Source organism: Neovison vison, chromosome 7 (genome assembly GCF_020171115.1).
Source record: "Neovison vison isolate M4711 chromosome 7, ASM_NN_V1, whole genome shotgun sequence".
Taxonomy (NCBI): domain Eukaryota; kingdom Metazoa; phylum Chordata; class Mammalia; order Carnivora; family Mustelidae; genus Neogale; species Neogale vison.
Genome location: NC_058097.1, coordinates 113,170,131 through 113,242,219, shown reverse-complemented (window position 1 = coordinate 113,242,219; position 72,089 = coordinate 113,170,131). Strand labels below are relative to the sequence as shown.

Genomic DNA, 72,089 nt, shown 5'->3' with positions numbered 1-72,089 from the left:
CTTGGCTTCTAGATTGCCATCCTCCTGCTCTCTGTTCCTGTAGTCATTCCTCTGCACGTGCGTCTTTGGAGTCTCTGTGTCTCCAGCTTTTCTTATCTCATAAGGACACTGGTCACCTTGGATTAGGGCCCACCTCCAACAGCCTCATTAAATTGAATCACCTCTACAAAAGTCCTGTCTCCCAACATATGATACTGGGGAGAAGACAATGCAGCCCATAACAGAGAGGACACACACTTAGATCTGAACGCTAGCTGGAGAACACACACACTACACGTGCAATTTTGACCAGGCTGCTCAAGATTTCAATCTCATATTTTTGAACTATGAAATCAGGATAGTAAGAAGCACTTCCTTTTTAGGTTACTATGAGGATGAACTTAGATGGTCATGCAGAGGACCCAATCTCATGCGTAACACATCACAAATGCTCTATAAACCTCTGCTAATCACAAAAAACTTCTATGTTTTCTTGGTATCTCAAACACTTCCTGATGGAAGTTTCGGTTTGTCCTTCCCATGTATGGTTATAATGCAATAAGTCTGTCTGCTCTCTTCTTCAATCTAAGTCCCATTCAATCAAATATAACCTTTAATCTTGTGTTTTAGCTTCCTTTACATTGTTTCAACAGATTCTCTATTTCTGATAGTATTTAAAAGCAGCAGCAGCATTTCTGGTTTTCCTGACAACTTTGTATTTTGTTTACTTCTTGGGACAAACTGGAAGCAGGATCTTTTGTTTTGTTTTGTTTTGGTCTGGTTTCCTTCCAAGGTTTTTGTTTATATCTGCCTATAATTTGTTAGCTATCGCTAAAGCCCAAAGTGATGATAGCTTGAGTTAAACTGTGTAATTTCAATATTAATTCCATTATTTCAGTGACTTCAAGTGAACAAAAAGTAATTGTGAGCACTGTAATAGGAAACGGAGTCTCATCAATTTTGCCTCATCCATAATATTACATAACTATAAATTAATGTATAAAATGAATGTATTAAATTAAAATGTCATATTCTACAAAGTGTTGGCTATTACCATGTACTTATTCTATACTAAGCCCTTACTAAGCCCCTTTGCATGGATAACACCATTTGACCTTCACAGTGACCCTATGAATTGGGTACTTACCACATCCTTCTCCAAATACATGGGAAGAGAGCTTGCCTAATGCCACACAAATGACAAGTGGCCAGGAGGAGACTTAAACTCCAATCTGTCTGGCTACAAAGCCCAGGACACTCCTAAACACTCCCTGCCACTAAGAGTCTTGAAGAATCGTTTCCAGAGAAAAATCCTGTGAACTGAACACTGCTTTTCTTTGTCTATTTTTTACTTAAAGAAATGCATTTTTTAAAGAAACAAAGAGGGGAAGGTAACATATTTATCATGTTCAAGATACAGTGTTAGGTGATTTAAGGAAACATCCAAGTTAGTGTTTACAATTCAATGAGGTCGGCTTAAATTTTGACATTTACCAATTAAAGTATAGCACTTAATTTATTTAATAACTTGTTAAAAGTCAGAAAGTGCATACATATTAAGGTAAAATTTAAACCACATTTGTTTGATTTTGTTACTTCTGTCAGCATAAACTAGTACTATTTTTCTCAAAGTGGAGCATGAGTCTGTTCCTAGTAGATGCTTAATAACATCTAACAATGTATATAGACTGAGGTCCTAGCCAAAAACAAAATATCATCTAGAGAGGCGCCTGGGTGGCTTAGTCTGGTTAGGCGGCCAGCTCTGGATTTCAGCTCAGGTCATGATCTCAGGGTTGTCAGATGAAGCTCCACATCAGGCTACACAGTCAGCACAGAATCTGCTTGAGATTCTTTCTCCCCCTCTCCCTCTGCCCCTCCACCCATTCACGAGAGTGCGCACATGCTCGCTCGCTGTCCAGTAAAATAAATAATCTTTTAAAAGATTTTATTTATTTACTCAACAGAGAGAGGCAGAGATAGTGGGAGAGTATATGATTGGGGAGGAGAGGGAGGAGCCTGTCAGCGCGGAGTCTGCTTGAGATTCTCTCTCTCTCTCTGTCCCTCCCCCCAGTTACTGTTCACTTTCTCTCTCCCCAATAAAATAAATAAATATTTTTTTAAAAAGATCCTATTTATTTACTTGAGGGAGAGACACAGAAATAGTGAGAGAGCACTTCCTGCTGAGCAGGAAGCCCCATGCTCAATCCCAGGACGCAGGATCATGACATGAGGAGAAGGCAGATGCTTAACCAACTGAGCCACCCAGGAACCCCCCCAAAATAAAGATCTTTAAAAATGTCATCTAGAAGTCACGCTTTGATTTATTAATGCAACAAATGAGGGCTTGTGTAGTTCTGAACTATAAGTACCCTTCTGTCTCCGTTGCTTAAACTCTCTGCTCCTAGTTAGCTGTTACCCTTTAGGGTAACTTTGTCAAAATTTTTCTCACATGATGAATTGTTACTTTGTCATAATACAAAATTGAAACAGAGAAATAAGAACTTGTGTCTGAGATAAAGAAATTTCACAAAAAAATAATTGTTCAGATTGGGTTTTGAAGGATGAGTAGAAGTTTTTCTAATAGAGGAATCAAGGAAGGGAATCCCAAGAGGAGAAAATATATTTATAAAGGCACGAAATTATGAATGAGTATACTTGAAATGTTTTTTGGAACCATCTTCAACGTCTTTATAGGATTAATCATTTCTGCTTTCATTTTACTAGTCTATTTTATATTTTTCATTCAATATTTATTATATTTTACTTTATTTATTATATTTATTTAATGTAAAGAGGTATCTTTAAGGAATAGCAAGGGCAGTTTAGCTAGGAAGTAGAGTGTGTGTGTGAGAGAGACATATGTGTCACTGGGTGAAAGTTTGGCATTGACGAGACTAAAGAGGTACGTCGGATCTGATTGTAAATTTTACAGATCCTTTACTAGTTACTAAGTTATTATAATTCAACCTATAAGCATCAAATGATTGCTGAAAATCCTAAAGAAGCTGAGTAGTATTGTGTGGTTTGCATTTTGAAAGATACTAGTTTAGAATTAAAAGAATTGTGACCATAACATTTCTTAGGACCTCAGTCCATATCCCCTTACCCCACTCCAGAGGTCACCTTCAGACAATGTCCTTAGGTCCCATGGACTCTCCACGTCTTCTACCTGGGAGTGGTCTATGGCCAAGGAATGTTTTTGAGTCTACATGTATGGAGCAGTCCAGATACTTGTGATAATTAATGCTCCCAAGAACATCCACCAACCAATAGGGTGCAGGAATTGGTATAAAAATACACCCAGATTCCTTTGCAACCCAGTAGGACAACTTTGAGATTGTTATACACCATTTTTCAGAAGATCCTTGGTACAGTTGAGCCCCATTTCCTCACAGTGGTAACCCATTCATTGACACTTGCTTAATTGACTGTTCTTTCCCTGTGTCACTTTCCTTCTTTTTTATCAGGTTTTCTGGGATAATCTTCCCCCCAAAATTGTTTATCCTCAAACCTTTCTCTCAGAGGCTGCTTTTGGGAAAACCCAAACTAACTAAAATTTTCATTTTCTCTTTTTTTTAGAAGGGAGTCTTAAAGAGAGACTGATGATTGTATCCTTGTGTCATATCTATATATATCAAAAAGTAGAAAGAACCCACCAAACATTCTGGCTGTTTAAAACAAAAGGATTCTTATATTGTGGAAATTTTATTTATAAGTAAAAACAACAGAAAGTTAACATTGATAAATCTGTACAATGGAATTTGCACTTTGGCAGTAATGAACTAATTTCAGACACATGCAAAGACATAAATGTCAAAAGAGTAACATTTAAGTAAAAATAGCAAATTTCAATAGAATTAAATTAATATAAAGTTCAAAAACTTGCAATATGGCATTGAGAGACACAAACATACAGGATAAAACTTAAAGAAAAATCAGAATAATAAGCACAAAATTCAAGAGAGTAATGAATTCTGGAGGGAAGGAGAGTATGAAATCAGGCTGGGGTCTACTGAGAACGTCCAAGGCACTGAGGTCCCTTACCCCAGTGGCAGAAGGCACAGACCCAGAGGCCCTAGTCTGGTCTGGCAGGTTCCTTGGCTGCTACCTCATTCTAAGAAGTACAGATGGGAGAAGAGAGCTGGTCTCTCTGTCTTTACCCTTCTTCTTCCATTGCCATCCTCCCTGTGGCCTCTTTCCATATCACTGTGAAAAGAAACATCATAGCAACTGTATTCCCCAACTGGAACATTCTCCTCATTGCATTCAGTCATAAAAACAATAGTTCGCTGTACTGAAATAGTGCATGTTTTCATTCTTACCATATTTCAGCCAGTAAGTGAAGAAATTTAGTGACGGGGACCAAACTTCATTCCCTTCGTTAAACAGAGACACCAAAGATACAAAACAATGATAGCATGGACCCAACATCACTCCCTGGCAGCAGTGAGCAGTACAAAGCCAAGTCCAAAGAGTATCACAGCACAGTCGCCCCTCCGTGGATTCCCCCATCTGTCCCTTCCACATTCTCATCCACACCTGCTTTTAGGTCTGAGCCCAGCTGATAGGGTCTGTAACTGACCGTACATCAGTCAGAAGCTCTGCTTCACTCAGAGACCCACCTCAGCCCTCAGCTGGAAGACTTTTCTTCGCACAACTTCTTTACGTTTCTGTAGGGTGTCACTTGAAACCTCAGGTAGGCACCCCTCCCATTTTCTTTCAAAAACTCCTAGACCAGTAAAAGGAGGGCTTCACCAATGCAAGCATTTGAGGAGATAATCACTACAGCCAGGTCAAAGAAATGCCAGGGTGAGGGGGAAAGAAGAGGTGGAGGACTATAGGAGGAGGCAGAAAATAAATACTGGGAAGCAGAAGGTCCAGCTTGTTCTGCTTCCTAGGTAGAGCTCCTTCCTTCTTTTATCAGCAGCATGAGATCCTCAAGAGAGAAGAAGTCCCAGAGCCAGAACACCCGCCCCAGAGTCTTCATTCTACCATTCCCTCCTCATGTGTCCTCCAGCAAGTCATATTAAACTCTTGGAATCATAGTCCCCACATTCCTTTTTTTTTTTTTTTTAAGATTTTATTTATTTATTTGACAGAGAGAGATCACAAGTAGGCAGAGAGGCAGACAGAGAAAGGGGGAAGTGGTTCCCCGCTGAACAGAGAGCCCAATGTGGGGCTCGATCCCAGGACCCTGGGACCATGACCTGAGCTGAAGGCAGAGGCTTTAACACACTGAGCCACACAGGTGCCCTCCCCACTTTCTAAAATAGAGATAACCATAATAATACCTGTGCTTTCCGATTCAAAAGTATTTGTGAGAACCCCATAAAACTGTTAACAGAAGCTACAAGCTGTGGTTGAGCCTTTCCTAGCGTTCTATCCCTACAACGGCTCAGGAAGGAAGCCCAAGTGATGTAGCACCTTCCTCAGAGATGATTTGACCTCCTTGTTCCTGAGACTGTAGATCAAGGGGTTCAGCATGGGGGTGACCAGGTTATTCAGGATCTGGACAGTTGCATCCAGCCAGGGGCTTGGGGTTGGCCTTAGGTAGATGAGGACCACTGGCATGTAGAAAAGCAAGATGGCAGTGAGGTGGGCACTGCAGGTGGAGAAGGCGCGACGCCGGCCCTCTGCAGAGCGGATCTGCAGGATGGAGCAGACAATGCGACTGTAGGAGGTAAGGATGAGAAGGAAGCAACTGAGGGGCATGAGGCCCACACTGATGAACCCCACCATCTCCAGGGCTGAGGTATCAGCGCAAGCCAGCTTCAGCATCACTGGGATATCACAGAAGAAATAGTCCACCTCATTGGCGCCACAGTAGGGCAACTGGAAGGTGAGAGCAGTTAGAAAGGTGGCCTGAATGCAGCCAAAAAAGGAGGTCCCCACGGCCAGGCTGGCACACGCTCTGTGGCTCATGATCACCGTGTAGCGCAGAGGGTAGCAGATGGCGACAAAGCGGTCATAGGCCATCACCGTGTACAGGAAGCACTCGGTACAGCCCAGGAAGTGGTAGAAGAAGAGCTGGGACGCGCAGCCTGCATAGGAGATGACCCGGCTGTTCCCTGAGAGGTAAAAGAGCATCTTGGGGGAGCTCACAGAAGGGAAAAATATGTCACACACAGACAGTTGACACAAGAAGAAGTACATGGGGGTGTGGAGCCGAGTGGAGGAGACAATCGCCAGGAGGATGAGCAGGTTCCCCAGAAGAGTGAAGATGTAGAAGCCCAAAAACAGGACAAAGAGCATGCTCTCCATGTCCTTCGTGTGGGGGATGCCCAGCAGGATAAATTCAGTCACTACTGAGAGATTCCTCATAGCTGTGAGAAAGTCAGACCTCGAGAAGGTAATCAAGACAGCAACGTCCAAACACCAACATCAAATTCTCAAGCGTTTCGCTGATGAGTGCTTTGGCTCTATTTTTAACAATCAAGACCAACCTTCTTGTGAATGGCAAGATGTATATAAAAACATCAGGTAATAAGAAATGCCAATTTCCATCCCACTCCTGGGAGGAATGTTTTTGAGAGGCTGATGGTTGTCCTCTGTGACTAGATCAGAAGTTTAGAGACAGATTCAAAGTATTCTCATGTTGAGAAATCTTTTTACTGCTGTTCATTCACTCTTTAGTATTTACCGTCTTTAGGCATATTTGTATTTTGAACTCTCATGGTGTCTTTGAGTAACAAACTTCCACGATTCATGTTCCTCTAGAAAAATCAGGGGGGAAATTGTGTTGGAAATCAGAGCACTTCATTTGAATCCTGGCTTTGCTGCGTATTGGTTAAACTATTTTAAACCACTTATACATCTTTGATAGATGTGGCTTCATTGTCTACAAAATGAAAATCACAATTATTATAACAACAATATCAACAATAAAAATATCCTGGTATCTTAGGAAAGTTTATGACATATCTGTGAGAGTGTCTGGCAAAAACATAAATCCCAATTAAAAGTGTTCCTTTATTTTATATAACTTAAACTTACTCCTTTAAGTGCTTCCCTTTAACGTTGTCATTTGGCAATTATTTGTCAATAAATGTCTGTTAAACAAATTATTGAATAGGGGTGCCTGCTTGGCTCAGTGGGTTAAAGCCTCTGCCTTCAGCTCAGATCATGATTTCAGGGTCCTGGGAGCAAGACCCGCATCAGGATCTTTGCTCAGCAGGAAGCCTGCTTCCCCCCTCTCTCTCTGCCTGCCTCTCTGCCTACTTGTAATCTCTGTCTATCAAATAAATAAATAAAATCTTAAAAAAAACAAATTATTGAATAGACTTCAATCATATCGTCTTCAGATTACATCCCTCCAGACTTACCCGGTCTAATATCCCCATCTCTATCAGGAGATGTTGCCTGGCTTTTCTGGTGCTTTTAACCTTTTCTAAGTAGACGACAGCAACCCTGAAATATTAAGCAAAAGAAGTAGTAGCAACAGAAAAGCGTTAGTTTCTTGTTATTATGAGGAAGAAATAGAGTGACCCTGACAGCAAGAAGTCAAGCAACAGTTCAAACAATGCGAGAGCACGGTATGGTGCCTGGAGGACACAGAGGCTTCTTCCTCCCATTTCTCCTTTAATAATAATACTACATAGACACATGCATACGTAGGCATACATACATTTAACCAGTATCTCTGTGTTCCAAGTACTGGGCTTAGCACTTTCCAAATGTGATTCTTTTTTTTTTTTTTTAAGTAAACGTATTTCCATCTACAAATCAGGAAACTGAAGCTTGGAAAAATTAAGCAAGTTGCCCAAGGTTACAAAGCTAATAGGTGACAGAGCTGAGTCCCTGTTTCACTGCATTCAGACTGCTCTGTACTCCTAATCATTAGGAAAACTGTCCTCGGCCTCTGCTTTCTAACCCAACCTGTTCTGCCGCTGGGCAATGACATGCTTCTAGATGGGTTCACATCATTATTTTAAATTAAGGTGGGAAAAGGCTTCTCGTCTTACTTCTTCCTGGTTATTTCCAGTCTTGACTTTACAGCACACGTAGTTAATATCTAATGTAGTTTTAAAGATCAGACAACAGGCTTTTTCTATCCCTTTGACACGAGACCTTAATATCAAACCCCGACATAGGAGCTCTCGGTGACAGAGTCACATTCAACATGAGGATTGCAATCATAAACAGTGGCAAGTAACACTGAAAAACATATCAAAGAGAATGACTAAGTCCAAAAAATCCCTTGTAAAGCTCCGTACAATTGGGCAAAGTGGAAGACAGCAAAGAGAAGCAGGGGTGTTCTGGGGGAGAGATGCTGCAGACAACCTGCTTCTTGTTACTAATTCTAGTCACACCTGCATTGTGTGTCCAAGCAATGCAGATGTTTGTGAGCTCTGATCGCCTGTCCTTGGTCAAAAAAAGTTCTGAGAGGTCTGTGGTCCTTGCCTACAATCAGATATTATATCACTCTGTAACCCTGTTTGATGTAAAAGTCTATTTCTGGGAAAAAGCAGTTCCCAGGAACCAGAAAAGCCCCTGTGTGTGGACCTGCCAGTGTGTGAGAGGCAGAGGTTTACAGTGAGACACAGACAGCAGCCTGGACACACTCACACAGTCCACCTGAGAACACAATCACATTTTCCAAAGTGTTGTAACAAGACCTCACCTTCACCATCTCTGTGCAGAGCACAGAGTGCTCCAGCCAAAGGGCCTTCGATCCTCCTACTTATAAAGAACTGAGTCTCATAGGGTTTATACAATTAAGACTTGTACACACTCACTCTTCCTGGATTGCTTCCTTGGAAGTTTTCTCAGATTCCCTTAAGCCCTACTTAGGATCCATAGATCCCTCTAAGGAAACAATTAGTTTTCCAACTTTATTATCCAACTATGAAATAATAGCAAAAAGATCATCAGAAAGGGACTTTGTAAAACAGGACATATCTGCTCCTTCAGGATTACTTACATGGTAGCAAGAGTTCTAATTCTATCCCCCCACTTTTTTTGGTGGCTATATACATCCTCAAGTCTTTGCTTATATTATCTGTCAGTTGCTTTTGAAGTTATCTGTACATTCATGTGACTATATAGTTATCTAATAAACATCACTATTCAAGACAGAAATCTAAGCAGTTAGTAATTATTTATGATGCCTCTCCTATCATTATGGTCTGTACTCCCAAAGAGAAATATTTTTATACCAGAAACATCCATAGGAGATGACCAGGAGAGATAAAGGGGCTGGCAATAAACTTTCTCAAAATTACTGACAAAAATTATTGCCTAGCTAACATTCAGTTAATCCATAGTAAGCATTTTACCGTGAGCTAATTGCTATGCTAAATTTTAAATTCATTATTACATTTAATCTCAATAGAAACCTTATAAAGTAGGTGGTATTATTTGACAAAGAGACGGAAAAGTAGGGGAGCCTGGGTTGCTCAGTCTGTTAAGCATCTGACTCTTGATTTGGACTCAGGTCAGCCGAGTTGTGCTCGGCTCTCAGTGAGGAGTCTGCCTGGGATTCTTTCCCTCTGCCCCGGCTCATGCTCATATCTCTCTCTCTCTCTCTCTCTCTCTCTCAAATAAATAAATAAATGAACAAATAAATAAATTTTTAAAAAAGAAACTGAGAGTAGATGAAATAGCTCAAAAGAGTGAACCGAGACTCTTAATTGCCAAGCCAATGCCTTTAAGCATTACGCTATGATGAATTCCAGAGATATGAGTTTTGTCCCCAAATAGAAACAGAGATATAAAAAATGTGGTCCTCAGGTGCTTGCAGGGCTGGTAGTATTGATATGCACCACTCCATGTGATGACTCAGAAATCATGGGCAGATGTGGTATAAAGACAGATTTACTGGGGTGCCTGGGTGGCTCTGTCTTCAGCTCACATCATGATCCCAGGCTCCTGGGATTGAGTCCTGCATCGGGCTCTCTGCTCAGCGGGAGCCTGCTTCCCCTTCTCTCTGCCTAGCTCTCTGCCACCTTGTGTTCTCTCTCTCTCTTTCTCAAATAAATAAATAAAATCCTTTTAAAAAGGACAGATTTTTTTCAGAGTAGAAAGAAAGAGTTTAATTATTAGCAAGTGCAAGTAGATGAAACACACAGGGTTAGGAGATGATTAGCCCCTTGTCATTGGAAATATCCAGGGTGTGAAGAGAATCATCTTGTGGGTATGCCATTAAGAATATTCTCAATTTGGGGGCTCCTGGGTGTCTCAGTCAGTTAGGCGCCTGCCTTGGACTTGGGTCATGATCTCAGGGTGCTGACATAAAACCTTGCTTCTCCCTCTCCCTCTGCCACTCCACTGGTTTGTGCTTTCTCTCTCTTTCTGTGTAAAATAAATAAATAAAATCTTTTTTAAAAAGAATATTCCCAATTTGAGTAAATAACTTGAATTGATGCTCTTACTAAATCTGAAATTATTTGGTTTTATTTATACTGCAAAACTTTTCAGTGATACTGACCTGACACAATAAAAGTAGAACCTTTTATTTAATGATGATAACTCTACTAATCCCTATGCAAGAGAAATTACAGTATGGCCAGTGTCAAAGAGGTTACTGCCTATATTCTCCTCTATGATTTTTTTTTTTAATCAGAGAGAAAGAAAGAGAGAGAGAGTGAACACAGGCAGACAGAGTGGCAGGCAGAGGCAGAGGGAGAAGCAGACTCCCTGCCTATCAAGGAGCCCAATGTGGGACTCGATCCCAGGACACCGGGATCATGATCTGAGCTAAGTCGTTTAACCAACTGAGCCACCCAGGCGTCCCTCCTCTATGATTTTGATAGATTCCTGCCTCATATTGAGGTCTTTTATCCATTTCGAGTTTATCTTTGTGTATGGCGTAAGAGAATGGTCGAGTTTCATTCTTCTACGTATAGCTGTCCAATTTTTCCAGCACTATTTATTGAAGAAACTGCCTTCTTTCCACTGTATATTTTTTCCTGCTTTGTTGAAGATTATTTGACCATAGAATTGAGGGTCCATATCTGGGCTCTCTACTCTGTTCCACTGGTCTATGTGTCTCTTTTTGTGCCAGTACCATGCTATCTTGGTGATCACAGCTTTGTAGTCAAGCTTGAAATCAGGCAACGTAATGCCCCCAGTTTTGTTTTTCTTTTTCAACATTTCCTTAGCAATTCAAGGTCTTTTCTGGTTCCATATAAATTTTAGGATTGTTTGTTCCAGCACTTTGAAAAATGCCAGTGGAATTTCGATGGGGATGGCATTGAAAATATAGATTGCTGTAGACTATATAGACATTTTTTAAAAGATTTTATTTATTTATTCGACAGGCAGAGATTACAAGTAGGCAGAGAGGCAGGCAGAAAGAGAGAGGGGGATGCAGGCTCCCCGCTGAGCAGAGAGCCCAATGTGGGGCTCGATCCCAGGACCCTGGGATCATGACCCAAGCCGAAGGCAGAGGCATTAAAATGCACTGAGCCACCCAGGCACCCCAGGATAGAAAATTTTTTGTTTGTTTGTTCATTTTTTTTTTAAATTTCTTTTCAGCATAACAGAATTCATTGCTTTTGCACCACACCCAGTGCTCCATGCAATGCGTACCCTCCTTACTACCCATCACCTGACTCCTCCAACATCCCACCTCCACCCCCCCACCCCTTCAAAACCCTCAGGTTGTTTTTCAGAGTCCATAGTCTCTCATGGTTCACCTACCCTTCCAATTTCCCTCAACTCCCATCTCCTCTCCATCTCCCTATGTGCTCCATGTTATTTGTTATGCTCCACACATAAGTGAAACCATATGATAATTGACTCTCTCTGCTTGACTTATTTCACTCAGAATAATCTCTTGCAGTCCCATCCATGTTGATACAAAAGTTGCGTATTCATCCTTCCTGATGGAGGCACAATACTGCATAGTGTATATGGACCACATTTTCCTTATCCATTCGTCCATTGAAGGGCATCTTGGTTCTTTCCACAGTTTGGTGACTGTGGCCATTGCTGTTATGAACATTGGGGTACGGATGGCCCTTCTTTTCACTACATCTCTATCTTTGGGGTAAATACCCAGTGGTGCAATTGCAGGGTCATAGGGAAGCTCTATTTTTAATTTCTTAAGGAATCTCCACACTGTTCTCCAAAGTGGCTACACCAACTTGCATTCCCACCAACAGTGTAAGAGGGGTTCCCCTTTCTCCACATCCTCTCCAACACACGTTGTTTCCTGTCTTGCTAATTTTGGCCATTCTAACTGGTGTAAGGTGGTATCTCAAGGTGGTTTTAATTTGAATCTCCCTGAGGCTAGTGATGATGAATATTTCTTCATGTGTCTGATAGCTATTAGTATGTCTTCATTGGAGAAGTGTCTGTTCATATCTTCTGCCCATTTTTTTATATGATTGTCTGTTTTGTGTGTGTTGAGTTCAGGAGTTCTTTATAGATCCTGGATATCAACCTTTTGTCTCTACTGTCATTTGCAAATATCTTCTCCCATTCTGCGGGTTGCCTCTTTGTTTTGTTGACTGTTTCATTTGATGTGCAGAAGCTTTTGATTTTGGTGAAGTCCCAAAAGTTCATTTTTGCTTTTGTTTCCTTTGCCTTTAGAGACATATCTTGAAAGAAGTTGCTGTGGCTGATATCGAAGGGGTTACTGCCTATGTTCTGCTCCAGGATTCTGATGGATTCCTGTCTCACGTTGAGGTCTTTTATCCATTTTGAGTTTATCTTTGTGTACAGTGTAAGAGAATGCTCGAGTTTCATTCTTCTACATATAGCTGTCCAGTTCTCCCAACACCATTTATTGAAGAGACTGTCTTTTTTCCACTGTATATTTTTTCCTGTTTTGTCGAAGATTATTTGACCATAGAGTTGAGGGTCCTTATATAGACTCTCTACTCTGTTCCACAGGTCTGTCTGTTTTTATGCCAGTACCATGCTGCCTTGGTGATCACAGCTTTGTAGTAAAGCTTGAAATCAGGTAATGTGATGACCCCGGTTTTGTTTTTGTTTTTGTTTTTCAACATTTCCTTAGCGATTCGAGGTCCCTTCTGATTCCATACAAATTTTAGGATTATTTGCTCCAGTTCTTTGAAAAATACTGGTGGGATTTTGGTCGGAATGGCATTAAAAGTATAGATTGCTCTAGGCAGTAGAGACATTTTAACAATGGTTATTCTTCCCATCCAAGAGCTTGGAATGGTCTTCCATCTTTTTGTATCTTCTTCAATTTCTTTCATGAGTGTTCTGTAATTTCTCGAGTACAGATCCTTTACCTCTTTGGTTAGGTTTATTCCTAGTTATCTTATGGTTCTTGGTTGTATAATAAATGGAATCAATTCTCTAATTTCCCTTTCTGTATTTTCATTGTTAGTGTATAAGAAAGCCACTGGTTTCTGTACATTGACTTTGTATCCTGTCACATTACTGAATTGCTGTATGAATTCTAGTCTGGGGGTGGAGTCTTTTGGATTTTCCATATAAAGAATCATGTCATCTGCAAAGAGAGAGAGTTTGACATCTTCATTACCAATATGGATACACTTTATTTCTCTTGGTTGTCTGATTGCTGTTGCTAGGAACTTCTAATACTATGTTGAACAAGAGTGGTGAGAGTGGGCATCCTTGTCATGTTCCTGATCTCAATGGAAAGGCTGTGAGCTTTTTCCAGTTGAGGATGATGTTTGCTGTGGGTCTTTCATAGAGATTTTATGAAGTTCAGGAATGTTCCCTCTATCCCTATACTTTGAAGCGTTTTAATCAGACACGGATTCTGGATTTTGTCAAATGCTTTTTCTGCATCAATTAAGAGGACCATGTGGTTCTTCTCTCTTCTCTTATTGATTTGTTCTATCACATTGATTTATTTGCAAATGTTGAACCATCCTTGTAACCCAGGGATGAACCCCACCTGGTCATGGTGGATAATCTTTTTAATGTGCTGTTGGATCCTGTTTGCTAGGATCTTGTTGAGAATCTAAGCATCCATATTCATCAGTGATATTGGTCTGAAATTCTCCTTTTTTGTGGGTTCTTTGCCTGGTTTGGGGATCAGGGTAATGCTGGCTTCATAGAAAGAGTCTGGAAGTTTTCCTTCTGCTTCAATTTTTTGAAACAGCTTCAGGAGAGTAGGTGTTATTTCTTCTTTGAAAGTTTGGTAGAATTCCCCAGGGAATCCATCAGGTCCTGGGCTCTTGTTTTTTGGGAGGTTTTTGATCACTGCTTCAATCTCGTTACTAGATATCGGTCTATTCAGGTTGTCAGTTTCTTCCTGGTTCAATTTTGGGAGTTTATAGTTTTCAAGGAATGCATCCATTTCATGTAGGTTGCTTAACTTATTGGCATATAACTGTTGATAATAACTTCTGATGATTGTTTCTACTTCCTTGGGGTTAGTTGTGATCTTTCCCTTTTCATTCGTAATTTTATGAATTTGAGCTTTCTCTCTTTTCTTTTGGATTAGTGTGGCCAATGGTTTGTCGATCTTGATTCTTTCAAAAAACCAGCTTCTAGTTTCATTGATACATTCTACTGTATCTCTGGTTTCTACCTCATTGATCTCTGCTCTAATCTTATTTCCCTTCTTATGTGTGGAGTTGGTTTGATTTGTTGTTGATTCTCCAGTTCTTTAAGGTATAGAGAAAGGTGCTGTGTTCTGGATTTTTCAATTTTTTTGAGGGAGGCTTGGATGCTATGTATTTCCCCCTAAGGACTGCCTTTGCTGTATCCCATAGGTTTGGGACCAAAGTGTTTTCATTCTCATTGGTTTCCATGAATTGTTTCAGTTCTTCTTTGATCTCCTGGTTGATCCAAGCATTCTTAAGCAAGGTGGCCATTAGATTCCAGGTGTTTGAGTTCCTTCGGAACTTTTCCTTGTGATTGAGCTCCAGTTGCAAAGCATTGTGATCTGAGAATATGCAGGGAATAATCTCAGTCTTTTGGTATTGGTTGAGTCCTGATTTGTGACCCAGTATGTGGTCTATTCTTGAGAAGGTTCCATGTGCACTTGAGAAGAATGAGTATTCTGTTGTTTTAGGGTGGAATGTTCTGTATATATCTATGAGGCCCATCTGGTCCAATGTGTCATTCAATGCTCTTGTTTCTTTATTGATTTTCTGCTTGGATGATCTGTCTATTTCTGAGAGAGGTGTGTTAAGATCTCCTACTATTATTGTATTTCTATCAATATGACTCTTTGTCTTGATTGCAATATAGACATTTTAACAATGTTTATTCTTCCTATCCAAGAGCATGGAATGCTTTTCCAACTTTTTGTGTCTTCTTCAGTTTCTTTCATAAGTGTGGTGTAGTTCCTTGAGTACAGACCTTTACTTCTTTGGTTAGGTTTATTCCCAGGTATCTTATGGTTCTTGGTGCTATAGTAAATGGAATAGATTCTCTAATTTCCCTTTCTGTATTTTCATTGTTAATGTATAAGAAAGCAACTGATTTCTGTGCATTGGTTTTGTATCCTGCCACATTTTTGTATTTCTGTATGAGTTCTAGTAGTTTAGGGGTGGAGTGTTTTGGGTTTTCCATGTAAAGTATCATGTCATCTGCGAAGAGAGAGAGTTTGACTTCTTCTTTGCCAATTTGAATACCTTTTATTTCTTTTCGTTGTCTGATTGCTGTTGCTAGAACTTCTAATACTATGTTGAACAAGAGTGGCGAGAGTGGGCATCCTTATGTTCCTGATCTCAAAGGGAGGGCTGTCACCTTTTCCCAATTGAGAATGATACTCTCTGTGGGTTTTTCATAGATAGATTTTATGAAGTTGAGGAATATTCCTTCTATCCCTGTATTTTGAAGATTTTAATCAGGAACAGATGCTCTATCTTTTTTTTTTTTAAAGATTTTATTTATTCATTTGACAGACAATGATCACAAGTAGGCATCGAGGCAGGCAGAGAGAGAGGAGGAAGCAGACTCCCCGCTGAGCAGAGAGCCTGATGCGGAGCTTGATCCCAGGACCCCGGGATCATGACCTGAGCTGAAGGCAGAGGCTTTAACCCACTGAGCCACCCATGCGCCCCACAGATGCTCTATCTTGTCAAATGATTTTTCTGTAAATGGTCCTCATTTGAGAGGACCGTGTGGTTCTTCTCTCTTCTCTTATTGATTTGTCCTATCATATTGATTGACTTGAGAATGTTGAACCACCCTTTAATCCCAGGAATAAATCCCACTTGGTCATGGTGGACCCCATTGTTCATAGCAGCAATGGCCATAGTCGTCAAACTGTGGAAAGAGCCAAGATGACTTTCAACACATGAATGGATGAAGAAGATATGGTCCATATATACAATGGAATATTATGCCTCCATCAGAAAGGATGAACACCCAACTTTTATATCAACATGGACAGGACAGGAGGAGATTATTCTGAGTGAAGTAAGTCAAGCAGAGAGAGTCAATTATCATATGGTTTCACTTACTTGTGGAACATAAGGAATAACATAGAGGACATTAGGAGAAGGAAGGGAAAAGTGAATAGGGGGAAATCAGAGAGGAAGAGGAACCATGAGAGACTGTGGACTCTGAGAAACAAACTGAGGGTTTTGGATGGGAGGGAGTTGGGGGACAGGTGAGCCTGGTGGTGGGTATTAAGGAGGGCACATATTGCATGGAACACTGGGTGTGGTACATAAACAATGAATCTTGGAACACTGAAAAAATAAAATAAAATTTTTAAAAAAGACAGAAATTACTATATGACCACGGTAGTTACAGAAGTAACTATTGTAATACCAAGACTGTTGGGAAAACATTTTTAAGAAATGAGAAACATAGGTCATGGAGGGAGTCCAGATGCTGCACAGACAGGGTCTCACAGACAGATGAGAGTGGCCTGTTGAGATGTCTTAGTGAATAGGACACTTTTATTTTGTTTTCAGACCAAAATTTTAATAATAGTTAGCATTTCTTGTGCATTTGTTACATGCCAGAACTGTGTTGCATGCCCTACAAGTATTATCTCTTTTAGTTCTCACTAGAAATCCTTTAGGCAGGTAGTATTATTTCCCCCATTTCTAGTAGGAAATTCGACTGCAAAGGAGATAAGCAGTTTAATCAAAGTAATAAAGTTGGTTAATGGTAGAGTTGTATCACAAACCCAGGATAATATAACTCTTCCTTTTGAATTATAAAAATATGTTCATAACTAATTCTGACTTTCAAATACTCATTCATAACTAACATCACCTCAGTTTTGTGATTGTTTACCAGGTCACTTTTATGTTGTTTTAATTAATTCTCTCAAGAACATGTTATAAGGTCACCCTGATGAGACCCAATCAGGACATTGGAACTCAGAGCAACCATGACTGTCCTAAAGTTACATGGTAGGAGAGCCCAGGCATTCCCAGAGTTAGCCCTCTTTCCACTGTATCACTCCTGCTTCCAAAAATGACTCCCTACAAACAGCAGCTGAACTTGCATCAGAGGAGAATTATTAGTAGACTTATTCTAGAGATTTATTTATTTTTTAAATCTTTTTTAAAATTTTCATTTATTTATTTGACAGAGAGAGATCACAAGTAGGCAGAGCAGCAGGCAGGGGTGGGGAGGAAGCAGGCTCCCAGCTGAACAGAGAGGCTGATGGGGGGCTTGACCCCAGGAGCCTGAGATCATGACCCAAGCCAAAGGCAGAGGCTAAACCCACTGAGCCACCCAGGCACCCCTCATTCTAGAGATTTAGAGGAGGCTTATGTATAGCCTTATAGTCATTACTGTTTTAATCTTGTACAAGATTATGGCCTTACACTATGAGAGGAAGGGAGAGAGCAAGAGAGAGAAGCTCGTTCAGCTCGTGTTCTGTTTCATAGGGAATGAGTCCCAAAAGGTTCAGTAGAGATTTCACGAGACAGCTGTCACACTATGGTGTATTTGTAAGGAAATTTGCCTTATATTGAAATCATCCTTGTTTTAATCAGAGAAAACCACCTGCCTTGTTTAACTCCTTTTCCCTCTACTCCAGGAATATAAGTCCAGAACTTTTTTATTATAAATAATCACAGGGCCAAGTCTAGGCATTCTTGGTCCAGTGACAGGTGCTTCATTGTTTGCTGGTGGGACTGGGGTCTGAGGGGGAATGGTCAAACGAAATTTCCCCTCTTGCTGTAAAAACTCTGGGGAAGAATTAGACTATGAATCAAAATGGAAAAGAGCAGGATGATGGCTAGTTAAGGGGTGAAAAATTTCTTAGGCTGCTCATTCATTCATTCTTTCTTTCTTTTTCCTTTCTTTCTTTCCTTTTTTCTTTTTTTCTCCCAGTGGCAAAGTGCTCAATTTCTTTGCTTGATTCTTGACAGTTTAATGGTTTCTATGAAAGAAATGTGATCCACCTAAATGAGGAGTTAAAGTAATTAATACCAGAACTAACTCATATTTTCTGCATTTTTGGTGGCAGAGAGATGGGAATGATAGAAATACCAGGGACTTGAACCCCTGGAATTTTCTTGAATGATTTGGTGTCCTCAGTCATCAGCCATTCCTGAGTCATTGCTCACGCTCCTATCTGGTCCCACTCCCATTAGCAAGGCCTGTAAACTGCCAGGATATGGTTCAGGGATCCCCAGCAGGCTAGGTTACTGGAACAGCTCCTGGATCAGAGAGAGCAGACAGGTACTGCAGAGAAATCACTAATCTAGCAGCGTCTGAGATATAGCCCCATCTGCCAAGCAAACTACAGTATCCAGTTTCCATGGTTTAAGCTGACAAGTAGGTCAAGATTCAGAAAGAGTAAAATTTTAGCAAGCAACAGATATCCTAGAAGATGCAGTAGAGCATCCTTCCAAAAGGGAAAAAGAAATCCTATAGAGAAAGAAAACCCAAAGATGAAGAGAATATCTTGAAAAGAACAGAGTGGGGGAAAACACCTGTTTTTAATGGATACATTAAAAAAGAAGAGGAGAAGAAAGAGGAGGAGGAAGAAGAGAAAGAAAGAAAAAGAAAAAGAGAAGAAGAGGAGGAGGAGGGAGAGAGGAGGAGGAGGGGAAGGAGGAGGAAGAGGAAGAAAAAAAGATAAGTATAGCAGATTTCTTGTCAAAAACTATACAAGCAAGAAAAGAATGGAGTGAAATTATTTAAAGTGTTGAAATGCTTCAAATACAAGATAGAAAATTCTTCCAACAAAATCTCCCCTCAAAAGTAAAGAATTATAAACTTTCCCAAACAAAAATTGAAGGAACCCATTTCCACCATACCTGTCCTGCAAGAAATGTTCAAAGGGATCCTTCAGGAAGAAGAAAAATGATATAGGTCAGAAATTCATAACAACATAAAAAAGAAAGAGTGTCAGGAAGTAAATAAAGTGAAATAATCTTTTCTCATTCTTAATTGATTTAAAGTTGATTTAAAAGATAAATTTTAAAGCAATAATAATAACAAAGCATTGGTAATCATAATGCATGGGTAAGAGAAATGAATGTCAGCAATGCCACAGAGGGTGAGAAGGGGGATTAGGAAAACTCTGATATAGTGTGTGCACTACACATAAAGTGGTAATAGTTATTGATGATGGACTTCAAGTTGATTTCAAATGGCCATTGCAAATTCTAAGATGGCAATTAAATAAAGTAATAAATATAATCGATAGGTCAAGAGTGGAGATAAAAGGAAATCACACGAAATGCTTAATTCAAACCAGAAAAGGCAAAATTAGATCAGGGGGAAAATTAAGAACAAAGGTGACAAATAGATAATAGTTAAACATGGTAGATATAAATCCAATTACATTAATAATTGCTTTAAATATGAATAAATACATCAATTAAAAGATAGAGATTGGCAGATAAAAAGAAAAGAGAGACCCATGTATACACTGTCTACAGGAAACCTACTTTGAATATAAAGAGGGACATAGGTTAAACATAAAGGGTCTTTAGAGAAACACATACTGTACTGATGTTAACCAAAAGAAACCTGGAGTGGCTATACTCATTTCAGACAAAGTAGATTTCAGAACAAGGAAAACCATCAAAGATACAGGGATTACACAATGATGAAAGGGTGAATTCTCGAAGAAGATTTAGTAATCCTAAATGTACACCTAACAAGAGAACATCACATACATGAGCCAAAAACCAATGAAGCCGAAAGGAGAATCAACGCATGGAGTTAGCTCATTGCATGAGGTTTTTCTTGTTGTTGTTTTTTTTTTTTTTTTTCCAATCAGTATCTGGGTCAATCAGATACTAGAAACACATGACCAGTTTTTAAGGAAGCAACCGCTGATCTGGGAGTGGAACAGCACATGCTAATAATCCCCAGTGTGACCATGCTGGAACTAGGGAAGATCGGCACCAGGCTTCATTAATAAGTGTATGTTCGGGGCGCCTGGGTGGTTCAATCATTAAGCATCTGCCTTCAGCTCAAGTCATGATCTCAGGATCCTGGGATCATGTGCCACACAGGGCTCCTTGCTCAGCAGGGAAGCCTGCTTCTCCCTTTCTCACTCCCCCGGCTTATGCTCCCTTTCTCACTGTGTCTCTCTGTCAAATAAATTAATTAAAAAAAAAAGTGTATGTGGAGCAGGGTAGAGGTACTGGGCTCAGTGTGAGTGGGAGAACCTCAAGGCAGTGCTATCTGCCATCCTCCTCGTGGCCAAGTCTCTGCAGCCAGGAAAGAGCTGTGGGGTATGGATGACCAATGGGAGCTGAGCTCAGCTTCTCTCCTGGGCTTCTTGCCCGGAACATCAGTTCCTGAAAGTACAGATGGTGCTTCCTATTTTCCAAAAACATGAGGCACCAGTCTTGACAGTGGGCTTCAATAAATGTGCCAAAACATACTTGTTGATGATGAAGACCGACGCTTGTTTGAATGTGAGGAGTTTACAGTTGGCACAACATTTTATCGTGTGAGCCCGAATGGAAATATATAATCATGCTACTTTAAAACGATCCTTGGTTCTGCATTTTAAAGAAGACAAATGGAAAGCTGCTTTTGTTGTTACAGTGTTTTGTTCTAGAAGCCCCAGGACCTAGGCTAGTCTGTAAGCTGAAGGGTACAAAAAAGGGAAGGAACAATAAATGTAATAAAAAATGATCCGTATAGGGTGCCTGGGTGACTCAGATGGTTGGGTATCTGCCTTCCATTCAGGTCATGATCCGAGGCCCCTAGGATCAGGACCTGAGTCGGGTTCCCTGATCAGTGTGGAGCCTGCTTCTCCCTCTCCCTTCTGCCATCCCCTCCCCTTGTGCTCTCTGGCTCTATTTCTCTGTCAAATAAATAGATAAAGTCTTTTAAAAAAATCTGTATGATCAATGTAAAGGGCCTTTGTGAGTCCAAGATAGCTCTAAAAGTTGCATGGTCTTTAGGAAGCTGTTTTTTTGTCATAGCACGTATAGGACCTATCCAGAGGGCAGCCATGGATACAAGCCTAAAGACTAAGCCCTCAAACTTTAATGTGTGCATGAATTACCCAGAGACCTTGTTAAAAGGCAGACTTTGCTATAGTAGTTCTTGGGGTTGCCTAAGACTCTGCATTTCTAGGAAGCTTCCAGGTGATGCCACAGCCCTATTCCCCCAGTCACTCTCAGCCATAGACTCAGAAGAAAGTCCTGGGAAGTCATTTTCCACTATGCAAGTCAGGCCAACCTCCCTAATGTTCACTGACCAGCTCAATAGAACTCAAGTCTAGGCCATTCTCCACCTGAGTGAAGAGATAATCAGGTTCTACTCAGAATTCCTGAGTATTCTAGATGAAAGTGATAATGGAGTTCTAGTGAAGTCCCACTTTTATAGATAAGGACACTAAGCTCCCAGGGGGTTAAATCATGTATCCATTATTACATAACTATTTAAGTGTGTTGTCAGGATTCTAACAGTGGTTTTCTGGCCAGTGTCCTTTACTTGCCTCATGTAGGACAAAAAATCAGCCTACAACAGAAGATGCATTAACAGGACATGGTATGAATGGTGTAGGGGTCAGCAAAATTGGGAGGGAAAATAAGGGATAATAAAACCAATGCAGGTTCTAAATGTACAAAAGATCAGATACAAGAAAATGAAGTGTAGATATAATCATTTTAATATTGATACAATAGTATTTTGGGTGACAGCGCATCAAACAGGTCATTTCCACTAGGATAGAGTATATAGGACAAAGGTCAGAAACAATCATGGGGAGTTCCTTTCTTCCTCATGAGCTCAATGAACCAGGATCAGGTCTTTAAATCCACTTTTCCCTTCATTACAGATCAAAGCCTAACATAGAGGCCTCATGGGTTCAGGCCAGGACTACAGATCTCATTGTCATCTCCTTACAATTCAGGAGAAACATCTGTCTCCAACAGGTGTTATTCAATCCAGTCCCTTAGGCAGTGAGAGGGAAGGCACTGTATTGGCTAGCAAAATCCAAGCAAAATCAACCAAGAAGGCCATTAGCAGTGCCATCTCTCACAGTGGATCCCCAGAGTCTCTCTTGCTTTGTGATCTCGATCTCGAAGCTGTATTGATCCCGATGTTGGCTTTCAACCTCCCCCAGTAGAAAACTGGATAGCTCTCCTGTCTAGTCCTGATAAGTATGTAAGATCAAAAGGCACAGATGATTGTAATGCACAGCATTCCCTTATTCTGCAGCCCTAATATCAGGGCCGTACCCTTCAGTGTGGCATCCACCCCACCTGTTTTCATGTGGTCACTCTGGGAAACCCGGGAGGAATGTTACTGCCGATGAATCCTTTAAATTCCTCCAAGAAAGGGAACAGGTTCTAGGACCACTGACACTGGGCTGACAGTACATGCCAGGGAAAGAAGATCACCCTACCCAAAGGGAACCTGGAGAGGAAAGGTGGGGTGGGCATCCCTCACTTTTATGGCCAGAAACTGATAGGATGGGGTAAAATACAAAAATACACCACTGCAGGAGAGCATGAAGGAAAGGGCAGTAGCATGAGAGAGGCACTTGTATTTCTGGACAGTCTCCTCAGATGCCAAAGATGGCGGGGTCCACGGATGACTTGATCAAAGCAATAGCAGCTTTCACAAGCTCTTGCATGATGGAGGCTGTTAGGAGGAGAAAACAAGAAGTAGGGCTGAGGAACCACAGAGAGAGTAAACACTCTTCTCCCAGTCTCCCCTATGCCTTTTTGTTCATCTCCCTGACTCCTGCTCTTGTCTTTCTTCCACACCCCTGACTTCGCTCCTCCTACCGCCCAGATTCCCTTTCATCTTCTCAGGTCCCAGAAATACTCAACAGCAGTGATATAATAAACCCCCAAGGACTGAGAGCTCCTGTCCAGTCCTCTACTCAGTATAGTACTGAGACAGTGAGGAGAACAAATGCCACCTCGTGCATGTCCTTCTCCCAATCCACACTACCCATCCACGTCCCTTTCCACACTCACCTCCCCGCCCCCCCCAATGTAAGATGGCACCCCTATCCTGCCAAGGAGAGGACTATCCGGGAGACCAGAAAAGGTCAGGGGAGGGGACTATGAGAACTCCTCCCCAGTCACCTTCTAGCAGGCCCAGAGGCTCTGTGCAAGGGAAGGGGACTAGCTCCCTAAGGAAGGAAGGAGATGTAGTCTTAGGACTGCACTCCTACCTGCATGGATGTGAATCCAGTCTCTGGCCTTCTTTTCCAGAAGTTCCCACTCACCCTTCATTTGCATAGCATTGGAATGCAGCCAGACCACTGCCAGGACTGTGGCCCAGCTTAAGGAACTGGCATCCTGTACAACAGACAAAGACAAAGTCTTAAATTTTAAATCCAGTGTAACCATCAGGACGGTGCTTAAAACTCCTACGACATCCCCAACAAGGACTACTAAGTTATAAGGCAAGAACCACGTGCCCAACTGCTTTATATTTTATGATGTATTTTTATTCGAATCTTTGCTAAACCAAAAAAAAAAAAAAAGAGGAATTATCAATAATGACATTCTTAAGAGAGAAAACTGGTTCACGCAAAAGTGAAGTGATTTGCCGAAAGTTAGCTTTCTTGCAAATGACACAGCTGGAACTTGAGGCCCAATATGCTGATTCAAGTCATTCTGCTCATGTCACTCAAGAGAGAACCTCGGCGACAGAATGGAAAACAGTCTCCTGTGAGTTTTCACCCATGGTCCCAGTTTCAGGTTTTAGTGTCAAAAGATCAAGAGAAATTGTTCTTTTATATCATGACCCTTAAACCTTGGAAACAGCTATCAAGTCTTCTCTGAGGAGTCCTGTTTCTTTTCTTTTTTTTTTTAAGATTTTATTTATTTATTTGATAGACAGAGATCACAAGTAGGCAGAAAGGCAGGCAGAGAGAGGAGGAAGCAGGCTCCCCACTGAGCAGAGAGCCCGATGCGGGGCTCGATCCCAGGATCCTAGGATCATAACCCGAACCAAAGGCAGTGACTTTAACCCACTGAGCCACCTAGGTGCCCCGAGGAGCCTGTTTCAATCAAAATTCTCAATTCCTGGGGCACCTGGGTGGCTCAGTCAATTAAGCATCTGCCTCTGGCACTGGTGATGATCCCAGGGTCCTGGGATCGAGTCTCTCATCAGGCTCCCATCTCAGCAGGAAGTCTACGTTTCCCTCTCCCTCTGCCCCAACCCCCCCCAGCTCGAGCTAGGGTGCGCAAGCACACACATTCCCTCTGTCTTTAATAAATAAGTAAATAAATAAATCTTTTTTAAAAAATTCTTAATTCCTTTAATTTTTTTTTTTTTTTTTTTTTCTTAAGAGGACTGCTCATGTCAAAGCAGTAAGAATCCTCATGCTTACTCTAGTCTAGAAACAAGCATGACCGTGGTTTTTAACATATATCTCCTTAAATAGTCATATCTGGAGGTGAGTGTACTCATGAATTTCTATTACCCCAAAATATGCAACAAGCACAGCTCTTCTGACAAGCCTGCTGTCTTCCACTGATCCTGTAATCACATGGCCTGGTCCTCTGAAGTTTGTAGTCACCTCAAATCCCCATGTGCAACGGTTCTTAAGCCATTTTGCTTCTAATCTCTACTTATATAGAGAGGATTTAGTACCAAAAGCAGTATTTTGATTCCCAGTAAGTTGTGTTGTTTGGGTTTTATTTTTTTCCCCCACAAAATATTGTAAGTCTTTCATTGTTCAAGGCCTTTTGGGATCTCGATTTTCTCAATACTTGATTTCCCAGTTTTGGCAAATCTACAAATGGGAAAGAATGGGATCTGAATCTTCACTGAAAATATAAACTTCCAGAGAATTCAGAGTCCGGTGGCTCTAAAAATCTGTGTGAAGTTTGAATAAATTCATTACTCAGCGCAATGAATTTTCAACGAGTTTGTTCTCAGTCCATACACTCATCATTTAAGAAAATTCAACTCCTTACTGAAATTCAGGTACACTGGTGTTCCTGACTCTCTAGATTTACTGGCCCAGTTGCCATTATCAAAGAAGGAAATGTTAAAAAATAAATTAATTGAAAAAAAAGAAAGAAATGTTAGTTTGACCTGTCATTGGTTTCCCAATGAAACCAATTAGAATGTCATGATTCTTGTATCTTCTTCAACTTGATAAATTATCCTTCTAATTATTTGTTCTAGAACAGTATTTTTCAACAGATATATAATGCTAGACACATATATAATCTAAAATATCCTAGTAGCCACATGTAGAAAAGTAAAAATAAACAGGTACCATTATTTTACTAACATGTTGTTCCTAATCTAATACATTCAAAATATCATTTTAACATGTAATCAATATAAAAATAATGATTGAAAATATTTACATTCTTTTTTTTACATTAAGTTTTCACATAAGTGAAATCAGCATGTGTTTCACAATTCATAGCACATTTTAATTCAATTAAGAATTTGGCTCCTCGAAAGGGGAACCCTCCTACACTGTTGGTAGGTGGGCTGTTGCAACACTCTGGAAAATAGCATGGAGGTTCTTCAAAAAGTTGAAAATAGGGGGCACCTGGGTGGCTCAGTGGATTAAGCCGCTGCCTTTGGCTCAGGTCATGATCTCAGGGTCCCGGGATCGAGCCCCGCATCGGGCTCTCTGCTCAGCGGGGAGCCTGCTTCCCCCTCTCTCTCTCTGCCTACTTGTGATCTCTCTCTGTCAAATAAATAAATAAAATCTTAAAAAAAAAAAGTTGAAAATAGAGCTACCTATAAGCCAGCAATTGTACTACTGGGTATTTACCCTAAAGTTACAAACGTGGTGATCTGAAGGGGCACGTGCACCTGAATGTTTATAGCAGCAATGTCCTAATAGTCGAACTATGAAAGAACCTAGATGCCCATCAACAGATGAATGGATCAAGAAGATGTGGTATATATACACAATGGAATACTATGCAGCCATCAAAAGAAATGAAATCTTGCCATTTGCGACAATGTGGATGGACTAGAGGGTACTATGCTTAGCAAAATAAGTCAATCAGAGAAAGATAACTATCATATGATCTCCCTGATATGAGGAAGTGGAGATGCAACGTGGGGGGTTTGGGAGGTAGGAAAAGAATAAATGAAACACGATGGGATCGGGAGGGAGACAAACCATAAGAGACCCTTAATCTCACAAAACAAACTGAGGGGGCCGGGGGAGGGGTGTTGGGAGAGGGTGGTGAGGTTATGGACATTGAGAAGGGTATGTGCTATGGTGAGTGCTGTGAAGTGTGCAAACCTAGCAATTCACAGACCTGTACCCCTGGGGCTAATAATATATTATATGTTTATTAAAAAATTTTAAAAATTAAAAAAAAAGAATTTGGATCCTCATTTGCATTAGCCATATTTCAAGTGCTCAAGAGCCACAGGAATAGTAGATACTTAGTGGATGAGGCAATTAAAGGATTTCTGAGGTTTATTTAACCACCTTTCACATTTAAAAAAAATTCAGAATGACACCCGTATTTCAAGCTTTTGGCATTCTGTCCATATTTAACAATTTCTCAATAAGAAGATTTGGTCAGTTACCTTGAGACTGTGGAATGTAGTCTGTCCTTGTCAGCATACTCAAACACATTTGAAATAAACTAGGTCATCCCTATTAATCCTCACCTATCCTGACTTCAGTGAAATTTTGCTAATTTGCAGATCAAATCCTTTACTTTGAAGAGAAGCGACATGGGTCTTGAAGACAGTTCTAGTATTGAATCCAGCTCTGCCACTGACTGGCTGGCTAAACTCAGAACCATTGTTATAGTTCTCTATAAACAGCAACGTGAGTAGGATTTACCTTATTTAATTATGGTAATGAAAAAGTAAGTGGATGTTAAGTGCTTACCACAGTTCTGGCACAGAGTAATGGCTCAAAAAATACTAGATGATTGGCAGGGAATATAAAGTGAAAGAGGATGCTTGCCTTCCCTTTGTCATCCACCAACTCCCACCAACCAGGTTATTAGTTCCTTGTTCTTTCTGGTCTAACATACCAAGAAAAACCTCCAACCTCTGTTTATTAGAAATTAACTTAGCTTATGTCCTCCTCTATCCTCCTTTCTCAGATGAGCCATGATTCACCCCAAATCTTACTGACCCCAACCCCTCAAAAACATGCACCCTCCTTTTTCTTCTCTGAATCTTACCTTGACAGGGACTGCAGCCTGTAAGTCTTCCAAACTTTTACCTAGGATCCCAGCCAGATTTTCATCCAGGCACCAGGAACCATCTGCATTCTGGAGGGAGATCAGCTGCACAAGATGATTTTCTCCAAAGACTTTGGGGAAGAAAAGAGGATGAGAAATTATGGAGGTACTGAGCCCTTAGCATACCTGAGAAAGACGGATCTGACTTCAGAGACAGGCTATAGCAAGAGTGCAGTGTGAACCAGATCCTACCTGTTATAGTCCTTTCCCTGTGTTTTCTCTGTGACATCGTCGGTCACCTGAGTGACAGACTAACTCTAAGGGAGAGGCACTTAAAAATTTAGCAACAAGGAAATGATAATGCTGCTTAGTTTTATCCAGTCCTATTTAATGGGCCTGAAAACTTGACACATATTAAAAAAAGTCCAGACCAATACAGCTGGAATTTTAATTTTAAAAAATTTCAAAAGAAAGCAGATATAAAGAAGGCAATCAGCAATGTACCTCGAAGAGTAGTCTAGTGTCTAATCCTGTTGATTTGACAATTACTTAGAGACCACATAGAAGGTGTTACACATCTGTGTCTCTATCACATATGATGATGTACTTAGAGCAAGTGAGAAATGAGCAGGCAAGAAAAAACATAACTAGAGAAACAATTCTATTCTAATGGGAGGAAAAAATCTAAGGGTCTGAATTTCAACAGTCTTCATCTGAATCTCAGTTTGGCTAATGCTCAAAATCCAACAGTATGTAACCAATGGGAATCTCAGCCTTCTCTGGAAATTGGAGCCAATAATGCTCCATGCGTAAGGAAGAACTCGAAGTACCTTGAAGGCTCTTTGTCGACTCCCTACAAGAAGCAGTTGCTCTAAGTTCACAAAAACCAGAAGCTTAACACTCCTGGATAATTTTTATCTCTACTTTGGTAACAGGATTCCTAAGAGACGATGGTTAAAGCTGAAATATTCTAAGGGAGGAAGGTCTAGGGAACAATCACAAAGAGAGAAGCTACTCTGTGACTAACATTAAGAATTTTCTCATGACAGCCCTGTGAGGTGAGTAGTTGTGTAGCTGAGGGAGCTGAGGCTCTGGAGAGCGACTTAGTTTACCTAAAACACCACAGTAACTGAGAAGACAGAGATCTGACTCCATGTGAGACCTTGAAGCCCTCTCTCTCTCTTTTTTTTTAAGATTTTATTTGAGAGCAAGAGAGAGAGTAAGAGACTGCATGAGCAAGAGGGAGGGGCAGAGGGAGAAGCAGGCTCCCCACTCAGCAGAGAGCCCGATGTGGGACCCGATCCCAGGAGACTGGGATCATGACCTGAGCTGAAGGCAGAGAGTCAACCAACCGAACCACCCAGGCACCCCCAAAACTCTCTCTTTGACTAGCAACCTAAAGAGAATGAATAAGTAGAGGGTACGTGGCAAATAAGATGCTTAAGTGATTAAACAACTGTATACCACAAACTCTGGCTACAAAAACTAAAGACTAGAAAGAAGTTGCCCTTAAGCCAATTTTAGTAGAAAGGGTACTTCTTGGTGATAAAATGTCCTTTGACTCAATCTGTCCTGTACACGAGAATCCCAGCTGTTCAGAACACAAGGTAATGACCAAGGAACACCCTTTGGTGACAGAACAAAAGTCATTATCCAGCATCAGGAAGATCTCTTTTCAAACCCAAATTGTAAAAGGCTGACCCATGTGGCAGGTGACCAAGACAGGGCAGCAGCAGAGGTCTGCAGGGGGAGGGCCCCGGCCTGCAGGCCAACTAACTGGATGAGCTGAGATGACAACACGGGTGCGTTTAACCAGAGCTTACCCCAGATTCCACTGGCTAGGATGTGGGGTCCTATACTGTAGCCTAATCCAAGGCTGACTCTGGCCAACACAGACAGGACAAATCTCACCCTCTGCCTGACACTTTTCTTTTTTTTTTTTTTTTTTTTTAAAGATTTTATTTTATTTGAGAGAGAGAGACAGTGAGAGAGAGAATGAGCGAGGAGAAGGTCAGAGAGCGAAGCAGACTCCCCATGGAGCTGGGAGCCTGATGTGGGACTCGATCCCGGGACTCCAGGATCACGCCCTGAGCCGGAGGCAGTCGTTTAACCAACTGCGCCACCCAGGCGTCCCTGCCTGACACTTTTCAAACAGACTACCTCCTAGCTATAGAAAGCCAAAGGAAGTAGAAGGTGGAAGATAAGCTCTTCAGTACCGCAGCTCCAAGAAGAGAACTGAGGCCCACCTCACCTGTACAGTGAGTTTCCAAGATGGTACTCTGGGTGGGACAACAAGCCATCTGAAGAGAGGGCTCTTTGAGAAACATGCACATCTTCTTTAGTCTATGACCAAAAGCGTGGGCTTTGTCTAGTCCTACACAGGTGACAGACAAACATGGGTGAGAAAAAGTCCCTGGAAAGATGCTTACCTAGAGCACACAGGTCCTTGTTAATCATGGGCCCACAAGGTTTGCAGCCATCCTGCTGATTTGACATACCCTGCTGATTTGACATACCCTTGTAATGATTGGTCCGTGTGGCCAGAGATACACCTCGAAGGCACACGGACCTTGGAGGAGCTGAAAAACACCAATACAGACATAAACACTGAGACCCTACTGCTCTCTGCTATGGGCTAAGGGCCCTGAAAATGTAGGACACCTGCCCTCCTATCCATGTCTGCCTCAGCCACCATCTTTTCTGGGCACTTTTTTTCTCTTCCTCAAACACCTACCTCAATTAACTACCTCTTTCTCCAAAATGTCAGCCCTCTCTGCTGACACTCTCCTACTGGTGTTACAACATCTTCAAATCTCTCTGATTCTGAAATTTTAAAGAGATACATTAAATACCAAAAATCCACTCCAACTCTATAGTTTCTATACTTACCACTTTCTATTCCCCTTTTCAGCTCAATGTTTACCAAAAGTGTCTATACATTCATTTCCCACCTCTCTTTCTCTTGGACATTCTGTAATATGGATTCTTCCCTGATCTAAGCCAATGAAATTGCTCTTGTTCACATTAGCAAGAACTTCTTGAATAACACACCCAGCATCTCCTTTCAAGTTTTTACTTTGACTTCTCTGCAGTAGCTGATACTCTGATAACTTCCTTTGTTATATCATCGTTTCCTTTATTTTGAATATGCACTCATTTCTTTGCTTCCTACTTCATTCCTTTTTATTATGGTTTGGGGAACCTTCTGCTACCCACCCCTAGGTGCTGGGTTTTCTTCAGTGTTTCAGTCTCATCCCCCTTCCATCTCACTCTGCACCTGCCCCATGAATAATCTCATCTATTCTCCTGATTTTATGACTCAGATGTTAAATGTTGCCAGATGTGTATCTTTATCCCTGAGCTATCCTCTGAACACCAAACCCATCTATTGGTTTTTCTACTGGACATCTTCATGTGCATATTCCATAGGGATCTCAAGTTCAAAATGCTCAAAAATAATTCAACATGCTACCTTCTAAACTTGCTCCTGTACTTTTGTTACTCTAGTTTAAATAAATGATACAATTATACATACAGTTTTCTCAACGAAACTCTGGGTTCACCTTGAAGCCTGCCTCTACAACTCACATCACACTTTTCCCTCCAGCCACAGAATCCTGCCCAGTGCATTTCTCCACCTGACGCTAACCTTCAAGCCCCTCCCATCTATACATCTATACAAAGCATGCTTGGCTTTGACCTGGGACACCCATTCCCTAACACTCCTAGATCACTACCATCAGCCATCTGTATAATCACTAACCATCAAATTATCAATAAGATCAGCTTCAGATTTAGACAGTTTGAGTACTCGATGTTTATGTGCACTTTCTGTTTCAACTGTCCTTGTTTTTTTTCCCTGCTCTGGGATTATTTAAAATATCCTTGCCTATGGCATATTTTCTAGTTTCCTAGAAAGGCACCGCACCAGCAAGAAATCCTAGATTGGAGGGACAGGGGAAAAATTCAACATCCCAAGCTTTCACTTCAAATGATGTGGATACCCAGGGCCCCTTAATTGATATGTGTTCCAAGGAGGTAAAACTCACCACCTGAACAGCGTTGTGGCATCACTGAAGCTGCACCCAAAAGAACTGGCCTTGGAATGTCCCTATAAGCCAGAGGCCCCTGAACTGGCTTGTTGGAATTCTTACTGACGGCAACGAAGGCTGTCTGGGAGCTAATGACTCCACAATCAATGCTGATTTTCAGCACATCTTTTTTATCATTAGCTGGAGTATCCCTGAAGCCCATGTCCTTGGCGTGGAGAAAGGACTTGGCAGCAAGGCGATGAATGGTGAAGCTGAAAGAGAAACACTCCCGTGATTCAGGGAAGCGCACTCATGTGCCAGTTACTCAGGGCCCTCGGAAGTTAGCAATGGCAGAGAGAGGAAAAAGGCACATAAAGGAAGAAATAAGACTTGAATGGGTTAGAAAGGTGAAGTGATTATGATTGCAGGGACACAACTGAGCCCCCCAAATTAAAAGAAAGAAACCAACCTTCTCAATGATGGCAGAGATGAAAAAAAGAAAGAAAGGAGAAAGGAGGGAGGGGGGAGGAAAGCAGGGAGGGAGAGAGAAAGAAAGTAGCAAAGCAAAACTGAATTCTCACTTGTCATCAGGCTTGGGCTGTAGAGAAAATGTCACCCTATTGTCGAAACTCTTGCCCTGGAATGTATACTTGAGGTAGACTTCTCCTGTTGCCTCTGCTGGCTACAAAGTAGAGACAAGTAGACATGATGGAAGGGAGAGGACATCAAGAGAAGGTCACACTGAGGCCACTCCCCAACACAATGCATTAAAACATCTGACTAGGAACCAGGCAGCTCAGAGAATCAGAAACCTGAAATTATGAAGCAGGGAGGTAGGCTGGCTCCACCTGGCAAGTACCGTGATCTCTTGATGAGACTCACCAGTTTTAAGAAAATTGTCCAGAGCATAGTTTAGGGAAGTAGCTACTCTGATGAGAAGAACACACAAGAATAGGAACTCACAGGCATGGTCCCGCTCAAAAGGGCATAGACGATTAACCTCTGGCCCTTATAGAGGACAGTCTGTTCTGGTGAAAGCATTTTAGCAGACAATTTAGCAGGCAATTTCCAGGTCACAGAAACATCCTCTACTGCAGGCTGTAGAGCATATTTCAGGGCCCTAAGAGCCTAGTGGAGGAAAGAGAACAGAATAAGCACAAAAGAATATTAGCAATAATAACCACTGTTAGCTGAATATTTATTATGCACCAGATTCTAAGCAACACAGTATATGCTATGGCTATTCCTTAATACTCTACTAGGATGTGGTAATGAAAGATAAGGCAAAGGATAACACCACCCGAGAAAGAGGAACTTACAAATATAAGCAGAGCTAGAAGATGCTTTCCCTTGTGTATACAAATCAAATGGAGTATCAGTATACCACCTCTACCCATCTACCAGACATACAACAATTGCTCCTTCTCGTTTTCTTTGTCTCATGTGCATGGAGGATAGGATATGGCCAACCAAAAGGGTTCCTCAAGCGCACATCTAGAATCTCAATCACAATGGTCAAAATTCTGTTTATCTATTTCCGGTCTTAAACACAAAGCTCTAACCTCTTCCAGCATCTTGTCTCTGAGCTTCCAACCAGTCAGCCCAGATGCCATTCCTCCAGAAACTACAGTGGGCCCTTTTTACACAAAGCCCAAAGTAGCCCCACTATGTATTATAGCCCAAGGCACTATGGATATAAAAATGTGATTCCTGGTAACAAACTGTTGCTTCTGCCCTTATGACAATGTCTCCTGGCCCCTGCTCCATACGCCCTCTGAATCACCTGCTATGACACAAGGCCTGTCCCTCACCTTGGACTGCATCCTGTCCTTGCCTGTGATAAATTCTGAAGTGCCACCTGCCACTCGGGCAATGCCTTTTATTAGGCTGGTAGAGGCTCCTTCTCCAATTCCAAAAGAGAAACATCTGCAATTATACAAGGGTAAGAGCTTAGAGACAGGCACTAAGGAGTAAAATTATAAAATTAATACACAGAGTCAGTTATCTTTATTTATCTTTATCTTTTAGTTTATCTTTAGTTATCTACCTAAAGAGGTAGTCTACTTCTTTGACCAAAAGCATAAGGGCTACAAAATGTTGAGCATATTCTATATTTCGGGAGACCAAAGAGTTCTAACTGGAGAGTTCTCTCCCGGCCATAATCCATGTGCACCAAGCTTTTTAGTCACAATTTGGCTTCCCAAATAAATACAACTGTCTATAAACAGAATGTGTTGGTAATAGCAATAGAAGCATTTTTAGAAGGCATAACAAGATTTCTCACTGTAAATTAATACACTGGAATTTTTGGGTTATGTATCAGTCTCTTTTGAATTAGGTTAGTATGAGTCATCATCCCCAACTCTAATGACATCAGCATCAGGATTAATATTCTAAATTTGTAGGGCTATGAACTGAACTTCTAATTATGGTAACCTACCTTTGAACGTGCTCCCTAGAGACCACAGCTTGCCAGCATCTTGATATTATCACCTTCAAATTTCCCACCCAATCTTGCAACTGAAGCATATATTCTTTTTTTTTTTTTAGATTTTTTTTTTTTATTTATTTGACAGACAGATCACAAGTAGGCAGAGGGGCAGGCAGAGAGAGAGGAGGAAGCAAGCTTACAAAGGGCATTTATGTGTATGTTAAGTGTTTTATGTATAAAACTAAAGCCAAGCAATATTTATCGATGGCTAACAATATGCTTAGAACTTACGTGCTTCTTGTGGGTGATAAGAAGAAATATAATAATGGCAAAAATTTACATATCACATATTTTGTGTCAAGCACAGTTCCCAATGCTTTACTTAGGCATACTTTTGAACCCTCAGAGTAAGTAAACTCATAAGGTAAGTACTGCTATTATGCCCATTTTCAAATGAGGAAACTAAGACTTAGGGAATTTAGTTGATTATCCAAACAGCCAGCAAGCAGCACAAGGGAACTTAAATATATGATTTTTGACTTGAAGTAGAATGCCATAGGACATTCTGCTCACAGCAATGCCAAAGCTGTTTCAGCCAGTAGAGAACTGGAAAAGCTGTATACAATATTCTTAATAATCTTTTTGAACATCAAATGGTTACCAAGACAACAGGAATTTATGGGCCATGACATGGAATAGGAGGGAGGTAAGAGAGATGAGCCTGGCATCTGGTATCCCGTTATCCCTTAAAGCTAGTACCAAGTACAAAACGGATGGCTCAAGGCCTGAAAAGCCAAGCGGTTTCAGATTTGGACTTTCCCAAGAGAAGGTGCCTTTTAGACACCCCAGGTGTTTTAATAATAAACCCTGTAGAACTAAGCCCGGAGGCAGAGATGAATCTGAAATGAACCAGCCATCAAATGACTGAAGCTTCCTTGACTCTAACTGGACCCAGATTATCTGCTTCTAGTCTAGCAACCCATCAGAAGCAAAGAATACATCCTTGCAGAGGGAAGATAACATCACCTAGAGGCTCAAAGAATTTCTACAACTTTTCACATAAAATATCTGACAACTAATGAAGGAATAGAAAAATCCCCAAATATTGGGAAATTATACACCGTACTGCTGAACAACATAGGCTTTAGAAAATCATAATGGTTAATTAGAAAAATCTTCTTAAATGGATGTCAATGGAAAGTGACAGATCCAGATTGAAGATTCAGATGTAGATATGCTTAAATCTAGGGATCTAAATTCATATATTAGAAAAGAAAAAGCAGGGCTCTCCGCTCAGCGGGGAGCCTGCTTCCCTCCTCTCTCTGTCACCCTCTCTGCCTATTTGTGATCTCTCTCTCTCTGTCAAATAAATAAAATCTTTAAAAAAAAAAAAAAAGAAAAGAAAAGAAAAAGCAGTCTTGAAATCAACTACCTAAGCGTCCATCTCCAGGTGTTAGAAAAAGAACAGCCAATAATCCCAAAGAACTGAAAGAGAAATGAATATATATGGGGGCAAATTTAAAGGGAAATAATAAATATGGGGGCAAGCATCATGATATAAAAAGTTACCATATAATAAATAGGATTTAAAAACCTAAAAGTGCTGATGCTCTGGAAGGATTATTAAAATTGGCAAGGATTTAGGACAAGGAAAAAAAACAGAGGACACAAATAACCAACATCAGGAATGAAAAGGTAATATATCACAGATTCTACAAAATGTAACGACAGCATAAGGCAATACAGCTTAAGGGAATTTTATGCAAAGAAATTTGAAAATCTGAAATTTTAGATAAAATTTGAAAATTTAGATAAAATATACAAATGGCCAAAAAAGACATAAAATATGAAAATTTAGATAAAATATACAAATGCCCAAAAAAGACATAAAGAAGTCTGAATAGTTCATTTCCATGAAAGAAGTTTAAAAACTTTTCCACAAAAAAGCCTCCCATCAACTTCTTTACTAAAAGGTAAACTAGAGTATTTAATAAAGAAAATCTTTAAGATAACAGAAAAATAGACAACTCTTTTCAACTCATTTTATTATGCCAGCATAACACTGATTTCAAAACCTGACAAGAATGTTATAAGAAAAGAAAGTTCAAGTAGATATTTCTCACAAAAATAGATTTAACTCTCTCTCTCTCTCTCTCTCTCTGCCTGCCTCTCTGCCTACTTGTGATCTCTCTCTGTCAAATAAATAAATAAAATCTTTAAAAAAAAAAAGGGGGGGGGGCGCCTGGGTGGCTCAGTGGGTTAAGCCGCTGCCTTCGGCTCAGATCATGATCCCGGGGTCCTGGGATGGAGTCCCGCATCGGGCTCTCTGCTGAGTGGAGAGCCTGCTTTCCTCTCTCTCCCTCTCTCTCTCTGCCTGCTTCTCTGCCTACTTGTGATCTCTCTCTGTCAAATAAATAAATAAAATCTTAAAAAAAATAGATTTAAAAATCCTAAGCAAGTATTTGCCAACTGAATCCAAAAATACATAGAAAAGGTTAACAGATCACAACAAATTTGGGTTTATTTCAGAAAGGCAAGGTTGATATAATACTTGTCATTATAATTCACCCATTAACAGAAAAAAGGATAAAATCATACTCTTATCCCAAAAGATACATAAAATGCATTTGATGTAATTCCACAGTCACTCATTATTTTTGTTAAAAAAAAAAAAAAGGGAGCAAAGAACTCTCAAAACAGAAGTGAAATTTCCTTAACCTGATAATTCTGAAAACAGACGATTTCCTTAATCTGATAAAGAATATCTACAAAAAAAAAAAACAAAAACAAAAACCTCATAGCCCACAATCACACCTATTTTTTTAAAGATTTTATTTATTTATTTTGAGAGAGAGAGAGAAAGTGAGAAAGAGAGCACAAGCAGGGGGAGCAGCAGGCAGAGGGAGGGGGGAATCAGGCCCCTCACTGAGCGGGCAGCCTGATGTAGGGCTTGATCCCATGACCCTCTGAAGGCCTAAATAAGATAAGAATGCCAGCTATGACCACATCTATTCAGGTTGGTGCTAAAACTCTTTTCTGGGGCAACTGAGAAGGGAAGAAAAATAAAGGTATAAGGACTGGATTGTCCATAGAAAATCTACAAGTATCTACAAATATACTATTAGAATTAATATTTAAATAAGACAAAGTCACTGAACAAAAAAGTCAATGTAAATTTTAAAAGCCATTAGAATCAATTTCTACATAGAAATAAATGCCCAGCAAATAAAATGTTTCAAAAATACTATTTAAAATAGGAGAAAAATCACACAGAGGAAAAATCTAATTAAAAAAAAGCATGAAAACATCTACACAGAGAATTAGAAAACATAGAGAGATTTGGTGTGTATTGTTGGATTAAGGAAATGAATATATTTACTAATTTTATGGGAAACCAGATTTTTCATCATGAAGGAAAGAAAACACAAATATGGAATAGAAAAAGAAAGAGAATTTTATGTCATTACCTTGGAAGTAGGGGCATCAGTTAAAAAAAAATTAACATTTGCTGCTGTAGTCTGCCAAAAATGCCTATAATCAATAAGAGCTCAGTAATGAAGAGTTACACCTAATACTCAAATATTGACTTCTGTTTACCATTTTCACTAAAATAAGCTTCTTGTATAAATAGCTGGCTACAGGAATGGGAAAGTACAGGTGAATCTGAAATTCTTTTTTAAGAATGAAAGGAAATCTTCAAAAACCAAAGATACACATGAAAAAAGACATAGAAGAAAGTGAAATGCAGCTTCCACTAGCCAAATCTGGAATTTTGAGAATCTAAATGAAAAATGAAAGTAAAAAATCTTAAAAAATTGAAAAATAGTCGAAGAATCCAAAAGTATATATTGATACAACAAAGGGAAGGGAGAGAGGGAGGGGAAAGAGAAACTTCTTTATGACAGGATGCCAACGAATCTGGAAAAGTTGACAGAATTTAAAAATCACTGTTTGTAACCACGGAGAGAACATATGGACAATCATCATCAATGAATGCTGAATCTACTAATATTTGTTAAGAACAGAATGTTGACAAAATAGCAAAGTTACCTGTCAGATACCACGTCTAACAACGTGGTCAAACCTCTCACCAGACCCAACATTACTTTTGGAATAGTTCTTCAAGAAATATTTAATATTACCCTAAACATGAATTTAAATAGTCAAACAAACATAAATTGAGATTCTACAAAAATAAGTAACTAATACTCTTTTAAAATACCAGTGTCATGAAAGATAATGAAAAGTTGAGGATCTCTCCTAGAGTAAAGAAGATAAAAAAAAAAAAAACAATGAAAATACTTGGTCTTGGATTTCCTCTTGGAACAAAAGCAAAGACAAAAATCTATAAAGGACATTATTAGAAAATTTCTTGGGGCACCTAAGTGGCTCAGTCCATTAAACATCCAGCTCTTGATTTTGGCTCAGGTCATGATCTCAGGGTCTTGAGACTGAGCCCAGGTCAGTCTCTGTGCTCAACAGGGAGTCTGGTTTTCTCCTTCTCCCTCTCCTTCTGCCCCTCCCCCCCCTCATACACTCTCCCGCGCCCTCTCTCTCTAAAGTAAAGAAGTAAATCTTTTTGAAAAATTTCTTACAAAAAAGAAAACTTGGCAAATATGGCCTATATTTAGATAACAGTATCATCTCAACATTAAATACCCTCCATTTAGTAGTTTTATTGTGGTTATTTATCAGGATGCCCTTATTCTTTGAAGGTGAGTACATTATTATTTGCATATGAAGAATTACAGTATCAGTGGCTTGCTCTCAAATATTTCAGAGAAATAAAAAGGTGAAACAAATGGGGGAAAATGTTGACATCTGGTGGAAGAGTATATTGTTCTATTCTTGCAACTTCTCTATAGTTTAAATTTTTTTTTAATTTATTTATTTGACAGATCACAAGTGGGCAGAGAGGCAGGCAGAGACAGGGGGAAGCAGGCTCCCCGCTGAGCAGAGAGCCTGATGTGGGGCTTGATCCCAGAACCCTGGGATCATGACCTGAGCTGAAGGCAGAGGCTTTAACCCACTGAGCCACCCAGGCGCCCCCATAGTTTAAATTTCTTAAATAAAATATTGGAAGCACATATATAGAAGAATCAAGAAAGACCTAAATAAATAGATGGACATACAATGTATATAGATTAAAATACTCAATTTGGTAAATACTAAATTCTCCCAAAACTGACCTATAAAATCAATGTAATTCTCTTTTTTGAAATAATATCTATGCTCAACTTGGGGCTCAAACTCACAACCTCAAGATCCAGAGCCACATGTTCTACTGACTGAGACAGCCAGGCACCCCTAAGGTCAATACAGTTCTAATTAATATCTCAACAGTCTACTTTTTAGGTAAAAATTGACAAGCTAATTCTAAAATACAAATATCAAGAGTCATGAATAGCTAAGACAATCTTGAGGAAAAAAAACAAAGTTGAGTACTTTACTGGGAATCAAAATTTATCAAAAAGCTACAAAAATTTATCTGGTATTGTTCTAGCACACGTCTAGATAAACAGACTAACAAAATGGAACAAAGGATCCAGAAATAATCAATACATGTGTAGATGCTTATTTGTGATGAAATGACACTGTACATTGGGGAGAAAAGGACAAACTTACCAATAAATGGTACAAGGTCAATTTGATATCCACATAAAGAGATAATGAAAACTGGCCCCTACCTTCCACAATGCATAAAAATAAAATCCAGGCAAATTATAGATCTAACTATAAGAGAAAAAAATAATAAAACTTCTAGAAAATAATGAACAAAAGTAGCTTCATTACCTTGGGTAGGGAAAGACTTTTTAACAGGACACAGAAAACATTAACTGTAAAGGTAAAGACTAAAAAATTAAATTATACTAAATTATACTAAAGTGAAGAACAACTATTAATCAATAAATATCATCCTGAGAGTGAAAAGGATAGCTACAGAATAGGAAAAAATATAGTTCCAGAATGTACTAATAAAGTTCTTATGTCTTGACCACAGACAGAGCTAGAGATCAGTAAAAGAAGAAAGTCTAACAGAAAAAAAATAGAAGAGACTTGAAGGTACATCATAAAACAGGACATCCAACTGGTTAATAAATATGAAAAGACACTCAACTTCATTAGTTACCAGGAAAATGCAAATTAAAACCATAATGAGATACCACTTTACACCTATAAAATTAGTTAAGATTTACAAAGACAAACAATGCCAAATTTTGGATAGGAAGCTGGGCAACTAGAACCCTCATACAATGCTGATATGAATTAAATTAGTACAATAACTTGGAAAACTATTTAGCATTCCCAATAAATTCTACAACTATGTCAACTCGAAAAAACTTTGTGTGTATATGTATATACAAAAACATATATATAAAATCAGTATGTATACATGCATATGTGTGTATGTGCAAAAAAATACATATATAAAAATGCTAGGATAGTGATAGAAGAATTATTTTTAGCAGCTAAACCAAAGTCTGTCCGCGGTAGAATCAATAAATAAATTGTGGCAAAAAAAATCACCTTATGGAATACTATACACCAATAAATATTAACCACAGCTTCATGCAAATTATGTATGAATATCAACATACTGCTGAGGGGAAGAAGATACACAGAAACAAAAACATATTGTATAACCCATTTATTTGTATTTAAAAACAAGCAAATTAATTTTAAAAAAACAAGCAAAAATAATCCATGGTATTATAAGTTAGAAAAGCGATTTCCTTTGGAGAGAATGAAGTTAGTAGTGATCACAGTGATACAGTGATCAGCTGTATACTTATGATTTGTGTACCTTTGTGTATGTTTTAGTTTGATAAAAATATAGTTTAAATAAACTGTCTTGCTATTCAATTTTTGTTTCCATTGTGGTTTAGAAAGACTAAAGAACAATGACTTTGTGGTGTTACCCCTCAATGGGCTTTTATCTTTAAGTAGAGAGGGGGAAATGATATAGAAAAAACTTGTCAGCTGGTCAAACTAAAATTCTTGAATTAGTCTATCTTCTAACAGGAATGTCAACACTGGTATCAGGTAGGTTAGACTAAGCTGGGTCAGTCACCCAGAAACCACATTCTCTTCCTACCTGTGCCTCAGCCTGTTCCTCTTGACTTCATTAATTATATTAAACGTGTCAGCAACTTCTCCATCTGTGAAGACAAAAAGCTGTCGAAAGAAAGAAGACATTCATGAAATCTCTGTGAAGATCATTTTTAAGATACCAGCACTCGCCCTTGGAAAAAATCGACCGTTTAGTTGCAGAGACTGATGCCTCCTCAGACTGGCACAAGGTCCCTAATTTTCCACGGTTCCTTGCACCACATCCTCACAAGGTCTGTTGGACACCTGGGATTTTCCTCACCTCCCCCTTCTTGTCTCATCTAAGGCTTCTGTGGCACTCTACAAAAGGACTTCCATCACCCACAGCCCACAGCATGGAGCCAAGGAAGAGGAATTCTATTACATGCCTCTTGTCTTCTTCTCTTTACTGTATGACAGAAGACTCCGAATTATATATCGTATTTTACCAATGCTACAACGAAGTTCAGGGGTATGGATTCTTGAACAGAGATTTTTCATTCCCTTTGTCTCTTTCAGTTCCTACCTGAAGGGGGTGGCCCTCAACGGGAGGTTGCCGGTAAATGATTTGGAGTGGTGTCAAGATTTCCGTGCCCCCCAGGTTAGCCTGCATAAGTTTAACTCTCCTCAGTGCTTCCTCCATGGTCTGCTGAGTGTATTTCACACTATTCCTGAGAAAAAAACAAACATGCCCAGTGACATCATGCTCTTCAGTATCATGCAGCACCGAGTCCCCGAACTGAGATGTCCCCACCATAAACACCCTGAAGTACCCAAGCCAAAGTCATCTGTGAAGCAACCCCCTTCAACAATCTAGTCCTTCCTTTAAAGTATATTTTTGGACCCTCAATGGGCTTTCTAGAAACTTACGGAAAGAATGCCTCATACGAACTTCCGAATCCAAAGATATTGAAGTAACAGCCCATAGGCAAACTCTTCAGAAGCAAAATCAGCGTTTCCTGAAGGAAGAGAGTACAGGGAGACAGCTCGAGAGAATCTTCTCAGACACATGGATGCTGCCAGTCAAACTCTTGACAGGGTAGACCTTCACCTACTTCATGAGTCCAGGCCCCTATATTCCAAGGCTAGCCTCAGAGTGGTCATGTTAGACAGAGCCCAGATAGGGAACACACCCAAAGTTCCAGATGGACCCTAATTTAACCCGAGTTTCATCCCAATTTGTGCATATTACCAGAAAGAGAAAGGAACTAGCTTTACCTTGGCTGCCTCTATGCGTAGCTGAGAGTTAACCTGTTTACTTATGGGGGACTGCATACTTCCTGAGCGGTCCATGAGGAAGATGAATTCTCCAGAGACAACTGGTGACTGAGTTTCTGGGATATTTGGGTAGAAACACACCATCGCAGAAGGATCTTTCATGAAACCATCTACAAAGACATTGTAGCATGAAAAGGAATTCAAGAATAGTAAAGACCTCAAGAATCGATTGTAGTGTGTTATTTATATAGGGAGCTGAGAAAACCCAAACCTAAAACTCCGTTTGATCTTCATTCTGTGTCTCCTGGCAAAGGGTCTGAGGTGAGTTATAAACACAAAAGATACAGAAGCAGAAAAGACATGAAAGAGAAAAAAGAAGGTAGAAGTTACCAAGCATAAGCAATAATTAAAATATAGAATTGGATGCTAGTTTCCTAGCAGCTAGGTAGATAAGTGAAATCATGAAGTTAAAATGTTCCAGCATTTGCCAGAAGAATCGAGCTGATTTATTTGCAGAGACACCTTCCTTTCAAATCAAATCAATGGGAAATTTGTCACGTGGGTCCTTGTTTAAGTCTTTAATTACACTTTTGAAAACATGATGCTCATAAGCAGTTCTTATATTGACAGTTTGCAAGAGCTGAGAGTACAGCGTCATACACACCAAGGAAGGTCTGTCTGCTTCAGGTATGAAACATCTCCAGAACTAAGAGCATCACCCAAACAATGCTATGGAGGAAACCTATGGGAGTCTGGCCTTTGTTACCAAGTTGTCAAAGCTCTGATTTTATTTTGAGGAACAAGTGAAAACTGATGCAGGAACTGAAATGTTAGTATTGAGATAGAAATGAAAATGAGAAGGGCTGAGTTATATCCAGTTGTTTTACAGTTCAGAAATATGTAAGTTGACAAAGAATGGAATTCCCCTATCCTATCATTATAAAGTGATTCCGGGATGATGCATTTAAATTCTCAGTAGCCTTGGGATTCAGTACACCCACAGGACGTGGCTCAGTTTCATCTCTTAACCCTGGGATACCCCAATGACCAAAGTAGCTTCCAAATAAAATGGGAGCAACTCAACAAACACGTGCTTAAACACTGGTTCAAGGATAACTTCTAAAAAATCCAGATCTCTAGATGCATGGTGGAAGAGAAGCTTTTTTTTAATAAGCAAGGTAAATGTCTTTCCATTTTAAGAGACTGATGATTGTAGTGGGATTGGGGCTAGACTGGTAAATCAGAAAGGTTGCCAGGTCAATGAAATATATACCTAATGTGTTCAAAACAGTACCAGATACACAGTATGGACCATCTAGGTATTTCTACTATAATTCCTTTGGCACAGCTCAAGTTATTTCCACCTACATGAGTTTCCACTTCCTCATTTTTAAATAAGATATTTCCAGCCCTACCTCCTCAACTTGCTAGCCTCAGTTTCTCCATCTGAAGAATCCAAGCACTAACACCTGATTCAAGATTATTTTAAGGGTTAAGTGGTAACATACATTTAAGGAATTCAACCTAGGGTTTAACTCTGGTTAAATTCTTAATAATAATTTTAGAAAGTTTTTTTTATTTTTTAATTTTCAGCATAACAGTATTACTCATTGTTTTTGCACCACACCCAGTGCTCCATGCAATCCGTGCCCTCTCTAATACCCACCACCTGGTTCCCCCAACCTCCCACCCCCCGCCGCTTCAAACCCCTCAGATTGTTTTTCAGAGTCCATAGTCTCTCATGGTCCACCTCCCCTTCCAATTTCCCCCAACTCCCTTCTCCTCTCTAACTCCTCTTGTCCTTCATGCTATTTGTTATGCTCCACAAATAAGTGAAACTATATGATAATTGACTCTCTCTGCTTGACTTGTTTCACTCAGCATCATCTCTTCCAGTCCCATCCATGTTGCTACAAAAGTTGGGTATTCATCCTTTCTGATGGAGGCATAATACTCCATAGTGTATATGGACCACATCTTCCTTATCCATTCGTCCATTGAAGGGCATCTTGGTTCCTTCCATAGTTTGGCGACTGTGGCCATTGCTGCTATAAACATTGGGGTACAGATGGCCCTTCTTTTCACTACATCTGTATCTTTGGGGTAAATACCCAGTAGTGCAATTGCAGGGTCATAGGGAAGCTCTATTTTTAATATCTTAAGGAATCTTCATACTGTTCTCCAAAGTGGCTGCACCAACTTGCATTCCCACCAACAGTGTAAGAGGGTTCCCCTTTCTCCACATCCTCTCCAACCCTTGTTGTTTCCTGTCTTGCTAATTTTGGCCATTCTAACTGGTGCAAGGTGATATCACACTTTTTATTAAATTATACATATAGTTTTTTTAAAAATCATGTTTTTAATATGGTTAAGTACATTTTAAGTTTGAAAATACAAATTTTGTATTTTCTTTTTTTTTTTTAAGGTTTTATTTATTTATTTATCAGAGACAGAGAGAGAGCGAGCGAGCACACAGGCAGACAGAGTGGAAGAGGGAGAAACAGGCTTCCTGCGGAGCAAGGAGCCCGCCGATGTGGGACTCGATCCCAGGATGCTGGGATCATGACCTGAGCTGAAGGCAGCTGCTTAACCAAATGAGCCACCAAGGCGTCCCCAAATTTTGTATTTTCATCATGTAGTGGTATGCTTCATTTGGCAGACTCTCAATGGTTTTTTAGTGAGCCAAGCTGCCAGTTGTCATTTGTTTCTTTATATGGATGGAAACAGCAAGTTATCTTGACCAGACAGATGATCTAGAAGGCCAGACTTGAGTGGCCCTGCTAGGAGGGATTCACAAGATCATAAAGGCTGCTCCTAATGTCCCCCTCTGGCCTGCAGAGCCCACCATAGGAAAAGATGGGTAATTCCACATAGGGGCCAAGGGAACTGCTTGGAATGAAAGGAACTAAGATCTCAATTCATATCTTTTAAGATTCAGCAATATTAAACTTTCTGTGGTACAATAAAATAATCCTGACTGAAGACAAGACTCCCAGTACTGTGGGAATATTTCCTGGACACCCAAGGGGGAACCCACCAAAGGGAAAGGACAGAACCAGTACAAAAGGAATCAACTAACGTACAGACAGAGTGTGGAGCCTCATGGAAGAGGAAGGAGCTAGAGCAGAACTGGTTGAAGCTGGGAACCCCTCTAATGGCTTTAGCATGGACAGTTTGCCTGGAGGAAAAGTGGTTGAACCAGTGAGGACAAACTAAGGAGCTCTCAGCAGCCTTAGCCAAAGGCAGGACCAACTACAGGAAACTGTCTTCACAGTGGTTGTAGTTACAGAAGAAAGAACCTAACCCAAGCTATAGCACTTTGACTATGACTGTTCCCAAACATCCTTGCATTCAACCAAGGTGGAAAATGCTTCAGAAGTGGCAGTATCTCTCTAGTCAGGCTTCATGGTCCCTGCAATCCAGGGGCATGGCTTCCCAGGAAGGCCCCAAGAGAGCAACAGACTGACATGGGTGGTACCAGTTATAATCGTTAAGGAAAAGTACACACATAGACAGGACACAAGAAATTAAGAAACTAAATTTGTTAACAGACTAAAACTTAGTCTTAGGAATTAAGATACCAGGGCAAGATGAAAACTCTCTGGAAACGGATGATGGGGTATTTGGAAATATTCGACAGTTTGAAAAGGGAAAACGTCACAATCATTATTTTTATTTTGTTTTTTTCCCTACAAATCAATATTTACTTTTTTACTGAAGTATAATTAACATAGTGTCATGTTAATTTCTGGTATACAACATAATGATTTAACAACTCTATACATTACTCAGCACTTACTGCAATAAGTATAGTCCCCATCCACCACCAAACAACATTATTACAATCTTACTGATTCTATTCCCTGTGCTCTCCTCTTCATCTCTGTGACTTACTTATTTTGTAACTGGAAGTACATACCTCTTTGTAAAATAGGTAATAGATAATGGGATAGGATAGAATAGAAATCCATAAAAGGGATTAAGAGATACAAACTTCCAGTTGTTTTTATTTTAATTTGCACTTGTAGAGACTGATCATTGTCATTTATGTTTGTAAACTAGTTGTGTTTCCTCTTGTGAATTATGTGTCCATGCCCTTGATCTAGTTATCTACTGATCATCTTAATCTGCCTAGGAGACACAACCACGTAGATGGACACTCTTTGTATCTGACCATTTTTGCACACTATAATGTAAGCTATTTGAATGTTTTACCCACTACTGGATAGGAGGAAAGAAAAGTGAGGGTAATTTGAGGCTAATTCTAAGACAGGAGTTCCCCTTTAGGTCATCATACAAAGGAAGGAAGAGAATACCTGAGTTGTCTCTAGGTTGCCCCATCTCCACAGCTACAGTGGGGGTATGCACCTCACTGTAGTAAATCAGGAGTTCCACATCTCGATCGAATTTGTGTCCATCGGCCAAGGAAACCTGAGTTGAGAACAAGGAAAAGATCCATGTTAGAACTATCACTGCTTGCTGTGTGCAGCTGAGGTCCGGGCTGAGAGCTACTTCCTCCATGAGGGAGTGTGGGGAGACAAGAATGGGGAGAAGGCACTGGAGAAGAAATGGGGATTAAAAAGGAAGAAAGCGGGATTCCCTCTAGTTAATAAGGAAAGTAAGGACCATTCTGGAACAAGATCAGAACCCAAAGAATAGGGGTGCTGGCAATAACAGTGCTTTCTTATGAATTACCTGGGCAGAAGTCTTATCTTCTCCAAGGTACTTGGTAGGACTGAAGGCGCAATTGGACTGGACCCTCTCAATGCCATGCTGGGAACTGATGGTGGCAACCATGCTGAGGGTATACGGCAAGTCCTCCAAAGGAACTACAGGAGTCTTCATATCAAGGCAACTGTCCTCAAATGATCCTACAAAAAGTGACTTTAGTTCTGTTTTCCCTTCCTACACTTCTTAGCACCCCTACAACCTTGAGGGGACTTCCCAAATTATACCACCCACTGCCAGGATTTGAAAAGAAAGGAGACTCACCAGAGCCACGGTATCGAGGATTCAAGACAGCTGGGAGCACGTAACGCAGGGCTCCATCTGCTTCCAGGGGGAGCTCCTGCACATACTTCAGGGTGAGCGCTACATTCGACCCTGGGTTCAGGTTCCCCACACTGCAACAGAAGACGTCCTTGGAGTACTTGTCCTCCTCCAGTAGGAAAGCTTGGCGGCGGTTGCTGATGGCACTCTCATAGATGCTGTGGGCCTAAGAACAGAGAAATAGAGGCGATGGAGAAGGCCTGTGAAGCTCACAGGTGTACTTTATATGCCTCTGATTGATTCCCACCCCTCCCCAGGTAATTTAGGAAAACAGAAGCCAGAGGGGGGAGTAGAAGAAAGCATTCCATATCAGCACTTTTTGTGAAGGTGCATTCGTAGAGATTCTAAGAGTATGCATTAAGGAAGTAAGAAGGGAGGGGATCATCTACTTATCCCTAGTACCTTTGCCTTCTCCTTTAATTCTGCTTTAATTTTCTCCCCATCCATCTCGGCCTCAAAGCTGTAGACAGCTGAGTCATCATCCATGGGGAACACAAAGAAGGTCTCCAAAGGAACTTCCTCCTCGTTCTTATAGTTCAAGGTAGCAGACACACCAGCCACAAACTCACGAATGGACAAGGTCACAGAGATGCTCTTCAGGGGTACTGGAGATAGACCAGAGTTCAAGAGGTGAACAAACTTTAGTAGAAGGCCTCCTGTCTGCCAGGCATGGAGCCAGATGCCAAAGATATAGTGGCAAGTAAGGGTCATGAATCAGGCTTACCTGGTTCCTCTCTGCGGTTTAGTAGGCCACCCTGGAGCACCATGGTGATACCGGACTACTGTGAAAAAGATACATCATGAATACAGTAATATGTTGGGGGATATCTATTCAAATTCCAGACTTCATGTGCTACTCTCTGGCATAAGAATACATTCAGAGGACTAATGATGGAGCTGGAAGGAGAAAGAAGCTATAAAGACGGGGACAACGAAGCCAATAGGAGGGCTCCTTCTAAATGCCAGACCCAGATGGGGAAGCTGTAAGATTCACAAAGTCCCTACTACACAGGAAGTCTCTGAAACACCCCGAAGCTGGGTCAAATACCAGTTCCACTTTTTCACAAGTATATGTAATATACCATTCCTTAGGTATATGGGTATAATGAAGTTAACCCCTGTGAAACTCAGTGTTCTCCTTCTAAAATGAAAACCATGTACCTATTTCTCATATATGCATATGTAAATTTATATATGGGAAATCCCTAGAAGAGTGCCTGGTCTATGGGAAGCATTTAATCAATGATAATAGACTAGTGTTGCTCCTGTTATAATTATTACAGTTGTTAAACAGACCTTGGCTGTTAACTTTGCATCATGCTACCCAGAGACCTGCTTCATAAGGAACTGCTTGATCTAAAATGGGCCCCTGCAACTTAGATCACTTACCTTGTGGCTTTTCTTTTGGGGCTCACAACTGAAACCACTGTTTGTTTCCTCTGTCCACGATATTCTGATATACATATATAAATATCATATATGGAACACATCCTCTGTTTTAAATCATGCTGTCCTAACTGTATCTTCTGAATTTTATTATAATCTTAGACCACCACTTCACGTGATATGGTAACAAGGAGATAAATTTACATACCTAAATTATGATTTACATTATGATTCTTTAACCTGGAGAATAAGCAGGTAGGTCTTGTACTATTCATTGGCCCTAATAGCCCTAGAAGCTGCCCTCCAACCACTCTGAACAAAATCACTTGTGACGTTGCTTCTCCCTGCTCTGTCAAGGGTGATACAATCTGCAACTTCCAGTACCAGTTAGGGGACTTTTCACTGAAAATACAACTTAAGGAACTAAAATAGAATTGCCTAGTGCCCAGGGAATGCTGAAGGAAAGTGAAAAAATGTGTTTATCCAGAGTCCCAGGGCAGATGAGTCCTGGGGAAGCCCAAACTTCACTCCGGAATCCACAGTCCACAGTCCAGAAAAACATGTAGGTTCTTGAGAAGGGCAACTTTCCTTCCCAGAACAACACCCCCTCACGGATCCTGAAGCTTTTGGCAGAAATGCTTCTAGACCCTTTATGCTCATCCCAATCACTGTTTAAAACCTCACACCCTACCCCCAACCAGAGCAACTCCCTGTGACTCATCTGTCTCATAGCGACGGTGCTTCTTGTAGACCGTGTCCCATCTCCACAAATCGGCACCAAATAAATCAGGCTTTTAGTTTGGTGTTTGTTATCTTAAAGAACTGGATAAAAACTGAGTGTAGCTAAAATGGTCCATGTTTGATAGAAACACAGAGGGCAGAGGCAGTTGTAGCCAGGAGAGAATCCTCAGGAAAAGGGTTCTTATTCAGACACTTGAGTGGGGTAAGCTCTCTGGGGGAACAGGCTGTCGCTGGGGGAGGGAAGAATTTCTAATAACATCAGGAGGAAGCTTAAAATAGGAGAAGGACCCAGGACACAGGGGAGCAACAGGTGAAGAAACATTAGGCAAGCAAAGCTCCAAGGGCTGGCGATACTCACCAAGGGTGGCTTCCAGGTGAAGAGAGAGCAGAGAGCGATCTCCTACAAAACAAAACCAATCAAAAACAAAACATAAACCAGCCTTATGTCCCCAGAACAAATCCCTCACTGAGGAAAATTTGCGCTTCTGCAGCTTCTCTCCCACCGTTCCCAGTACAAACTGAAGTGGGTCACAATTAGTCCTCGGCCCCTCAGGATGGCATTTCAGAAATGCACCTAGCAACAGGTGGCAAAGACTGACCACAGCAGCTGACCAAGGTCAAAGCGCTGAATCCGAGGCAACTGGAAGAAGAGAGGGGGGCTCCCTAAGCCAGGGGCTGCGTGTGAAGGTGGACCCCTCAGGAATCCAGGAGTCTGGGCTCCTTGCAGTTCCGCCCCCCGCCAGGGAGAAAGAGGAGCCCGCGAGCTAGTGGCGCAGTGAGCCACACCCCTGCAGCTTGCGGCGGGGAACCTGCTGAAAACTCGTGATCCAGCGCAAGAGGCGATTTGAATACGCAGTGGGGCTTAGATAGAAAGAGAAAGCGATTTTAATCTTTAAACTTTCAGTTCTAGGTTTGCAGCGTCCAAGCATTAGCGGAAAGGATCACAGTCCGCCCCTCCAATACCTCTATATGAAAGGGATTAGGGGCTGCAATCCAGCTGGGTTTTAAACTTCATTTCCACAGCATGGCATTAGATAAAAATGAGAAAACATTAATTTTCTACAAAAAAGAAAGAGACAAAGGTAAAATAAACGAGAAGAAAAGTTAAAAAATTAAAATTAAAAAAGACCTTGAGAGGATCAGGGATGCCTAAATCCCCTATCCAGCCCTCATAAAACTCCCCTAAACTGCCAAACCTGCAGAAAACCCCCAGAGACCTAACACCAGAACTCAATTTCCCACCCCCTGGGCTTGCAGTTAAAACAAGCCCCCGCAGATTTGGCGATGGGAAAAGAGCGGGTCCCAGCCACCAGAGTGGAGGGCTGGGATCCAGCCCCAGCGAGAGCAGCCACAGTCACCTACCTTTTCAGGAAGTCTGAGGGCTCTGAGTCACAGGTAGCAGAAAACAGCTGCTGACAAAAGTTCTGGGAAGACCTGCCCCTTCTAGGGACCGGTTATAAAGTAGCGACTGCTTGATTAAGGGATCAAGGGAAAATTCTTCAACCCTATGATGTTTGCTTGTTTTCCTTTGCCTAGTCTCAGTGAGAGAACCATCGGAGGATAGGCAAAGGGAAGAAATTTTTTTTAAACCAGTGAAATGCTTGAACAGCAACAATCACATCAGAACACATCATCTTTCTGTAACAGACTTAATTATCAAGGGCTTACTGTGCACTGGGCCCTACTAATAATACTGTGTGATAGGCCCTGACTTTATGGGCATTTTATCATTGACTTCCTAACATCATAGGGGGAAGGGGTGGCCAGAGGGGAGGAGGAGGAGACAGGGCAATGCTTACAGGGACCAAGTCTGCCAATCATGGGTGGTTTATGGGTTTTCACTGGGATCATAAAATTAAGGTGTTTGGTTTGGGTTTCGGGTATTTTTGTTTGTTTTTGTTTTTTGGGTTTTTTGATGGTGGGGGCAACAATTTAAGTGAGAACATTTATGCTCATTTTCCGGCTAAAGGATACTAGAAGCAACCAAGTTTCTTATGTCTTCTCTATTTCAAAATGATGTTAAATCTGACACTTAAAAGAATCATATTGCCATTAAGACTATGTATAGGTTCAAGAGAATATATGTATGAAAACTTAGGTTAATTTTGGTCTCTGCAATGTCATTCCCATCTACTTTCTCTGAGTTTATCTTATTTGCAAAATGAAAATAATGGCATACCTACTTCTCTGGATTGTTACTAAAGACGGAATGGATCTTAATGGATGTGTTATCTGTGTGTCTGTGTCTGTGTGTGTGTGCGCGCGTATGTGCACGTGCACGCACACACACACACACATAGTGAAGCACAATATAAGCACAGATTCTATTTTATCATAATTAAGCTTTGGGACTATGTTCCTTACATGTACCAAATTAATTGTGAAAAGGAATGACCCTTTGCTTTTGGTAGAAATCACATCTAGTATTGTTTCTCCTGACTATAACTTCTGTTGGCTGCAGTGTCTGGTCAACAAGAGGGAGATGCTGGAAAAACGGACAGTTTATCATCTGACCCAGCTGAACTAGAGAAATTAAAACTAGACATCTGCCACAGACTCTGCATGGCATCTGGGCTGGAAGGAACCGAATCAGGAAACATACCTATGATGCTGGTTATCAGAAGGACACTTATATGAAAGACCTCTGTACTTGGCACAATAGACATAATTAAACAGACCTTTATAGCCATTAAAAATATGAATACATTTTATTTATCTGCTTATTCATACTTTCCACAAACACAGTGAATAATTTCACTCTTTGTATCCCATCCAAGTACTAACCAGGCCCGACCCTCCTTAGCTTCCGAGATCAGACGAGATCGGGTGCGTTCAGGGTGGTATGGCCATAGACAATCATAAGGTTCTTACCCGATATTCTCAGATGAGTGTACGTGACACCCTATGTAACATGGAACCGTCCTTCCCTTGCTGGAGGAAGCTGAACTTTCTCATACCCTACTGTTACCTTAATCTGTCCAGGCTTGGTTAGCTACCATATCTCTCTTGTTCACAGTTACGTTGGCCCCTGGCCTTCTTGGGCTACTGATGCCTTGTGGTCATACCGATTCTGTACAAAGGAGGAGGTAGTGGAGGGTTTCTAAGTGCTTGGAACAGAATGATGTTTCAGACAGATGGACATGTTGTTCAAAGATGCAGAGGCTGCAGAGAGCCAGCATATTAAGAAATGTGCCAGCAGCTGCACGTGTATCAATCGGGTCAGGTCCCTGGCAGCCTCCGATGGCCAAGATTTGAAGCCTTGACTCCCGAGCTCCTCCCATGGGCCTTTGTGTGACCCATCGAGTCCAGACATCAGAGAAGAGGGAGGAGCAGCTCATGGAGCTTCAGAGAGTTTTCTTCCTCTTGGAAGATGACTTCCTAGACTCAAAATGGACCCTCAGACTCTCATTTTTCTAGGTCTGAAAGCCAACACAGAGGTGCTGAGCAGAGTCCAAATTCATTGCACAGAATTTCCCCTGTTCCATCTCCCAGATTCTGGGTGGAGGAGCCCAGAGAGAACAGCTGTGGTCTGCTCTGCCATTGGAGCAGGGCTGTCCCTGGATGCTGTCCTGCACGTGTCCCTCGTGGGAACTTGGGAGCGTCTTATCTAAGGTCTGTCCGTATAAACCCTGGACCGGGCTACTCCATGAAGTAGATGACCGCTCTGCCATATGAAGCCCTGCAAGATTCAGGGTGCAGTCCATTCAGACTCCATAGTGGAAGCGGTGGAGCCATAGAGATACATTCACACAGTCAGGCACTCTCCAGATTAAAACAGGTTGGACATCCTCCCCTTTGGGTATCCCTGGCTAATGGGAGGTGATCAGTCTCCCCTTCCATTCTTTTACGAATGGATTTAGCTCTGACAGTGGCCTCAGGGCTGTTTTTCTCTCTTTTTACATATCTCCTACTTTTTACATACAGAGTTGCTTTTCTCATTTCCATCAGTCTTAATTACCCTTAACAGAATTTTGTACTCTTAGAAATACCTTAACCTCTACTTAAGACTAAATATAAACCAATGGTGAGTTGTTACAACAATTCTTTAGATGGCAAATTTATCAATCAGTTAAGCACAGAACGTGTTCACCAGCAGATTTCAAAAGTACAAACCCAGTTCCGGCAAACAGCGCCCTAGCATTTCATCCCATTTGGTTAGGATCTAGATGTCCAACAAATTTAACTCCATTTGTCATTCAAGCAACCCTTCACAGTTTCAGGTTATCAAAGACTTCGGAAGCCACTTTAACAATTACTCATTAAACCCTTGAAACAGACAGTTAACCATCAGCCCAGCCATCCCTTCGCCAACAGACCTCATGTTCCACCTGGGCCCATTCCACTTCAGATGCCATGCTTTCCCTGCCAGCAAGGGGGAGGGGCCAGGCAGTCCACGTAGGGCCAGAGAAGGCAAGGAATTCCCCGAAACAAAAGAAGTTTCGGCAGCTGCTTGGGAATATTCCTTAAAGTCTCTGTCTCGAGGTCGGTTCATCCCACAGTACCAGTTCTGCTTACCAAAAGTGGCCCACTAGGCACTCATATTCCACGCCCGGCTCTAATGAGCATCAGCATTGGACACCTTAACCCGGCATTTGACTAACTCCAGGTGGCTCGTTATAGCCCTTAACACACAAAATGAGTGAGGGAGAAGCCCCACATCTATTATGAAGAACAAAGAGATGAAAGCTAGCGTCCCCTTACTCTCTACTTGCCACATTCCTTCAACCATAACAAAACACAATAGACAACAAAAAGACAAAAACAAAAAAATAACCACAACCCCAGTGGCCCTCGTCCAGAGCCTGCTGCTGGGCGGGGGGGACTTTCTTTCCTGAGCTCCATGAGATTTTTCATTTTCTCCTATTATCTTGTTATTTACCTTTCTATTGTTGTTCCTGTAGAGTTTCTATAACCTTTAAATGACTTATTGAAATGTATACTTTAAAAGGATGAATTGTGTCCAATCAAGTTCTGGACATTTTCACCATCCTAAATGAAACCCCATTCAAACATCGGTCACTCCCATCTCTTGGCAACCTATCTTAAGTAACTATTAATTTACTTTCTGTTCCTATAGATCAGAGTTTTGTTTTCGTATAGCTCAATGGGTTTCCTAATTTGATTTTTTCTTTGTCCTACTGACCAAATTTATGGAGTGCATTAATTTCTACACACTTTTTAATTTACCCAGAGCTTGCCACTGGTGGGGGCTATCTTTATCCCCCAACCGTCTAAGGGGACTTGAACCCCTCAACTGTCTAAGGGGAGGCAGGGGACTCATACCCCCCGACCGCCCAGGGGGACTCGAACCCCCCGGGACCGCGCACGGGGACTCAAACCCCCCGGGACCGCGCACGGGGACTCAAACCCCCCGACTGCCCAGGGGGACTCGAACCCCCGACCGCGCAGGGGGACTCAAACCCCCCGACCGCCCAGGGGGACTCGAACCCCCTGTCGATCTATCAGCAGAGGGATGGGGTGTCCCTGCATCCACTCCAGCCCTGGGGAGCATGGCTGCATCCAGCTTCTCCCCGGTGGGCTATACCCTGGAGCTCCAAACAGACAGACGGATAGGATCCCAATACCTCAGATCCCAATACCTCGAAACCCAATACCTCGAAACCCAATACCTCGAAACCCAATACCTCCGGAGGCTTTTCCTAAAAATTCTGATGCTGGCTCAGTTCTCGTCGTTTCATCCTGGATGAGCCCCCAGATGTTAGGGTCCGTGATCAAAGGAACGAGACTGATACAAAGCAAAGGTCAAGCAAAACTTTATTTCGCGCCAAGCATCAGGAATCAAATGACTGGTCAGAGCTACCTCTTACGAAAAGGCGGTGACGATCCCAACAAGGTCACTTCCAAGAAGGCCACTCTGGATGAGGCCACTCTAGATGACGCTGCTCCGCAGATGAGGCCGCTCCATGATTGGAGCTGTTCCCAAGAAGAGGCCACTCCCAAGACAAGGCCACTGCTCAATGAAGTTGCTCCCCGGACAAGGCCGCTCCCAAGAAGAGGCCGTTCTAGACAAGACCACTTCCTGGATGAGGCCACTCCCAACGACGAAGAAGCAACAATGACAGCAACAACGACAAGGAGGACAACCCGGATGACACAGACTCTGCTCCCCACGATGCTACTCTGACCAGGCTTCCACCCGGAGGAAGCCACCACTGCAGACAAGGCCACTTGTGGTTCGGGGTGGGGAGACATTTTGCGGTGAGGCTGCTGGTGTCTAGGAGCCGTAGGCATCTCAGGGCTGCTTGCGCCTCAGGACTATTGGCGTCTAGGGGCTGCAGGTGTCAGGACCGCCGACCGCTGGCGTCCAGGGGCTATAGGCATCAGGACCGCTGACCACTGGACCGCTGGGGTCTCAGCAGCTCGCGGGGCTGCAGGCCGCAGGAGGCAGGACCGCCGGAGGCTGGAAGCTGAGGGCGGCGGCTCTGGGCTGCGGGAGGCGGGACCGCCGGAGGCGGGGCCTCAGGCGGCTGGAGACTGCAGGCAGCGGCTCCGGGCCGCCAGAGGCTGGACCGCCAGAGGCGGTTATACCTCTTACAAGAGCTGTTACAGCTCTTCTATTCACCGTTGACTCCGCTCTCCACCGACTCCACCGCTTTCCGCAGCAGCCCACCACAGCCTGGCAGAGCAACCTTTATGGGGGTGGCTGAGCCCCGCCCCCACACAGGCGGCCAATTGAATTCCAATTTCCCCAGTGGATATACATATGCCTCACTGATTGGATGTCTCCACTCAGTCTGCCCCACCCTTACATTCAGGGTCCACAAGCAAGTTCCTCTGGGAGGGGCAGACCCTTACACTGACACCTTGATTTCAGACGTTTGCCCTCCAGAACCGAGAGAGAGGAAACTTCTGTTGTTCAAGCCACCAAGTCTGTGGCCATTTTCATGGCAGCCACAGGGAACTAACACCGTGGGCATTAAACCTTTCCCAGGTCTTAGTGGTTTACTGTACAACACTGTCTGACCTAACCTCAATGTGTTCAAACTGTTGCAAAGGTCACAATGGCCTACCACCTAAGAAAGACCACAGCACAAAACCATCTTCTCTGGCAGTACCAAGACACTCCCCACATAGACATTTTACTTGCCAGACTTTGGCTCCTTTTTATTTCTCAGTGTTCCCATGTAATGCACTACATGTTAACATCTTTCAAATATCCTAATAAAGTACAAAAACCTTACTACATCTAGGTCTGGAGTAGGGTAGGAAGTCAAAAAGGAAAGATAGAGACTGAAATATTTTTTTACTTTTATTGATAAGCCAGGTTTGAGAAGCCCAGTTTGAATGAAAGCTAAATGGCCCTTTAACTGCACTCCAGAATTGGGTAGATTACCAACCAGTAATACTCGGGATGTGAGAAACAGAAGATACCCACTCGCATTCTCGAGGAAGAGAACAGAATTAGTCAAGGCGAGCATGACCAGTTAATTCTTCCTAAACTTTCTATGGACAGCATTTGCTGTCCAATTCCATCCAATTCCATCCAAGGCTGCCCACCCATGGCTTCATTTGCCATAACTGAAGATAACTGCTTCATAAATTGTCAAACGAGGAGTAGTCTTTCTGGCAACTTTATAAATAGCTGTTATTGTTAAAATATTTTCATTCATGACTAAATCAATCATTTTTAAAAAATTTTACCTTGACAAAGTCTATCTCAACCTGTTTGCTTCTGCCAACCCATAATATTACCTAAGAATAATGACTTCCCAACTAAATTATTTCATCTTACGAGGACAAGTAAGATAATGGTCTGTATTTTGAAAAAAGCACCCTGTCCCTGTTGCCATTTGACAAGAAAAATGAAGAGGTAGATTTTTCTGGGATATCCTTGCCCAAATTTCCTTTTATTGTCCTGAAGTCCTAACACTCATCATGTTAATTCTTCCTCCTTTGGGGAAAAAAAGAGATAGAAATCATATGACTGTGGGGTGCCTGGGTGGCTCAGTGGGTTAAGGCCTCTGCCTTCGGCTCAGGTCATGGTCCCAGGGTCCTGGGATCGAGCCCCGCATCGGGCTCTCTGCTCAACAGGGAGCCTGCTTCCTCCTCTCTCTCTCTGCCTACCTCTCAGCCTACTTGTGATCACTGTCTGTCAAACAAATAAATAAAAAAAAATCTTTAAAAAAAAATAAAGGAAACATATGACTATAATTGATTGTTTTCGGATATGTCAGATGTGACCAACTTTTTCAGAGCTCCTCTAAGAAATCTTTGCCCAAAATTTCTACAAACTTGCTATTTCTGTTCAAAATTTAAAAAAAAATCAAGAAATTGTTCCTTACTGTACTCTTCTCAAATGATATCAAGGAATTATGGCTAAATGTCATAGCTGTAAATCATTTCTCCTCCTAGAGAGTTTAGAAAGGCCTTCTAATATTTGTCCTTTTTTGCAAGCAGAATGTGCGTCTGAGTGCGACCTTCTGTGTCCCACCAACCTCAAAGTTTCGTAAGGACGCAAGTCCAAATTTGCTCCACCAACAGAGCTCTAAAACTAATTCTGTAGCATATGAATCATGTCCACAGCTATTTCAAATACAAAAAATAAAAATATATACAAAACTTTAAAATATGTACACATTTTTTTTTAAAGATTTTATTCATTTATTTGACAGAGAGAGATTACAAGTAGGCAGAGAGGCAGGCAGAGAGAGAAGGAGGAGGAAGCAGGCTCCCTGCTGAGCAGAGAGCCCGATGCGGGACTCGATCCCAGGACCCCGAGATCATGACCTGAGCCGAAGGCAGCAGCTTAACCCACTGAGCCACCCAGGCGCCCCTATACACATTTTTTTAACTGATCAGTATGATTCTTGGTTCTGAAACTTTTGCATGTCATATTCGTAATGTGCAACATCAGCCCCATGAGAGAGAAACACTTCAATGAAGTAAGTTGAAGGGCTGCCTGGGTGGCTCAGCCAGTTAGGCGTCTACCTTCAGCTCACGTCATAATCCCCAGGTCCTGGGATGGAGCCCCACCATGGGCTCTCTGCTCAGTGCAAGGCTGCTTCTCCCTCTGCCTGCTGCTCCCTCTGCTTGTGCCTGCTCTCTCTTTCTCTCTCGCACGCTCTCTCTCTCTCTCTGACATGTAAATAAATAAAATCTTAAAAAGGAAATAAAGTAAGCCAAAGAAAGGAGATCAAACTAGGTAAAGCCATGCGTAACGTAAGATTGTTTTGAAATCTTTCTCAGCATGCGGAAGCTTCCAGCTCCTAGACAGTAATACGCGTTCCCCTTGCCACACTCCCAAGAGTAGGTCTCCCCTCTTGTGCATAAGAACGTCTAGAATTACATGTATGTGCCAACGATGTGGAGTGAACCTGGCTGGCATACTCACAATGACCAAACTGTATTGATCTGACTTTAGTCCATGACACTGCTCCACTATTAACTTGAATAAATGATGGATTTGCTTTCTAGACATGAACCAGCTTCTCATCTATATGGAATAATCCACTGGTGCATTCTGTTCAGGTGGATAACAATTTATCTAGACTATAATCTTTATATATTTACATAACATCTTCAAATATCATCTTACATATCTGGATCCTTCAAAGTAGACCAAAGAGCAAACCGGGTCTGCAAGGCTGAATTACGACTGTGGGATGGTACAAGGCTCACAACTCATGGTCCGTGACCCCGTCTTCTGAGATCAGAATCCAGTGTGGTCCCTGATCAATTTGAACAAAAGAAGACTTCATATTGGGCAGTAGCTGTGCTCACTGTGAGTACAGCAGCACCGTGCTCAGGACCCTAAGAACTACAAAAATTAAAAATTAAAATTAAAAAAATGCTCACACACACTACAGAGTAAGAGCTCTGGCATCAGTCGGGCTGGGCTGGGTTCAAATCCCAACTAAGGCACTACCGTCTGTGTGACCCCTGCCAAATTCCCAAAAAAGAAAGAAAGAACTTACCGGCCGGAAAGGGAGGCCACGGAATACAGCATCTAGTCAGGTCAAGGTTAGGAGTCGGCTCAGAAACCTCTGCCGCTTGCCAGGTGACTCTGGTGGCCTGGCTCCAGGCCTGGCAGGGAAGCAGGGAAGTTCCCTCGAGCAGCAGGCCACCCCTCGAAGTGCTAGGGGGCTCCCGTGCTCACTTGTTCGGCTGGCTCCGGGGACGGCTGGCAACACACGGCGGGGGCCTGGGGACCACCGCAGTCCCACAGAGCTCCCCACAATGAGGCTGCCTGGAGGCGGCCATATTGGGGCTAATCAACTCCCCAGGTCAGAAGGAAGTTCCAGGCCCTGGAGGCTGGTGGGCGGGGCCTTCCAGGCCCTGGAGGCTGGTGGGCGGGGCCTTCCAGGCCCTGGAGGCTGGTGGGCGGGGCTCTGAGGCCTCGCCCTTTGTTCTCTTCCCCCCACTTGGGCCTGCTCCACCCTTCTCTGTGACGTGCTCCAGGCTTATATCACAAGCACCGGGCTCGGTTGCTCAGTGCCTGCTAGACCTCGAGAAGAGTTAGGACCTCCGGAGGCGCTCTCCGAGTTTCATACTCTTGTCTCGCGATCGTTTGGCACACTGCAAGCGCTACATGGGCAATCTGCTTAGTAAGTTTCGTCCCCCGCCCCGCCGCCCCCTGCCAGGCCGATGTCACCCGCTGGTCTCTCCTGCCTGCTCAGCCTCCCATCCTGTCCGGCACCACCCGGCTGCTCCGGCTGCTCCGGCTGCTCCCACACCTTCCCACTGCCCTGGGCACAGGCCATTATTCCACCAGGATCGTAGGCCTTTACCACCTTTCATGTGGAGCCAAAGAGACGGTATCAGCTCCCTCAGGCCGTGTGTTCCCCTGTGGGCCTCCTCCCCTCGGTGAACTGGAGGGGCCCTCCGAAAACACCTGTACGGTCTGCTTGTACCTCCATGATGTTCAGACCCTCGAGAACTGTGAGGATCCCTCCACCCCGGCAGAAATTCACTGTCCTGCCAACCCGAGCAGACAGTGGAGGCTGCGAAGCCGAAACCATCCAGTTACCTCCCCCGTTCCTGCCCAAAGGGGTTAGGGGAGAAGGTCCAAGAAGTGCCCAGAGAAGGGAAGGAAGATTGGGGAGACAACAGAGGGCAGGATGATGGGAACAGGGCCCCCCACAGCAGTGGGGATATACTGTTGACATCCAGGCCCCTGGAGCCCCGTGGACTACTCAGTTCCCACCAAGGCAGCCCTGCTCCTGGGGACCCATCTCCCAGTCCCTCAGGAGACAGCTTGGGGGCAAACACTCAGACACCTCCGGTGAGCTCCCCCTCGCCCCCAACAGAAAGACCTGGTGTCACCTCCGAGGGCCTAGCTGGTGACGTTGCTCCTCTACGGAAGCCTGCTCCAGAGGCAGCAGTGCTCTCCGACCCAACCCCAGGCTGCCCCTTGCTGCAGGACACATCAACACAGAAAGTGGTGGCAGAAAACCATGGGCCTAGCCAGAGCACACCAGACCTCTTCAGGAAGGTCACAGAGGTGTATAAGCCTCCAGGCAAACCATCCGAGCACTCCTTGCCACCAGGATCTGCCACCCGTAGGCCTTCCAAAAGGAAAATACCCATGCCACTTTCTGTGCCTCTGCCATCAGCAGTGCCATTCCAGTGGGGCAGAGGAGAGTTGCCCCCACCTCCCAAGCTACCTTGCATGGCTTTTCACAGGAACCTGGGCATTCTGGACAATACTGAGGGGCAGGGGAAGAAGATCTTGGAGGGCGGAGCAGAGATCCTGGCAGACGACGGGGCCACTCAACCTGCCCCTTCCTCCCCCCTACTTGCCTCAAAGACTACAGACTCCCTGCCCCCGGCCATTCACACATCACAGGTCCCTGGTCCTACCACCGACTTGGCTGACCAGTCTGCCAGGCCCCCAATCCCATCTGTCCCTCCACCCTCCCCAACAGAGACTACTGATCAGGGAACAGCATCTGGAGCTCCAAACTCTCCCACTCTTGCTGTTCCTACTGGCTCTCCTCCCCCTGGGGAAATTCCACTTCAGAAGGAAGGCCCTCTTCAACCAGTCATCAATACAACTCCTACTTCCGACCCCCCGACTCCTCCTAACACCTCAGCCGTCTCATCACAGCTGCCCTCCTGCAAAGGAGAATCCCCAACTCCTATGTGTGTCGATCCCCCCCCCTCTTTTCCCACCCACCCCTCTTCCAGTCCCTTCGCCAAAGAGTCCTGGTATTTTTGTGGCGGCTGTAACAACTCAGCCGGTTTCTTCAGCTGTCACAGCAAAGGCATCAGCAAATTTGACATCTGGCCATACTTCCAACGCTGATGTCACTGACATGGACACGACTCCTCCTTCTCAAGCTATCACGTTCACATCTCCCCCGGGCCCCGGGGTGAGCTCTCCTTCATTATCCCAGGGCCGTTGCAAGAGGACACTGAAGCGCCCTGGAAACACACTCGCCTCTACCATCCCATCAAAACTGATGGCCACCTGCCCCAACATCACCCCTCAGTCCACACAGGGGACACTTGCTGGGCAACAGCAGACAGCCGTTCTCCCCAGTGCTGGTATTCCCACTGGCTTACTGGCGAATTCTGGAACCACCACCGTTCCAGTAGGCAGCACCTCTGCACACTGCAGCTCTAAGCCTGCGGCCATGGACACCACACCTCCCTCACAGGCCGTTGTCTTCCGTTCTCTGCCTCAGTCCAAGGCAAACCACTCAGCATTCCACAACACACCCCCCAGGAGCAGCCACACCACCAGTTTCCCTGACAAGGCAGCCATGACCCGCATAGCAATTCCTATCCACTTTGCCCCACGAGTCACCTCTCAGCCCGTCTCTGGGAACCCAAATGGGCAGCAGCCTGGCCATTCCTACCCGCTGGGAAAGCCAGTAGCCCCAACACAAGCCACAGGCCCAACTGCCTCTCTAGCCCCACCACCCAGAGATGGCAGAAAGCAAGCAGGCCTTGCAGCCTCTGCATTTGGCACCACTGTCAAAACACAGAAGGCCTTTGGTGCCTTCTCCAGGAGAATACCCTGGAGGTATTCTCGCCGGTGGCATATCTACCGCTAGTGGCCGTGCAGTGGCTGCTGGGATACGCAGCGCCAGGCTCAGTGGCTCCCTGCTCACACTTGCCCCTCTAGGCCCCCACGTGTCAACAGGACCTGCAGCCCCGATGGACGGTGGGAGCTTTGGGTCTGGTGTGTCTATGCCAGGCCCCGCTCGCTCACAGGTACCCGGAACATCCAAACTTGGGGCAGGGCTGCACGGGGCACCCAGCACCACTTCCGCTCGTCCTGTTGGTCAGACAACAACGGCCCTCTCTCAGAACATTCTGGCTGCTGCCGGAGGAGGGGCAAGCACTGTCACTGTCACCTTAAACCCGGTTACCTGGGTCCAACCTGTCCAAAATGTGGGTGGTGCAGTAGTGGGAAACCACAATACACTTTCCACTGTTGGAGGTGCTGGTGGGCCCAGCACCACCCTTCAGTGTGCCCAAGGAACACCTAGACAAAGAAAATCGTCTCCACGTGGAACACCAACAACCAAGGGCAAGCAAAACACGTCTACTTCCAACTTGTGCTTGGAGTCAAACACCAAAAGCCAACCCGCCCAAAGCAGGGGTGGTCCGATTACGGGACCCGACAACTCGGCTCCCACCATCAGAGACTGCAGTGTGCCCGTTGCCCGCAAGGGCATCCACGGCTCAACAAAACCACGAAAGCCAGGGGTAAGGGCTACCACCTCACAAAAGAGGAATTCGACATCGAGCGACGTGGATGTTTCGCCAGGAAATCCGAGCCCTAGGGGCCGACCTGCCGAAAGCACGGGCCGTGCACCTGTCGGAAAGGACAACGCTCGGCCCACCGTCGCAGCCTCTGGTGTGCCCACGACACAGAAGTGCTCACACAGAAGGGGCTCGCCTGGCCACACGACCGCTCTTGTAACTCCAGCTTGTAACACCACCGTGTCTATGTGTACCACCAACTCGGTGCTTCAAACCACCACTACTTGTTCCCTCCTTCCGCCAAGCACCTGTGGCGCACCTTCCCAGCATACAGGTGGTTTACAGGAAGGGAGCACCGTCCTCCCCAAGACTGGACAATCTGCCATGCCTGCATTCCATCAGGATAACTCTGGCCCACCTGATGCAAACACCGGCGGTACAGATGAAGACGACATCGTAGCCATGATGGCAGCCCTTTAGATCAGCAAGCGCCCTCAGAAGACTTGTAGACTACCTGGCACTGACACAGGTGGTGCTCGGGGAATCAGCACCACATCTTCTGGGAACGCCAAGGGGGCCCCATCCACACAGACCACACGGAGCGCCCACAACCACAGCATTGATGGTGCAATGGGGGGTAGCGCCAAGAACTTTTAGAAACATACCCTCAGAACACGTAGGCCTGCCCCTAGTCAGAGTCCTCCTCTGACTTTGGAGAAACCAGTAATGTGTTCCGAGGGTCCTGGCCTACTGTTCCTGGGCCCTGGACATAGCCGAGTCACCTTCCTAAACTGCCCAGGGCTTCATAGGAAACTACCAAGTTCCTTTCTTTTGGGAAAGGGACATACCAAGTTCCTACCAAGTTCCTGCACATTGTATGTGCCAATAAATGGACTTTGCTATACTAGTGAGGGGCTCAGCCCCTTCAAGTGAAACTGAACCTGTTTTCACAAGTCAGAAGGAAACACCCTTTGTGGGTGTACATTTTGGAAGGTGAGGGGCACCTGAGTCCAGTTAAGAGGTACACCAGATTCGAGAAGTTCCAGATACAGTTCCAGAATAGCAGAAAGCGGAATGTAACTCCCCGGCTTGACGTTAACTTGGCTGACCAAAGCTGTGAGCCAGTTTTGCCGCCTCCTGCAACTGGCAGGATGCCGTCTGCTGTCTGCTGTCTGCAAAAGTTCCTTGTCCCATGCCTACTTGCCTCAATGGACCCTTACCTTTCCCAGATTGAATATATACTTCTCTATCTATAAAACGTTGTTCCTGTTAACCTGCCTTTGCTTATGTGCCCTTTTTGTCTCAACAGTGGAGAAAGAATTAACCTACGTGAGTGGTGATGGGTTCAACCAGAATTAACTATGTACAATTTTCTGTGTATCAGGGGCTGGGATGTGGAAGTAGCCAGGCTGCTAGTGCTGACTCCTGAGATCTGCATTTTGACTGTAAGGGATGGCAACCCAGGAGCACATACGGTTCAGAGAAGGGAGGGATGAGGTGACTGCCCTTCCCTCTTCCCTCTGTGTTTCGCTCTCCTCTCCCCCCACTGACCTCATTAACGGCGGGGTAACCCCCGATGTGTCAAAGGAAGCCACTCTATGATTTTAGTTTCTAAACATGTTGAAATGCTTTCTTATGTGCCTTCTTACTTAATTTAGACTTAGTCCAGTCAACCTATATGTTCCCTCTTCACCCAGAGAGGACCGATCTGAACGTAGAGGAACAAAGGGAGTAGAAGCCCGTGCCTGCTCTGTGGCCTGGCTCTGGCCATTTTCACTGCCTCCTGCTATGAACTCTTAGACTGCAGAAGGCCACCTCTTAGAGATCATTTCTTTGTCATACCTGTTTGACAAATCCTGACACAACGGGTCCACACGGTAAATGGAGTCACTTGAGCCTCTGGCAAGCCATATATGTCAATACTGGCAAGTCCTATAAAACTTCTCCTAACAAGCGAGTCTTTGTCTCAAACAAGCCTACTCTGGAAAGCCATCCTGAGAAGTAAGCTAAGGTGGGCAACTGCCCGAGACTTCCCTGACCTGCACACTTCCGGGCACCCTGAAGTCCAGTGCATGTAAAGATCTCCTTTGTTCCTTCCCGATTCTGCTCTAGTCATATGCTCAGCCACCTGCAACCCCCGAGGTCCCCTTGCTTTGAGCCAGACCTTTGTGTAAGTGACTACAGAAACTACCACTCCCCACGCAGTCATCACCCAAAATCAAAGTATCTTAGGTCTGCTTGAGCAGGTTGAATAAGAGCCCCTAAAACACGGCCCCCCAGGTCCATATCCTTGTCCTTAAAATCTATGATTATCAGTACATTTGGAAAAAGGTCTTTGTAGATATAATGAAGTTAGAGATTTGAGGTGGCGTGATCCCTGAATCAAATAAATAGCAAGTATCCTTACACAAGGAGGACAGGGGGAGATTTGAGGCAGAAAAAAGGGAAGATGGTGGGCACATAGAGGAGAAGGTGATGTACAGACAAAGTCAGAGACTGAGTGATGTGGTCATAAGCCAAGGAAGATAGCAACCATTAGAAGCTGAAAGAGGCACAGAATGGATTCTGCCCTCGAACATCTATACAGCTCTACTGACACCTTGATTTCAGACTTTTGCCCTCCAGAACCGAGAGAGAGGAACCTTCTGTTGTTCAAGCCACCAAGTCTGTGGCCATCTTCATGGCAGCCACAGGGAACTAACACCGCTGGCATTAAACCTTTCCCAGGTCTTAGTGGTTTACTGCACAACACTGTCTGACCTAACCTCAATGTGTTCAAACTGTTGCAAAGGTCACAATGGCCTACCACCTAAGAAGGACCACAGCACAAAACCATCATCTCTGGCAGTACCAAGACACTCCCCACATAGACATTTTACTTGCCAGACTTTGGCTCCTTTTTATTTCTCAGTGTTCCCATGTAATGCACTACATGTTAACATCTTTCAAATATCCTAATAAAGTACAAAAACCTTACTACATCTAGGTCTGGAGTAGGGTAGGAAGTCAAAAAGGAAAGATAGAGACTGAAATATTTTTTTACTTTTATTGATAACACAGGTTTGAGAAGCCCAGTTTGAATGAAAGCTAAATGGCCCTATAACTGAACTCCAGAATTGGGCAGACTACCAACTAGTAATACTCGGGATGTGAGAAACAGAAGATAGAGTGATGGAGGAAAGGATTCTAGTCATTGCGTAAAATGAGAAGGAAGCCCTCAACTGTGATTTCTTCCAACAATTCTTGCTACCCAGGACTCCAGAGTTGAGAGTCAAAGTGAAAAGTTGAGAAAGATGGGGAGATGCTCTGAGACTTTCATGGTCGTATTGTCATGACTGGCTCAAGTAAGGAAAACAAATTTTCCCCTCCTTTTATCTTCAGTTTCTTCTATAGAGGTGTGGGGCTCTGCATTTCAAATGTCTGTCTTCCCTAGGTGCCATGGAATTGGACTCGGGTGCTCTAGCTGTAGACATCAACTGGTCTTTTGCATTCAGACTCACTCAGAGGGAGGATGCTATATATTCAACAACTGTCCTATCACCTAGTGTGATTTCCTCAGAGTTAGCAGAAGCAAAATAATCTATCTGCGTAGGACTTTCAATTACCTTATAGTCCCTCTGGAGCCCCATCCGTGATGTAGTCCAAGACCCAGGGAACAAGAGCCCTCTGAGCACAGGGAGCAATTAAATGCTGGGTGTTGAGAGAGTTTAAGAGGGAAAAAATAGTACATGGTAATCAAGATAATCTGACCACTTTTTTGACCATTTCTAAATCAGTGTTGCAATGACTGTTTGGCATTGGAGGGAAAGAAAACCTTTAAAACAGTTTAAATCTATTTGAAAACTTTAGCAAGCAATGAACATAACATTGTATTTAAAACATAGGCACACACACATGTGTGCAAACCACTTCTAAAAATCTTACTTCATCAACAACAAAAAAGAACAAATAATTTGATTGGAAATGAGCAGCTCCATTTTTAAATAGATACTTCCCCAAAGAAACACACAAATAGCTAACAAGCATATGAAAAGATGCTCAATATTGCTAATCATTAGGGAAATGTAAGTCAAACTCACAATGAGTCATCACCTCTAACCCTTTAGATGGCTATTACTTAAAAAAGAAAATAATAATTGTTGGCAAGGATGTGCAGAAATTGGAAACTTTGTGCACTCTAGGTGGGAATGTCAAATAGTGCATCTACTCTGGAAAATAGTGTGGTGCTTCCTCAAATAACTTAAAATTACCGTAGGATTCAGCAATTCCATTTCTGAGCATATATCAAAAACTGAAAACTAGTTTTGGAAAAGATATTCATATTCATAGCATGTTCATAGCAGCATTATTCAGAATAGCCAGGAGGTGGAAGCAATCCAGGTATCCACTGATAGCGAATGGATAAACAAAATGTGGTCTATACATACATGGAATATTACTCAGCCTTAAAAAGGAAGGGAATTCTGACTCATACTACAACATAGATAAACTTTGAGGATATGCTGTTAAGTGAAATGCACCAGTCACAAAAAGGCAAGTGATAGAATCGTGGTTGCCAAGGGCTGGCGGAAGGGAAAATGGGTAGTTGTTTAATGAATATAGAGTTTCAGTTTTGCAACAAGTTTTGCAAAAAGTTCTGGTGATTGGTTGCACAACAGTACAAAGATACTTAACACTACTGAGCTGTAACACTTAAAAATGGTAAAGATAGGACCACCTATATGGGTCCCTCGGTTAAGCACTGACTCTCGGTTTCAGCTCAGGTCATGAGCTCAGGGTCATTAAATCAAGCCCCCGGTCAAGCTCCATGCTCAACACAGAATCTGCTTAAGATTCTCTCTCCCTCCCCTTCTGCTCCTTCCCCTGCTCACACATGCTCTTTCTCTCTCAAATAAATATATCTTTTTAAAATGGTAAAGACAGTAAATTTTATGCTATATGTAATTTACCACAACTTAAAAATAAACCTGATTATCCACTTTTCACATATCCTGTGTTTTTTTAGTTTGCTAGTTCTCTCCCTGGTCTTGTAACTACATATACCGCTGAACCCTCTCAGATCGCAGTTTAATTGTTAAATACCTTAGTCTGATGTGGGCAGAGAAGAGATGTAGCCTGAGGTAGCCTTCAAGGGATCTTACCATTCACTGAGTGCTCGCCCCTTACCCAGCGCCGTGAAACTGATTTATGTATATTATCTAATCTACCTATGTAAGAATGCTGAGATCATTTTGTAGAATGTGAAACAAGGTGTGGGGGTGTCAGCTAAATTTCCCTAAGTTGCACAGCTTGCTTGTGGTTCCAACTAGGATTCTAGCTCCCATCCTCATGCAGCTATACATAATCTAGCAATTTTGCTGTAACTTTGAAAACAAATGTTTGACCTTCTACACACACTGCCCAAAAAATCTTATTCCAGCTTTTTTCCTTTTACTACCTCTGATGTATGAGAGCTATCCCACATTATTTCTAATTTCCGCCTTCAAGCCCTTCAAAAATCCATTCTCTTAACCAACTGTAACTCTTCCTTTTATTTTCCACAAGTTACTCTGGCCTTTTCTATTATTCATGAATCTTTCCTTCGCCTTACCCAATACACTGACTCCATAAAACAAAGGTCCAGGGAACAGGACAGTCAAAGACAAAATTCCTATAGCAGGCAAAGCAACAAAGAGATTGTGAATACTTGTGCCTTATTTTTTATCTTCATATAAATGCATCTGTGTATAAATGGATGGTTGAAGAGAGTGTTCACCCAAATATTAAAAATGGGTCATCCAATCTGGGGTGATTTTTACTTTCTTCTCTATGGTTCTGCTCTACTCTTAACAATTTTACAATAAGATTGTAACATTTAATTTTTAAAAGAACTATTTTCTTTCTTTTTTTACATTCAATTAGCCAACATATAGTACATCACTAGTTTTTTATGTAGTGTTCATTGATTCATTATTTGCACACAACACCTAGTGCTCATCACATGATGTGCCCTCCTTAATGCCCATCACCCAGTTACCCCATCTCCTTATCCACTTCTCGTTCCACAACCCTCAGCTTGTTTCCCAGAGTCAAGAGTCTCTCATGGTTTGTCTCTCTCTCTTCACATTCAGTTTTCCCTCCCTTCCTCCATTATCCTCTGTGCTATTTCTTATATTCCACATACAAGTGAAACCATATGATAATTGTCTTTCTCTGATTGCCTTCTTTCACTTAGTATAAGACCCTCGAGTTCTATCCACATCAATGTATGTCTGATGTCTGAATAATATTCCATTATATATATTATGAACCACATCTTCTTTATCCATTCTTCTGTTGAAGGACATCTTGGCTCTTTCCACAGTTTGGGTATTGTGGACGTTGCTGCTATGAACATCGGGGTACATGTGCCCCTTCTTTTCATTACATCTGTATCTTCGAGGTAAATACCCAGTAGTGCAATTGCTGGGTCATAGTGTTAAAAGAGCTATTTTCAAGAGAAAAAAGAAAATAGACATCTCATTATGGGATCAAGAGACGCTAATTATGCAAACTGGAAAGTTAAAAAAAAAACAATTACTTTGAAGGAAAAACTGGACAATCATTTCTAAAACCAATAGTGTAATACATATTATGTTGTTTATAAATTGTGTCTAACTCATTTGTAATAAAATGTCTTAATCCCATGGAGTGTGGTTCTGTGTTTCTCATCCTCATTAGTTTCTATCCTCAGTTGGCTCTAATTTTCTGAGTGTTCCCAGAAGATACCTGTGGGGGGGCTTTCCCTGAATCCCAGAATCAAAGTCTGGTTATCAGAATATGTTCAGGTATGGAAATTCAAAGAGTAAAATATTAAGTTGAGTCCTGGTGTCATCAGATCAGGCCAAAGCAAGGCAATAATCCACATACATTCTCAGTAGCATCTCTCTGGCCCAGTGACTATCTTTTCTCCTTTTTCCTGACCAAGTATCTCAAATTCCATAGCCCAAAGATCCTCCTTATTTGTTGCCCTCAGTGTATTCTAACTCGCTCCAACATCTAGGATTATCTCTTCATATTCCCTCACTCTCATGACACACTCTAATGCAATGCTGCTGAAAACCTTCTTCGCATTTCTTTGAGCTCCTCATAAAGAGATCATCCATCACCTTTACAGTGACCAGCCGAGCCCTGAATAATCATTTCCCACTCAGCCTCTCAAGCCTGATCTCTCAATTCTTTTCCTCTCTTTCTTTGAGTCCTTTAAGTGGGCTGTCCTCCCTTTCAAAGCATTTGCACATGCTTTGCCCCCACCTAGAACATGCTGTGCTTTCCACCTCCTGCACCCTTACTCACTCATCAGGTCTCAGACCAGATGGCATTTTCCCAGGGAAGTCCTCCCTGACCTTCAGGGAACACCAGGTAGCTACAAATTATTATGTGCACCTATGTTCTGACAGGCAGGAGGAACATGAGCAAACACAAATACTCTCCCATTACAAGTTTTCAATCCATTCAACTTTTCTTCCTAGTATTTGCCATATTAAATAATTATAAATTATATATATGATAATTTGATTAATGTCTTTCTTCTTTTACTAGACTGTCAGCTCTTTGCAGGCAGAGACCAAGGACAATTCCTGTTCACCAGAACATAGCAGTGTTATTTTTTTATTTGTGAGAGAGAGGGGGAGAGGGAGGGAGGGCAAGAGGGTGCACAAGTGGGAGGAGGGGCAGTGGGACAGCAGACTCCCTGATGAGCAGAGAGCCCAACATGGAACTCGATCTCAGGACCCTGATCACATGACCTGAGCCTAAGGCAGAAACTTAATTGCAGAGCCAAGGAGGAGCCCCAGAGATTTTATTTATTTATTTATGTATTTATTTATTTATTTAGAGAGTGTGCATGTGAGCAGTGGGGAGGGGTGAGAAGAGAGGTAGAGGGAGAGAGAGAGAGGGAATCCCAAGCAGATTCCACTCTGAACATGGAGCCTTGGTGCTCTATCCCAAGACACTTAGCCAATATCAAGCGTTAGATGCTCAACCAACTGAGCCACCCAAGTGCCCCCTAAACACTCCTTAAGCACAAACCCTGAAAATCAGAAACCATATGGCCAAAAGTCCTAAGGACTAAGTCCAAGTCCCAGTTCCTTTAAGAGTGACCTCCATGATTTGTTCTTTTATCCTAACTTTCCTCGTCTATAGAAGATTCCATCAGAGTTTTATGAGGTTAAATTAAGACTATAAAAAACTCTTTGCCTCACAGACTTAAAAAACTTATTTTTGAGCAGAAGGACTATGTCTGACCACAATTTCCCAGGTTGTTCTGGTTCTCCTGGCAAATAATAATGCCTTCCCTGTCATAACTGGTATTTGTTGGAACAAATGAATCCATGTGTGCACAAATAAGCAAATGAATGAATGTATTTAATGAGAAATTTGGTAAGTCATTCCTTGCCAAAAAAAAAAAAAATACTTCTAGAGTATATGAGGAATTTCACTTGGAAGCTTGAACAGATGTCAAGCAATATAAAACAGATGCTTCAAGTGATAGCTAAGTATTTTCTTGGCCTCTTAGCATGCTTCTTCTCTTTTTTTCCTGGCAATAAGCCTTTCCACTCTCTTTTGGAGAACTGCCCATCTCCATTCCACTGTACCCTGTGTGCTGGCCACAGAGGTAAGCATATGACCCAGCCAAGGAATTCAGATTTTAATCTGGAGCTGAGGCACATGAAAGCAAAAGGCAGCTGAGCCTGACTCATCTGGTGGTGGTGCTCAGGGAGGCCATTCCATAAATTCCTACTGCTGAGGGCCCTAGAGCTGCCCTAGTTCCCACCCGTCCATGTGACTGGTTTTCCACTCATTTATTTAATTCTCTGGGTTACCCCCAGTTACTGTTGTTTGCAATAAATCAATCCTATCATACAGTGCAGTAAAATAACATAATTTGTTTATTATGATAACATACACATAACATGGACATATATAGTAAATACATATATGTGCATATTAAGTGTGTGATATATGCACCAAATGAATATTTCAAAATTATTATTCCACTGAAGTATACTTTACAATGGAAGTCAGAAAAGATTT

At 42.5% G+C, this 72,089-nt stretch overlaps 2 protein-coding genes across 12 annotated transcripts; both read right to left on the bottom strand.

Moving 5' to 3' along the window:
* Positions 1 to 5,364: 5,364 nt before the first annotated feature.
* On the bottom strand, positions 5,365 to 6,300 carry LOC122914016 (olfactory receptor 149-like). Its single transcript, XM_044260659.1, has one exon. The coding sequence runs from the start codon at positions 6,298 to 6,300 to the stop codon at positions 5,365 to 5,367; it is 936 nt and encodes a 311-aa protein (XP_044116594.1).
* A 15,611-nt stretch (positions 6,301 to 21,911) lies between these two features.
* Positions 21,912 to 59,598, bottom strand: VWA5A (von Willebrand factor A domain containing 5A). Of its 11 annotated transcripts, none has more exons than XM_044258100.1 (21): positions 59,297 to 59,598; positions 50,325 to 50,420; positions 49,720 to 49,761; positions 47,959 to 48,016; positions 47,637 to 47,839; positions 47,178 to 47,400; positions 46,881 to 47,056; positions 46,502 to 46,616; positions 42,186 to 42,355; positions 41,838 to 41,926; positions 41,494 to 41,638; positions 40,975 to 41,054; positions 33,259 to 33,373; positions 32,411 to 32,575; positions 32,029 to 32,129; positions 31,466 to 31,719; positions 29,933 to 29,995; positions 29,668 to 29,790; positions 27,417 to 27,547; positions 23,453 to 23,579; positions 21,912 to 22,911 (listed from the first exon to the last, which is right to left on the bottom strand). In XM_044258100.1, exons 4-21 carry the CDS (start codon positions 47,999 to 48,001, stop codon positions 22,832 to 22,834), a joined length of 2,403 nt encoding a protein of 800 aa, XP_044114035.1. In that variant the 5' UTR covers positions 48,002 to 48,016; positions 49,720 to 49,761; positions 50,325 to 50,420; positions 59,297 to 59,598; the 3' UTR covers positions 21,912 to 22,831. The 11 variants fall into 11 exon arrangements, with proteins under 11 accessions (XP_044114035.1, XP_044114034.1, XP_044114032.1 ...); XM_044258099.1 differs by lacking the exon at positions 59,297 to 59,598 and adding an exon at positions 50,724 to 50,785; XM_044258097.1 differs by lacking the exons at positions 50,325 to 50,420; positions 59,297 to 59,598 and adding an exon at positions 50,724 to 50,813.
* Positions 59,599 to 72,089: the final 12,491 nt, after the last annotated feature.

What these genes read in the sequence shown, in the direction of transcription:
- LOC122914016 (XM_044260659.1), bottom strand. Translation starts at nt 6,300, where the DNA reads ATGAGGAATCTCTCAGTAGTGACTGAATTTATCCTGCTGGGCATCCCC.
- VWA5A (XM_044258100.1), bottom strand. Translation starts at nt 48,001, where the DNA reads ATGGTGCTCCAGGGTGGCCTACTAAACCGCAGAGAGGAACCAG. An exon ending in AAACCGCAGAGAGGAACCAG is followed by an intron (nt 47,840 to 47,958) that starts GTAAGCCTGATT and finishes GTCTATCTCCAG; the next exon opens with TACCCCTGAAGAGCATCTCT. An exon ending in CAGCCCAAGCCTGATGACAA is followed by an intron (nt 31,720 to 32,028) that starts GTGAGAATTCAG and finishes TTTCTCTTTCAG; the next exon opens with CTTCACCATTCATCGCCTTG.